We start from the raw sequence: 72,089 nt of genomic DNA, 5'->3' as shown, positions 1-72,089 counted from the left end.
CGTTTTATGACAAACTAGTGGGAAGCGCCACGAAGGACTTCGCGGATATTGTAATATCCGGTGAGCTTATAGAGAACGCCGTCAAGAGCGGTAGAATGGAAGGTCAAGAAAGTTCAAGAAGGGTAGCGCCCATAAAGAAGAAAGAACCAGAAGCCCACATGGTGGGAATGGGAAGCCGTTATACCCCTAATTTGTATCCAAACGAACCCCGACCTCGAAATTATCTACCTCTAAATTTCTATTATCCTCCTCAAACCCCTTACTACCAAACACCGTCTCCTTACTCTTCTTACCCTGTTTACGCCACAAGTAACCCGAGACCAACCGCCACATTTTCACAAAATACAATACCCGCCCAAGGTCAACCCAAAAATGAGCAGAGGCCAGCAAAACCCAATTCTGAGAGACCACAATTTACCCCTATTCCTGTGTCATATGGGGAACTGTACCCAAAACTTTTAGAAAACCAATTGATATCCCCGCATTATATGGCACCCTTGAGGCCCCCACACCCGAAATGGTACGACCCAAACGCTAGTTGTGCATACCATACGGGAAACCAGGAACATTCCACGGAAAATTGCCTAGTCTTTAAGAGGAGAGTTCAAGGACTAATTGATGCGGGTATCCTACGATTCGATAGTGCCAGTAATGTAACTGGGAACCCGTTCCCTAACCATACTGAAGGGAATATGAGCACAGTGAGGAAAGAAGATGAATGGCAAGTCAGAAGATGTGTTTCAGAAATAAGGATGCCTCTGCAGAAAATCTGGGAGGCACTGGTTAAGAATGGATTGCTCTGTCGCCCCGACGATAATCTCAGAAAAGAATGTTAGGTTTTTTGTGATTTTCATGGAATTGTAGGGCACGACATTCAATCATGTGAGGAATTTAAAAGGTTACTGCAAGACCGGATAGATAATAAGGAGATTGAGATCATTAATGAATGAGAGGCCAATGAGAGAGAAGTATGTGCCTCTGACAATCAATCGTCAGGTTTTCCGTATAGCGCCGATCGACCATTCGTAATTTATTACGATGCAAGGAAGGAACCGGTGAAACCAAAAATGATAATTGAAGTACCGTCTTCTTTCCCTTACAAGGACAATAAAGCAGTACCATGGAAATATGACGTTAATATCGTCACACTTGAAGATGAAAAACCCAAAGCCATGACTGGAAGCGTCGGGGAAGTAGGTCATTTCACTCGTAGTGGAAGATGTTATTCGAAGGAGGCGAAGAAGAACAGTGACTTCAAACAGAAAGGAAAAGCACTGATGCACGTGACCGAAGATGAGCATGAAACTGTGCCTAAACAAGAAGCTAAAAAGCCTATGGACGAGGAGGAAGCACAGGAATTCTTAAAATTTATCAAGCACAGTGAGTACAACGTGGTAGAACAATTGAGTAAGCAGCCAGCGCAAATCTCGGTATTATCTCTGCTGTTGAATTCAGAACTACACCGGAACGCTCTGCTGAAAGTGTTAAATCAAGCTTATGTGGCAAACAATGTATCCGTTGAAAAACTGGATAGATGGATGAACAACTTGAATGCGGATAATTTTATTTCTTTTAGTGATGATGAAATACCGCCCAATGGTAGAGGCTCAGTGAAAGCATTGCATATCACAACTCGTTGTAAGGGCTATATAATACCGAACGTGCTCATCGACAATGGATCGGCACTCAATGTCATGCCTTTGGCCACACTTTCCAAGATTCCGATGGATTTGTCCTATCTAAGGCCCTGCCATTCTACAGTAAGGGCATTCGATGGAACAAGACGAGAAGTTATGGGAAAAATCGAGATCCCTCTAGAAGTGGGTCCCTACATATACGATGTTGAGTTTCAGGTTATGGACATTACACCATCATACAATTGTCTCTTGGGAAGACCTTGGATCCATTCTGCTGGAGCAGTCCCATCATCCCTCCATCAAAAGGTGAAATTTATCATGGATGGTTGTTTGGTCACTGTCGAGGGAGAAGAAGACATTGTTGCATCTATCTCTGCTGATGCGCTATACCTTGAAGTAAGCAAAGACGCAGTAGAATGTTCCTTCCGATCTCTTGAATTTGTCAATGTCATATTCATCGCTGAGGGTAACAAAATTTCAGAGCCAAAACTGTCGAGAAATACCAGGATGGGTATCAAGTTGACTATAGGAAGGGGAGCTCAAGCGAGAAGAGCTTTAGAGAGATATCTGCAAGGAATAGTTAGGGCTCTAAGGCCAGTACACCACAAGGCCCGGTACGGTTTAGGTTTCCAGCCGGACATGCGTCAAAGAAGAAGGCAGTGGAAGAAAGATCAGGAAAGAAGGATCGCGAGAACCTTAGGCCGAGAACCAGAATGGGAGCCTATGGAATTCCCTCTTTTGTCAAGAACATTTACGTCTGCGGGAATGATATACCCGGGGTGGGATAATGCACAAGGCACAATGTTAATGATCGAAAAGGGTTTTCAGAATATCAGTATAAACGTCATTGACAAAGGAGCTAACGCAAGTAAAGACGTCTCAAGGATACGCCCTTGTCCCCTAGGTTTCAGGTTAAACAATTGGATTGCCGAGGATCTTCTTATAGTTTATAAGTCTTCAGAGTAATGCTCAAACGTTAACATTCTGTTATGTCCTTAGATATAATAGAATTCTTTTGTAAGAGCCTGCATTCACTCTTTATCATTTAAATGAATATCAATGAAGATGCATTTTGTCATAATCTTTCACATTATCACTAATTTCATAATCATCTTCTCATTTCATAGCCAATCCTTACATTTGCCTCATGCCATGCCATAACATTTCGTTTGTTGGTTCCAATACTTGGATGCCCCTCTATAGTTTCTTTTTCCATTCAACTTTCAGGTATTCAGATGTCAACAAAGATGAACAAACTCATTACGAGTCCCAAATCGATTTTGAGAAGGTTGTTTGTTTAGGAGAGTTCGTCAAGAAAATGTCAAGACTATGTCTCGCCTCGACTTGCTAAGAATAGTGGAACAAGAGGATAAATGATTTTGCCTCATCAAGAATCTGTTGAAACAATAAACTGGGAACCAAGAAAGGAAGCAAGAAGTGAAGATTGGGACTTCTATTTCAGGGGGCACCAGGCATAATTTGATTGCTTTGCTCTGCGAGTACAAAGATGTATTCGCATGGTCATATCAGGACATGCTAGGATTGGATGAAGATGTAGTGGTCCATAAGCTCCCATTAAAGCCAGAATGCAAGCCCATTCAACAAAAGCTAAGACGGATGAGGCCTGAGATGTTGTTGAAGATAAAAGAGGAAGTCAAGAAGCAATTTGATGCTGGCTTCCTACAAGCCTCCAAATATCCAGAATGGGTGGCTAACATAGTCCCGGTACCAAAGAAGACAGCAAAGTATGAATGTGCGTGGATTATCGTGACCTGAATTGAGCAAGTCTTAAAGATAATTTTCCCTTACCACACATTGATACTTTGGTGGATAACACAACAAAACATTCATTGTTTTCTTTCATGGACGGATTCTCGGGGTATAATTAGATCAAGATGGCCCCTGAGGATATGGAGAAAACTACCTTCATAACAATGTGGGGAACATTCTGCTACAAGGTGATGCCATTTGGGTTAAAGAATACTGGGGCAACATATTAGAGGGCTATGGTGACGTTATTCCATGACATGATGCATAAAGAAATAGAGGTCTACGTCGACGATATGATTGCTAAATCCTGAGGGGAAGAAGAGCATGTAGTGAACCTGAAGAAAGTGTTCGACAGACTGAGAAAGTTCCAGCTAAAGCTCAATCCAGCTAAATGTACGTTTGGGGCTACCTCGGGAAAATTGCTGGGCTTTATTGTCAGTGAAAGAGGTATCGAGGTTGATCCAGATAAAATAAAAGTCATTCAAGAGTTACTACCTCAAGCACGCAAAAGGAAGTCGAGGATTTTAGGAGGTTAAACTACATCGCCCGATTCATCGCTCAACTTACCAACCAATGCAACCCAATCTTTCGGCTTCTTCGAAAACATAACCCGGGAGAATGGAATGAGGAATGCCAGGTGGTCTTTGATAAGATAAAACAATATTTGTCTAGTCCTCCAGTACTAGTACCGCCAACTCCGGGAAGACCATTAATTTTGTATCTAACAGTGTTCGAAAATTCAATGGGTTATGTACTGGGGCAGCATGACGAGTCAGGAAAGAAAGAAAAGGCGATCTAATACCTCAGCAAAAAGTTCACTGAATACGAGGTAAAGTATTCGTCTATTGAAAAATACTGTTGCACTCTGGTTTGGGTAGCTCGAAGACTTAGGCAATATATGTTGTATCATACAACATGGTTAATTTCAAAGCTGGACCCAATAAAGTACATGATGGAATCACCTGCACTCTCAGGAAGAATGGCACAATGGCAGATTTTATTGTCAGAGTATGACATCGTCTATGTGAGTCAAAAGTCGATAAAAGGAATAGTTGACTTCTTAGCAACTCGAACAATGGAGGATTACAAGCCATTGAGATTTGATTTCCCAGATGAAGACTTGATGTGCATTACAGAAAAAGAATGCAAGTCACCAAAAGAGAAATTATGGAAGATGAGCTTTGATGGTGCATCGAATGCATTGGGGCATGGGATTGGAGCAGTCTTAGTATCGCCAGAAGGGAACCATTACCCACTCACTGCCAGGCTAAACTTCTTCTGTACCAATAACATAGCGGAATATGAGGCCTGCATCATGGGACTTCGTGCAGCAATTGAGCGAAACATTAAAGCTTTAGAGGTATACGGAGACTCAGCCTTGGTGATTTACCAAATCCGTGGAAATTGGGAAGTGAGAGACTCAAAACTGGTTAAATACAGTGATCTAGTGGCAAAATTGATTAAAGAATTCGAAGAAATAACTTTTAATTACTTCCCACGAGAAGAAAACCAGTTAGCTGATGCCCTGGCCACGTTGGCTTCAATGTTCAAAGCGAGCAGAGAAACTGAAATAATGCCTCTTCAAATGAGCATATATGAAGTCCCTGCCCATTGTTTCAGTATTGAAAAGGAGCCAGACGGACGGCCATGGTTCCATGATATCTTAGAATATATCAAGAATCAAAAGTATCCTGAACAAGCAAATGAGAACGACAAAAGAACAACCAGAAGAATGGCAGCGGGATTTGTCCTTGATGGGGATATCCTATACAAAAGAGGAAACGATCAAGTGCTCTTGAGATGCGTGGATGCTATTGAAGCCAGAAAAATACTTGAAGATGTCCATGAAGAAATTTGTGGGACACACGCTAATGGTTTCACTATGGCCAAGAAAATTATGAGACTCGGTTATTACTGGCTGACGATGGAAAGTGATTGCATTAGTTTCACACGGAAATGCCACAAATGTCAAATTTATGGTGATAAAATTCATGTAGCTCCTTCGCCCCTTCATGTCATGACTTCTCCATGGCCTTTTTCTATGTGGGGCATGGATGTTATAGGGCCAATCTCTCCAAAAGCTTCTAATGGACACCGGTTCATTTTTGTGGTCATTGATTACTTTACAAAATAGATAGAAGTCGCATTGTTTGCCAATGTGACGAAGACTGCAGTTTGCAGGTTTTTGAAAAGGGAAATCATTTGTCGATATGGTTTGCCTGAAAGAATCATTTCAGATAACGCCTTGAATTTGAACAACAAGATGATGAAAGAAGTGTGTGAGCAATTCCAAATAAAGCATCATAACTCCTCACCCTATCGCCCAAAGATGAACGGAGCTGTTGAAGCAGCCAATAAGAATATTAAAAAGATTATTGGGAAAATGACCGAGACATATAAAGACTGGCACGAGAAGCTACCATTTGCTTTGTATGCATATCGTACATCTGTGCGGACATCTACGGGAGCAACTCCTTTCTCTCTGGTCTATGGAATGGAAGTCGTGCTACCCATCGGTTGAGATCCCTCTACGAGTCTTAATGGAATCAAAACTAGAAGAAGCGAGAATGGGTTCGAGCTCGATATGACCAGTTAAACCTTATTGAAGAAAAACGTCTGAAGGCAGTCTGCCATAGACAGATGTACCAGAAGAGAATGATCGCAGCCCATGACAAGAAAGTACGGCCAAGAGAATTCCACGAAGGAGAACTCGTGCTGAGAAAGATTCTCCCAATACAAAAAGACTTCCGAGGAAAATGGGCGCCAAATTGGGAAGGTCCATACGTCGTAAAGAAGGCATTCTCGGGCGGAGCTTTGATTCTCACCGAGATGGATGGGAAGGAGTTATCGAATCCAGTGAACTCAGATGTTGTAAAGAAATATTATGCTTGAAAAAGGAAACCAAGATGAAAACCCGAAAAGGGCATCTTTAAAAAAAAAAAGTGAAAAAAGGGTGATCAAGGTGAAAACTCGAAAAGGGCGTCTTGATTAAACACAAAAGATTAGGATGAAAGCCCGAAAGGGCATTCTAATGAAGCAAACCTAGGCTTAAATAACAAGGCATTTTGAACGGTGGGTCAAATAGTGAGACTACAGTATCCGAAGCATTTTTGAAAGCTCGAAATCTTCTACGCAAGAAGCCATGCTTGAAAAGATTCTTGATTGAGGAACGTGGAAGAGTTCATGCATTGAATATCTAGAGCATTTGTATTCGTTGAATGCAATCCCTTTCCTCTTTATGACACCCTTTTACTATCATTGGTTAACTTTCTTTGTTTGCTACATTTGAAATAAATAAATGTGAGGTATCCTTTTGTCCCTACCTGACCATTTTCATACATCTCATTATGTGGTTCAATTACATGATAAATAGTGAAATGACATACTCTAAACAAAAGAAATGTTAAGCATTACCCGGATAAGAATTTGATAAGTACAAGAGTCTCAGCGCAAGGACAAAGCTCAACCAGGGGCAAAAAAAAGTGATATCTGAGAAACACATATTATTCGTGAAGCTTGAGGACGGGTACGGGTACTAAAGAGAAAGTCAAGAGTCGAAGCAATGAACGCGGATCATCAAAAATCGTGACGAAAAAGGGATATACGACAAACATGCCTAAAGCTCATAGCATAATCATATACGCATAAAGGCATTTAAGACAAACATGTGCATATCATGATAACATCATGAATGACATATACAGGTACTCTAGTGGAGCAAGAGGATGCTGTGACAACCCGAATTAGGGCCTAATCGGAATAGTGGTTTCGTGACCACAAATCCGAGATAGAAATAATTGTTTTATAAATTATTTTGGGGTTTATGATATGATTGCATGATAGTGTGAAAATTTCGTGATGAAATTCTATGCCTAAAATGCTTAAATTGAAAGTAGGGACTAAATCGAATAAGTTGCAAAATTTGCATTCTAGAAATTTTAGTATGAAATTGCTTTGAAATATTTATTAGGAGGTCTTAAATAGCAATTTTACCAATTTCAAGTTCATGGACAAATTTAGGACATGGAAGGAATTTTGGAAAGTTTAGTAGTAAGGGTATTTTGGTCATTTTGATATTAATGAAATAAAATGGGAAAAATAACACAAAATAGTCATCTTCCCATTTAGTTGCTGCGAAACTTCACTCTCTCCATAGCTAGGGTTTCTTCAATTTTCAAGCTCCATAGTAAGTGATTCCAAGCCCGCTTTTAATGTTCTTTACGTTTTGGAATCCGGAAGCTCGATTAAGCTTATGCTAGTAATAATTTAACCTGGGGTTCATATTTGGAAAAATACCCATAGGTGAAATTTGTGTATTTTGATGTTTTATGATAGAATATGAGGTTTTAAATTATGTTAAATAATTTGTGCTACTCGGTTTTAAGTGAAAACGAGTAAAACGGCATAATCGGTAAAAATACCTATTGTTCATAACTATATGATAGAGTGGGAATTTGATGTTGTCGTAGAAGAGAAAAATGTTCAGCATATCATAAAACATAAGAATAAGGGCTGAAATTAAATTCCCGAGCCTAGGGGCAAAATTGTAATTTTGTAAAAGTTAGGGGGCAAAAATGTAATTTTTCCACGATGTGATTTTTGGATTGAAATAAATAGTATGAGTATTAAATGAGCTAAATGTGTTATTATAGATCAAGAAAGGCGCGGAACTGACCTCGAACGGGGGAAGGAAAAAGTTTTGGACTAAATTGCAAAATTTCCACATTTTGCACCAAGGTAAGTTTGTATGTAAATATTACAATAATTTCATGTACATTCTTATATTTCAGCCTATTATATAAATATACTAGCTGATGTTAAAATATAAATTGACTATTGGAAGAATGGAAATAAATATAGAGAGAGATCCCCGGTTGAACATTCTGAGAGATCGAATGAAATAGAGGAGCGTAGCTAGGTCACATGTATGATGCTGAGTGCACATCATGTGTACAAGAAAGCTACGAGACACCATGTAGTAGCTAGGTCACATGTGTGATACGGGATGTATCCCATGTAGACATGAGAGCTACGTGAAAGATAAATGTAGCTAGGTCACATGTGTGATACGGGATGTATCCCATGTAGACAAGAGAGCTATGTGAAAGATAAATGTAGCTAGGTGCATGCGTGATTCCAAGTGAAGGACACCATGTAGACAAGAGAGCTACGAGACAAATCGGCTAGGTCGCATGAGTGGTACTAAGTGTTCACCATGTGTACAAGAGAGCCGAACTAAATGAAGTATGATGGTGGGGTGTGTCTTTGAAACCATTAAATATCGAGGATTGATCCGAATTGTTCAACGGGATGGTTTTGTGGTGACATTGTGGTTTGGACCTACACTTATGGTGAATGAAATGTGGTGAAAATGATTTGTGGTATATACATATATAAGATAAAATGAGGTTAGCATAAAGAATGTGTGAAAGAGTGAAATTAGCATTAAAACTGTTTTAGATGGCAGCAGTGACGTGATTTTGAAAAATCACCAAAAATAGGAGGAATATAATTAGAGGTTGAATGAGATGTGAAATTAAAGCTTAATGAGTCTACTTTCATATAAAAGAAACAGGGAAAGCAAAGGAATTCTATATTTTGAGATATTTACAATTGTAACTGACTTGCTCAGGATGAATACGTGATCCCCTGTTCCCACTTTGAAAAATCATTAAAAATTGTACAAAGCAAACTAAGAAATATAGTTTACATGCCTAAATTCCTTATTGAGACTAGTTTTAAATGCAACAGATTTCAGGGTTGTTTGAATTGTGTACTGAGAGAAATTCAATTCGTAGTGAACAGAGGTCAGATCAGTCGAGCTGTGTAACAGGGGAAACTTTAACTAATAAACTGTACTAATCGGCTGAACCAAAAATTATAGAAAAAAATTATCAAAAAGCTTTATGAGTCTAGATTCAGGGAAATTTTACGGATTTGAATTTCGAGTTTTGTAACTCGAGTTATGATTTATTTAGTGAATATGACGCAGCAGAGACAACTTAATCAAAGTGGAATGAATAGTGAAGTTAAAGTAGATATACTTGAATTGTGGTGTAAACATGTTAGATTCTTTAATTAGTATTTACATACTTACTTACTAAGCTATAAGCTTACTTTGTTTCTCTCTTTTGTCTTATAGTGTCCTCCGGCTTGCTCAGGAGTTAAAGGATCGTGAAGATCTACCCGCACTATCATACTTTAGGGTATCTGAACTAAACGTTTTGAATTATGGCATGTATAGTAGGCTTAATTATTTTGTTACGTGTCATATTTGTCTAGTTTTAAAATATTAGTTACAGACTCGACCAACTACTTTGTACAAGCCGTTAAAGTAGGCTAATATTGTTCAAGCCATATGTTATACGATGCACTATCAAATTGGATGATATATCTATATCTCGGTGATGTTTAATGGTATGTGTTATGTTCGGTAATACCTTGTATCTGTTCGGCGACGATAATTGGGTAAGGGTGTTACATTTAGTGGTATCGAGCTATGGTTTAGTCGGTTCTCGACTAATAAAGTGTGTGTAAAAGTCTAGCTATACATGCCATAAAAATATTGTGATAGTGTGGTGACTCTGATTATTCTAAAGCGTGTTTTGTTTTAATATAGTAATGGATCCTGAAGGAACTACGGTGATGATCTTTGCTAGTAATACGTCGGCTCCATTACAAGGGACCGCTACCGTGGAAAGTAGACCTGAGACATTGAGACAAGGAGATGAGGCTCGGGATGCCTTTCTCCAAATGATGAACAATTGGTATCTTGAATTTATTCGAGCAAATCCAAATGCTCAACCTCCTCCACCCCTCCTATACCTCGGGCGATTCTCAGTAGCTGCTCAAGGTATAAATTTGGTAAGAATGAACAAGCCTCCGGTTGACAAGATTCAAAACAAGGGTCAAGAGTTTAGAGCAAAGGTTGATGATGATCCCGAGAAAGCGGAATTCGGCTTGAAAATTCTACCCGTATTTGATGAGCTCTCATGTACACCCGAGGAATGCTTAAAGTGTGTCAGATCACTTTTGAGAGATTGACTTACCACCGGTGGAAGACTTTGGTTGCAGTGGTGCCAAAAGAAAAGTTACTTGGGACTTCTTCCAGAAGAATTTAGAAAGAAATACATAAGTCGGCGATTTATTGATCAAAACGGAAGGAGTTCCTTGAATTGAAGCAGGAAAAATGTCATCGCAGAGTATGAACGCGAATTTGTAAGACTCAACAAGTATGCCCGTGAATGTGTGTCCACCGAGGCCATTATGTGTAGAAGATTTGAAGATGGGCTGAATGAGGACATTAAAGTGCTTGTAGGGATTTTGGAGTTGAAAGAATTTGTAGTATTGGTTGATCGAGCTCTTAAAGCCAAGAATTGAACAAAGAAAGAAGAAAAGTCGCTATTGAGGCTCGAGATGTCGAAAAAGACAGATAAGCAAGCCATTTCAATCTCAACCAAAGAGGTCCAAAGAGACAAACCCTCGAATGACAGTTTCAATTGGGGATTCACACGAGATCGTGGTAGAGCATATTCGGGTCTAAAGCTCAAGCTACTTGGTGGCAAGTGTGGGTAATGTGCGGCCTAGGAAGCCCGAGTGTCAAGAATGTGGCGAACAACATTATGGTGAATGTTGGGGACCGAGCGAGCTTGTTTCAAAAGGTTCTCGTGAGCATTTTATTAGAGATTGTCCGGAGAAAGTTAAAGAAGAAAGATTTGAGTGCTAGATGAATACCACCGCTAGTAGAGGTAGACCACCGAGAAATACTTGGAGGTGGGACTAGTAGTAAAAGCGTGATGAAAGATTTAACGGCAAGATCGGAAGCTAGAGCACCTACTAGAGCTTATGCTATACGTGCCGAGAAGATGCATCATCTCCGATGTCATTCTTGGTACATTTTCTCTATGATACTATTGTTATTGCATTGATTGATCCCGGTCCACCCATTCCTATATTTGCATGAATTTAGTATCCAATAAAAAGTTGCTGTTGAATTTATTGAGTTTACGATTAAAGTGTCGAACCCTTAGGCCAATATCTCGCTAGTTGACAAGGTTTGCAAGAATTGCCCATTAATGATTCAAGGTCACTGTTTTCCGCCAACTTGATGTCATTACCATTTGGTGAGTTTGACGTTATCTTGGGAATGGACCGGTTAACATTGTATGATGCTAAGGTAGATTGTAAACAAAAGACACTAGAGTTAAAATGTGAAAATGGAGAAATTCGTGGGTTGAAACAGACGAATCAAATAAATTGCCTATGGTGATTTCGCACATGTCCGCATGTAAATACATGAGAAAAGGGTGTGAAGCTTATCCGGCTTATGTAATGAATATTGAGTTGCCTCAACTGAAATTTGAATCGATCTCGATAGTCTGTGAGTTTCGGATGTATTTCGGAGGAATTGCAGGGTTGCCTCCGAACGAGAGATAGATTTTGCCATTGATTTGTTGCCGCATCGCACCGATCTCGATTGCTCCATATAGAATGGCTCCAACTGAATTAAAAGAATTGAAGGCTCGATTGCAGGAGCTAACAGACAAGGGATTTTGAGACCGAGTTTCTCTCCTGGGTGCTCTGTATTATTCAGAAGAAGAAGGATGGTTCAATGAGACTTTGCATTGATTACCGCGACGACAATAAGGTGACTATAAAGAACAAGTACCCATTGCCGAGGATTGATGATTTATTCGATCGGTTAAAGGGGCCACAGTGTTTTCAAAGATTGATTTGAGGTCCGGTTACTACCACCGAGAGTTAAGGAGTCGATGTGCGAAAACCGCCTTTAGGACAAGGTATGGACATTATGAATTTCGGTGATGCCTTTTGGCTTAACAAATGCTCCAACTATATTTATGGACTTAATGAATCGGATTTTCCGCCATATTTGGATAAGTTTGTAGTAGTGTTTATAGATGACATTTTAATTTATTCTCGAGATGAGTTTGAACATGCCGAACACTTGAGAACTATATTGCAGATCTTGAGAGAAAAGAAACTGCTTGCCAAGTTTAGTAAAAGTGAGTTCGCTTCGTGAAGTCGGATTTTGGGGCATATAGTCTCAAAGCGATGGTATTCGGTGGATCCAAGCAAGATTTTTGCGATCGTTGATTGGAAACCGCCAAGAATGTATCCGAGGTTAGAAGCTTTTAGGCTTAGCCGGTATTATAGACGTTTTGTTGAAGGATTTTCGATGATTGCCTCTCCTATGACTAAATTGTTGCAAAAGAATGTTAAGTTTGAATGGACTGATAAATGTCAACGAGTTTTGAAAAGTTGAAAGCACGATTGATGAAGCACCAATTTTAGTACAGACCCGAGTCGAAAGGAGTTCGTAATTTATAGTGATGCATCATTGATGGGCCTTGGATGTGTGTTGATGCAAGAGGGCAAAGTAGTAGCTTATGCTTGAGGCGCTTAAAACCGCATGAGAAGAACTATCCTACACATGATTTGGGCCGGCATTGTTGTTTTTGCCTTGAAGATTTGGCGACATTATTTATACGGTGAAAATGCCGAATTTTTACCGATCACAAAAGTTTGAAGTACTTGATGAATCAAAAGGACCTGAATTTGCGACAATGAAGATGGCTTGAATTATTAAAGGATTATGATCTAGTGATTGATTATCATCCGGAAAAGCAAATGTAGTTCTTGACGCCTTGAGCGAAAAATTTCTTTTTACTTTGAGAGCCATGAACACGTGGTTAGTATTGTCGATGATGGGTCAATCTTAGCGAGATGAGAGCTAAACCGTTATTTCTCCAGCTTGATTTGTGATGCTCAAAAGAATGATAGTGAGTTGCGATCAAGAGAACTCAATGCGAATCGAGTTATGACTCGATTTTCGAGTTGGACCGGATGACTGTTTGATGTTTCGAGACAGGATATGTGTGAAAAATGATAAATTGATTCGAAAAATATTACATGAGGCGCACAATGGTCATTTATCGCTTCACCCCGGTAGCACAAAAATGTATAATGATTTAAAGAAGTCATTGGTGGCGTGTATGAAAAGGACATTTCGAATTTGTAACTAAGTGTTTGATCATCAACAAGTAAAAGTGAACATCAAGTGCCTTCGGATTACTTCAACCGGTAATGGTGCCCGAGTGGAAATGGGACAAGATTACCATGGATTTTGTAACCGGTTTGCCTTTAACTCCTAAAAAGAAGGATCTTTGTTTGGGTAGTGGTTGATAGATTAACAAAGTCAGCCCACTTTATACCAAGACGTACCGATTACTCACTTGATAAATTAGCGAATTATATATTGCTGAAATTGTGAAGTTGCACGAGTACCTATGTCTATAATATCGATAGAGATCCAAGATTTACCTCGAGATTTTGGAAAAAGTTACAAGAAGCTTTGGGTACAAAATTGAACTTTAGTACCGCATTTCATCCACAAACAGATGGTCAAACGGAAAGAGTAATCCAGGTACTCGAAGATATGCTTAGATGCTGTGTTTTAGAATTTGGAGGTAGTTGGGAGAAATATCTATCTTTGATTGAGTTTGCCTACAATAACAGTTATCAATCAAGTATACAAATGGCACCGTACGAAGCCTTATATGGTCGTAAGTGTCGGACTCCTTTATATTGGACCGAGCTTAGTGAGAAACAGATTCACGGAGTTGATCTAGTTAAAGAAACCGAAGAGAAAATAAAAGTAATTCGGGATTGCTTGAAAGCTGCTTCAGATCGACAAAAGTCATATGCAGATTTAAAAAGAAAAGAGATTGAATTTCAAGTGGGTGATAAAGTGTTCTTGAAGGTGTCACCATGGAAAAAGATTCTGAGATTTAGTCGAAAAGGCAAGTTGAGTCCGCGTTTTATTGGGCCGTACGAGATTACTGAGAGAATTGGACCAGTGGCATATCGGTTGGCCTTACCGGCAGAGTTAGAAAAGATTCATAACGTGTTTCATGTATCAATGTTGCGACGTTATCGTTCTGATCCTTCACATGTGATTTCCCCAACAGAAATTGAGATTCGATCGGATATGACCTATGAGGAGGAACCAATAAAGATTTTGGCTCGAGAAGTTAAACAGTTAAGAAATAAAAGTATAGCCTTAGTGAAAGTATTGTGGCACAGACATGGGATAGAAGAGGCTACGTGGGAACCTGAGGAAGCTATGAGGAAACAGTACCCAAACCTCTTTACCGGTAAGATTTTCGGGGACGAAAATCTCTAAAGGGGGGGAGAATTGTGACAACCCGAATTAGGGCCTAATCGGAATAGTGGTTTCGTGACCACAAATCCGAGATAGAAATAATTGTTTTATAAATTATTTTGGGGTTTATGATATGATTGCATGATAGTGTGAAAATTTCGTGATGAAATTCTATGCCTAAAATGCTTAAATTGAAAGTAGGGACTAAATCGAATAAGTTGCAAAATTTGCATTCTAGAAATTTTTAGTATGAAATTGCTTTGAAATATTTATTAGGAGGTCTTAAATAGCAATTTTACCAATTTCAAGTTCATGGACAAATTTAGGACATGGAAGGAATTTTTGGAAAGTTTAGTAGTAAGGGTATTTTGGTCATTTTGATATTAAATGAAATAAAATGGGAAAAATAACACAAAATAGTCATCTTCCCATTTAGTTGCTGCGAAACTTCACTCTCTCCATAGCTAGGGTTTCTTCAATTTTCAAGCTCCATAGTAAGTGATTCCAAGCCCGCTTTTAATGTTCTTTACGTTTTTGAATCCTAAGCTCGATTAAGCTTATGCTAGTAATAATTTAACACAGGGTTCATATTTGGAAAAATACCCATAGGTGAAATTTGTGTATTTTGATGTTTTATGATAGAATATGAGGTTTTAAATTATGTTAAATAATTTGTGCTACTCGGTTTTAAGTGAAAACGAGTAAAAGCAAGATAATCGGTAAAATACCTATTGTTCATAACTATATGATAGAGTGGGAATTTGATGTTGTCGTAGAAGAGAAAATGTTCAGCATATCATAAAACATAAGAATAAGGGCTGAAATTAAATTCTGAGCCTAGGGGCAAAATTGTAATTTTGTAAAAGTTAGGGGCCAAAAATGTAATTTTTCCACGATGTGATTTTTGGATTGAAATAAATAGTATGAGTATTAAATGAGCTAAATGTGTTATTATAGATCAAGAAAGGCGCGGAACTGACCTCGAACGGGGGAAGGAAAAAGTTTTGGACTAAATTGCAAAATTTCCACATTTTGCACCAAGGTAAGTTTGTATGTAAATATTACAATAATTTCATGTACATTCTTATATTTCAGCCTATTATATAAATATACTAGCTGATGTTAAAATATAAATTGACTATTGGAAGAATGGAAATAAATATAGAGAGAGAGATCCCGGTTGAACATTCGGAGAGATCGAATGAAATAGAGGGAGCGTAGCTAGGTCACATGTATGATGCTGAGTGCACATCATGTGTACAAGAAAGCTACGAGACACCATGTAGTAGCTAGGTCACATGTGTGATACGGGATGTATCCCATGTAGACATGAGAGCTACGTGAAAGATAAATGTAGCTAGGTCACATGTGTGATACGGGATGTATCCCATGTAGACAAGAGAGCTATGTGAAAGATAAATGTAGCTAGGTCGCATGCGTGATTCCAAGTGAAGGACACCATGTAGACAAGAGAGCTACGAGACAAATCGGCTAGGTCGCATGAGTGGTACTAAGTGTTCACCATGTGTACAAGAGAGCCGAACTAAATGAAGTATGATGGTGGGGTGTGTCTTTGAAACCATTAAATATCGAGGATTGATCCGAATTGTTCAACGGGATGGTTTTGTGGTGACATTGTGGTTTGGACCTACACTTATGGTGAATGAAATGTGGTGAAAATGATTTGTGGTATATACATATATAAGATAAAATGAGGTTAGCATAAAGAATGTGTGAAAGAGTGAAATTAGCATTAAAACTGTTTTAGATGGCAGCAGTGACGTGATTTTGAAAAATCACCAAAAATAGGAGGAATATAATTAGAGGTTGAATGAGATGTGAAATTAAAGCTTAATGAGTCTACTTTCATATAAAAGAAACAGGAAAGCAAAGGAATTCTATATTTTGAGATATTTACAATTGTAACTGACTTGCTCAGGATGAATACGTGATCCCTGTTCCCACTTTGAAAAATCATTAAAAATTGTACAAAGCAAACTAAGAAATATAGTTTACATGCCTAAATTCCTTATTGAGACTAGTTTTAAATGCAACATATTTCAGGGTTGTTTGAATTGTGTACTGAGAGAAATTCAATTCGTAGTGAACAGAGGTCAGATCAGTCGAGCTGTGTAACAGGGAAACTTTAACTAATAAACTGTACTAATCGGCTGAACCAAAATTATAGAAAAAATTATCAAAAAGCTTTATGAGTCTAGATTCAGGGAAATTTTACGGATTTGAATTTCGAGTTTTGTAACTCGAGTTATGATTTATTTAGTGAATATGACGCAGCAGAGACAACTTAATCAAAGTGGAATGAATAGTGAAGTTAAAGTAGATATACTTGAATTGTGGTGTAAACATGTTAGATTCTTTAATTAGTATTTACATACTTACTTACTAAGCTATAAGCTTACTTTGTTTCTCTCTTTTGTCTTATAGTGTCCTCCGGCTTGCTCAGGAGTTAAAGGATCGTGAAGATCTACCCGCACTATCATACTTTAGGGTATCTGAACTAAACGTTTTGAATTATGGCATGTATAGTAGGCTTAATTATTTTGTTACGTGTCATATTTGTCTAGTTTTAAAATATTAGTTACAGTACTCGACCAACTACTTTGTACAAGCCGTTAAAGTAGGCTAATATTGTTCAAGCCATATGTTATACGATGCACTATCAAATTGGATGATATATCTATATCTCGGTGATGTTTAATGGTATGTGTTATGTTCTGGTAATACCTTGTATCCTGTTCCGGCGACGGTAACGGGTAAGGGGTGTTACAGATGCAATGTTAGTTATACTGAATCAAGGAAAATACACCTGAGCTCCACCAGATGACATCTTTTGGTATGTGGATGTTTCATTTCTGTTTTCAAAAAAATCAACTCATAATTGCAAGAGGTGAGTTGAGCCTTAGGGCACGCTGAGGTATTTTCAATTACTGTTTGTTAAAAAAATCAACTCATATTGCGGGAGGTGAGTTGAGCCTCGGGGCATGCTGAGGTATTTTCAATTACTGTTTGTTAAAAAAATCAACTCATATTGCGAGAGGTGAGTTGAGCCTCAGGACACGCTGAGATATTTTCAATTTCTGTTTTTCAAAATTCAACTCATATTGCGAAAGGTGAGTTGAGCCTCAGGGCACGCTGAGGTATTGTCAATTTTTGTGTTTTAATTTATTTTTCAAAAATCAACTCATATCGCGAGAGGTGAGTTGAGCCTCAAGTCACATTGAGGTATTTTTAATTTATCATCAAAAAAATCAACTCATATTGCGAGGGGTGAGTTGAGCCTTGGCTCAGGGCACGCTGAGGTATTTTCGATTTCCGTTTTTCAATTTATGTTTTCAAAAATCAACTCATATTGCGAGAGGTGAGTTGAGCCTCGGGGCACACTGAGTTATTCTCAATTAATGTTTTTCAATTTATGCTTTTCAAAAATCAACTCATATTGCAATAGGTGAGTTAAGCCTCGGGGCACGCTGAGTTATTCTCAATTAATGTTTTTCAATTTATGCTTTTCAAAAATCAACTCATATTACGAGAGGTGAGTTGAGCCTCGGGTCACATGTCGAGGTATTTTCAAAATCTATTTTTCAAATTAAGTTTCAAAAAAACCAACTCATATTGCGAGAGGTGAGTTGAGCCTTAGCTCACGTGCTGAGCTATTTCTGTTTTAATGTATGTTTTCAAAAAAGCCAATTCATATCGCGAGAAATGAGTTGAGCTCAGGATCACATGCCAAGTAAAGAATAAAGATTGGAGCTGACTGAAGACACCAGATTTTTGTTTCTTTAAAATTGTCGTTGGAGCTGATCGAAGATATCAGATCTTACCTTTCTGAAGAAAACACCACAAACCTTATCCCACTAAAGCGATAGAAGAACAGATTGAAGTTGTAGATCTTATCTTTCTGAAGTTACAGTGAAGCAGATCGAAGCCAAATTTCATATCCTTGAAATTACATTGGAGTAGATTGAAGCTACAAGGCATATGTCAGAAGATGCCGTGGATTGAACCAAAGCTACAAGATGGGGTGGATTGGAAGGAGACTACTTGAACCAAAAGAGCATCAAAGAAGTCAAGACTCAGCAAGACCGGGCAAAATTGGCCTCTCTTTATTTCTTTTCTCTATTCCCGTTACACGACAATGAGCAAAGAGGGGCAACTGTTGTAGGCCAATTTTGGCTTGTTTACAATCAAAACCAAATGACCCATTTAAATTGCCCGGGCCCAAATACAAATACCCAAAACCCAGTTACAACCAGACCCACTACCTAAACACTAAAAACCCAACACCAGCCCAAAACAGTGAAGCCCGATAGGCCCAAGACTCTAAAAAAATTTGGAAAGCCAGAAACCCTAGGGTTTCTAGTGCCGTTGCCCCATGTGCGCGACCACTCAGCCCCCACTCGAGCTGCCAAACCACTTCCTCCTCTGCCCGAAACCTGGCACTGCCCATACCGTTTGCACCCCATGCCTCTGTCACCTCCATCGTGCCCATCCCATGCAAAGAGACAAAACAGAAACAATAGGAAATTAGATGAAAAAGGGTTATAAAAACCCGAATCAAAAAACTGTAATGGGGGGGAGAACAGATTTGGGTAAAAAAAATAGAGTAAAAGAGACTCAAACAACCAATAGAAGCATTCAGCCATAGCAAGAAATACTAAAACAGTGGAGTTAGATTCGGAATAAGGTGTCATATTCGATCCATTTTCACTTTATTTTTTACTTTTCGCAACTATTTACACATAGAAAGATCCATCTATTTTCTTTTTACTGTTTATGTATACGAATATAAAAAAAATAAATACGAAAGAAGAGAGAAAAAATATACCTTTTCGAATTCTGGCCACCGCGCCGGCGCCGGAAAAGGTCCGGTGACGGACCGGTGCCCCCTCTCCCCACCGAAAATCGCTCAGCCCTCTCCCCTCTCTCTTTTTTTTTTTCCTTTCCCAACTCCCAAATGATTTTTTTTCTGATTTTTAGGCTATTTATAGCCTCTAAAAACAGCACCGTTTTGGCCTTAAAACTCAGGGCATAAAACGACGTCATTTTGCCCTGGGTCGGGTCGACCCGACCCGCTCCGACTAGGATCCGCGTGTTTTTTTAAGGGAGGGGCTATTTACGCAATCGGCCCCTCCGCTTTTTCCTGCATTTACAATTAAGTTTTTATATTTTAATTTGGCCCCAAAATTCTTCATGGTTTTCAATTTCGTCCCTCCGTGCTACGCTGCGTTTTGGACAACAGGGAATATTGCGTTTTTGGTCCCCACTGTTTTCTCGCGTGTTCAAATAGGCCCTTTCTCTTTATTTTCTTTTTAAATCGGCCCCACAACTTTGTTTTTAGTTTAATTTTAATCCTTTCTTCGTTTATTTTCATTTCTTTATTAAATATTCTTGTTATTTTTACATTATTATTATATATACATGTTTTAGTATATATGTATATGTATATATTTTTACGTATCGGCTTATTTTTATTATTTTATTTCAATATCTTTATTATATTTGTTTGTGGTATTTTAATAATATTATTATATTTATTATTATAATAGTATATTTTTTACGTATATAGATTTATATGTATAGTGTTTTTGTTATGTTATATTGTTCTTTTTGTATTTTAATACCATCACTATTATCATTGTTAATATAGTATATGTTTTGTTATATATGTATGTATTATGTGTATTTTGTATATATTATGTATATTATTATTTTTATTATACATATTACGTATATATTAAATATCGTATTATTCATGTATTTTATTATATGTATATATCTTTAATATATATTTATATAAGCATATCTTCATGTAATATTAGTATTATTACTAACGTTAATACACCTTTAACATCGTAATTATGTGTGTACATATTATGTAAATATTTTAATATTATATTATATGTATGTTTTATATATTATGAACATGTGTTTTCAATATTATTAGTTATATTTTGTATATATTACTCTATGTACATATTTCCATATTACCGATTTAACATTAAATCGCCGATTTCATCGCTATGTTGGGTGAATATCAATGGACTCATGTTAAAACGGTATGTCCTTCTCGAAAATCAAAAAAATCGAAAGTTCTCGTCTTTTCAATCGGATCACGATTAAATCTTATATTGAACTCGTATTTTTGAAAATCAAGACAACACATGTTTATGAGATACCAATTTTTGGGCGTCGCGAGGGTGCTAATACCTTCCTCGCGCGTAACCGACTCCCGAACCCCAATTTTTCTCTGGACTTTCACGAAGACCTAAATTTGGCCTTCTTTTGTTTTAAAATAATTTTATTAGGTGTCCGATCACACCTATAAAAAGGACCGTGGCGACTCCTTTGTTAATAAAATCGAAAGTTGGTTTTCAAATGTTTAATAAATTGCAACAATTAGCGACCAAGCGAAACTAAAATTTTTACGTTGCTACAGTAATCTACTTGAGTGGATTGAACATATTGTTAGAGAATTCATAGTTTTCATGGTAAGTCTAACAGCATGTTGAACTCCAAATTGCTATGAGGGTTTTTTTTTTGATAATAAGGTATTCATTGTTAATAGTAGTGATTAATTTTCTCATTGTATATGTTATTTGAAAAAGTAAACAATTGATCGTGCCACGTGGTTTATTCTCATAAATAGTTCTATTCTATTTATTTCTTTATTATGGGGTCTATGAAACTGTAGAAATAATAAGGTTTTACGTGACTCCAATATGTTAACAGTACATGTGGTTGTTCAGGTTAAAAATTTTGCACTTGTTATTTGTAAGGCCTTGTATAGTGTTGTCAACCAAATAGTCGAAGGGCCAAGGTTGGGCAATTGGTCTAAGTAAAATATTGGAACTTAGGGATGACAATTTGGATTGTGAATTGTATATTTGACTTGAATTTTGTGGATTCAAATAATATTTGGATATTTCGGATGTTTAAATTATTATTTGTTTCGGAGCTGGAGTGGATATAAATTACAATTTGTTTCGGAGCTGGAGTGGATACAAATAGACTCTCTCATATATCTATTATCAAAAGTCACATTCTTACACTTGCAGATTTGGATTCAAATATTTGCGAATATCCGAAACTACTAGTTAGAAAATCAATGCTTCCAACATGGTTTGAACACAAAAGTCATGTTATAGCTATCAATATTTACCTTAAATATTGGTACTTTACACAAATTAATAAATGTCATATAAAAATAAATTATATTTTAAAAATTAAATTTAATAATTAATAATAAAATTAAATATAAAAAATATTAGAAAATAAATCTCTTTTTTTTAGCATATTATTCTCTAAAATGAAATTTAATTTATCTTGAATTTTATTCTTTTGCATTAGTAAATCTAACCAAACATTGAGATGGAATCATAAAATCCTTATATTTGTGTTTATCCCTTTATTATTTGATCAATTCAATTAGTTTAATTACTTTAAATAAAAAATATTTATATAATTAAAATAAATATTATAATTAATATGAATTTACCTTATAGTGTGAGAAATAATTATAGTTAGTACATATCATATTAAAAAAATATATACATACACATTTAACTCCATATAATATATCAATTGTCACATATAAGTAAATTACGAATGTATAATAATTATTACACAATTATAATATTATAATGTACTTTTTTATTAATGATATGCAACCTTTAAGGCAGATTACTAATGATATGTATCCTTATATACAACTATATTATTATAATATATATTTTTATATTAACGATAAGTAAGCTTAAACTCTAAATGCGTAACTAACTTTATGGTAAATTATGTATACAATTAACATTTAAATTATTATAGAATTAAGTTACTTCATATTGTAATGGAACTTTGGATATGTTTGGAATTCTAATATTTAAGTTGTTAGGCATATTTAAGTTGGTGTGAAATTGTTACATTTCATTCGTTTGGGTTGTTATTTAATTAATTTTGTTAATTTACATTTATTTATTGTTAATTATGAATAAATTATATTTAAAATTAAATTTTGTTTCATTTTCTATTATTTTTCGGATTCAGATTCAGATTTTTGCATATTCAAATATCTTACATATAATTCAAAATGTTAAATTCAATTTTTTTTTAGATTGTTATAAAATTTTTAATTTGTTCGATATTCTTATATTTAAGTTATTAGGTATGTTTAAATTGTTATAAAATTATTAGGTTTAATTTGTTTGGATTGTTATTTAACTACTTTAATTAATTTACTTTTATTTTATATTATTTTATAGATTTAAATTTGAATTGTTGCAATTTGGATATCCGATAGATAATGATATTTAATTTAGATTTGAATTTGAATAGTTAGCGAATTCGGAAAATCCAAAAATTATATATATATATATATATATAAATGACCGGTTACCATTCCTAAACTTACATTCTAAAGACAGATGGGCCGGCCATTCAAACAAATTTGAGAATGGCTTCAGCAGGTGGCCTGAACGTGCCGAGAAGGGAGAGTGGATTCATGGTTTATGTTAAAGATAGGGAGAACAGACAGTAGGGAACTTTGGGGCGTCAAAGAGGGTTTGCGGCGCGCTAAGAGGTTGGGTATTCGTCAACTAACAGTTAAGATGGATTCTTTGATGACTGTTAAATTTTTAAAGAATCCATATGATGACTGTCACCCTTCAGGCACCTTGCCGTGATACTCTTTGGTCATGAGTAGAGAAGGTTGGGTAATTGAAGTGAGGCATATTCTTAGAAAGGGCAACAAATGCCGACATCATTTTGCAAATCAAGCACAGGATACATCTTGAAACTCCAATATAAATTTACAAGTTTTACTTGATTTAATTTAATTTTGTTAAATTAAGGAAGTCGATTACCTTGATCCAATCCAAACTAATCTTAATGATATATTACTATAAACAGTTTAGATGTCAAAGATTAATTTGTAACCGTCCAAAATATCAGCAATAATCAAAATCTAAGAATATTTATTGTCAAAATTTATCAACTCAAACACGATAAATTTCTGAGTTGAATAGCGCTAAACACCAATGCGCACTGCTTAAAAATTAACTTAACATATTTAAAGTATTAATTCTCTATCATAGACATGATATTAAAGAAAATTAGCATAAAAAAAAAATTCAAACCTTCTTATTGCTACAGCTACGGATAGCTATTTAGTTGAGTGCGAATTTAAGTGATCATGCTAATAGCATAATAAAACTGCATCACCTACTTGATATAATTCTTGCGCATTTTGATTAAAGTAAGGTAAACTTATTGCATAAACTTAAACCATAAAATAAACTTAAATTGTAATTTTTCTTTTAAGTTAATACTTAAATTTTTTATTAAAAGTTTTACTAAAGTTAATCAAAGTGCTATGTTTTGTTGCCCAAATTACTCCAATCGTTAAAAATTTTTCTTACTAATCATTTTACGGCACATGACAACTTTTAACTAAAAAAATCCAAAAAAAATTGAATATTATTTCTATAAGTTTTAAAAAAAAATTATAAATATATTCATCTTTTTTGTTTCACCCAAAAACTTCGGTTACAAAAAATTCAAGAACTCGTTGAAAAACTCGTCCAAACCCAGCTTTTGGTGACAAAACCTAGATTCTGATGAGCTTCTTTCCCCTTTTAAAACCTCAATTTTGATTTCTTTTTCACCCCGATTCCTTCATAATAACTTTCTTCGTTTTCTTTTATATACTTTGCATAAAATAGTTAAAGTTGGGTTAACTTGCATTATGAAATAGAAACCCTTTAAAAACATGAAACTCAAATACTTAAAAAAAAAAAAGCTGAGTAAAAAAAATGGTAAGATGATTGAAAAAAAAATTATCTAACGATGAATAAAAGTGTATTAAAAGAGAAGAAAGAATCGTGGCTAGAGAGAAGGTAAAAATTGAAAAGTTTTAATTTAATGAGTTTTATAATTTAATTTAATTTAATTTAATTCTATTCTTTTAACTTAAAAGTGTCACCGTTACAAAATAATTGATTAAGAGATTTTTTAACGGTTAGAGTAATTTAGATAACGAAGTATAGTTTAGATACCATTTAGTGATTTAAACATTAAATTAATTTAGTCCTGGACATAATTAGAGTTACCTTATATATCTGTTCTAACAATTTGATTTTGATTGTTTTAGCATAGTCATTATAAAATTTCTTACAGATTTTGGGTTTAGTGTTTACGGTTTTTGAGTAAATTCATATTAAGTGTCCAAGAATAAGATTACAACAAATTCTGAGTAAATTAGGCTTAAATTAGAGCTTGAATCGATTAAATAGGGAATTCATTTCTAGACTAAGAGATCTAAGTTCAAAATCAAATTACATAAACAATTTTGGGGCACTTTTAAGTTTTGCTATGTTAGTGAAGAAGTTGTTATAATCTACCAATGATGCAGATCAGTCCATTAAATTTCCAAGGTATACCATTTCATACCAGTCCATACTGAAATATTCTTGTTGGTTGTTTATGTTGAATCCGACCTTATATATGAACCAATGATGATATACATGAATACGAATCTGATCCCTATCTTGCAGCTTAATTATGATGCAGATGAACTGAATTCCTAAATTATACAATTCCAATGTCATTAGCTCACAATCCACAGAATAACAATTCCATTACCTTGGTATTAACTTATCCTAAGCATGTTTACTGGTATTCTTGCAAATAAACAAAACAATCCAAAAGCCATAGCTTATTTAAAGTATTCATGACGCGATATCATAGAAATTTTGCTTTGGAAACCATTGCTAGTGCATCAGTAAATAAATTTCAGACGTTGTCATTGCTAGTGCTGCATATATATGAGCCATTTGGTTGAGTGTGAATTTAAGTGATAATGCTAAAACCATAACAAAACTACAGTAATTCTTGCATATTTGGTTAAAGTAAGTCAAACTCATAGCATGTTGTAATTAAATTAAGGCTTAAACGATAAATGTACCTGTTGATACAGTGTACAGGAAGGAGGATAATAGGGAGGAATAAGTAGTGGTGCTGAGAAGGTTAGTTCACCTAAAGAGGCGGAGAGTCAGAAAGGAATAAGAAAATAAATTGATTAATTATAGAGAGGATAATTGCTTAGAGTAACTTTAAGGTCTCAAATGTTTATCATTTTTTTTATCATTGGGAGGGTATTTATAGGTTGACATCACGTAATATGTGAAGAATGTGCACCATGAGGTCCATTCTATTATGCCTTCGATCAATATGAGGTTGTTATGCCAAGGTGAATCCTTATTGCCTTGAGGGTGTATTCACACTTAAGTAGTGTTTACACCTAAAAAGTAAGTGTTTGTCTTATCTTAGAAGAGCGAGAATGGCTTGTTATGAAGGCCTTCCAAGCAGGTTGGTCATGAGTACAGAAGGTTGATACTTCTTTGGTCAGAACGGATGGTCAAGTAAGGCGCTTTCTCATATGAAGTTAAAGAGAAAGTCAACGCCGTCTGTCTTGCTGATACGTGTACAAGTTAAGGAAAGATCTAACATTACTTAAACTTTTTTGTATCACAAGAGATAATTGTACTCTGAAAAAATCTCTTAACCAATTATTTTGTAATACATAATAATTTTTAACTAAAAAAATCCAAAACATAATTGAGTGGAAAAAAATTACAAGATGATTTCAAAAAAAAGTTACCTAACTATATTCTATCTAAGTTAGCCAATCATTTAAAAAAACATTTTAGCCAATAATTTAAAAGAGCTAAGTAGAAAAAAGTGGCAAGATGATTGCAAAAGAAGTTATTTAAAAGTTAAAAAAGTGTATTAAAAGAGAAGGAATAATTGTGGGAGAGAATGTAAAAAATTGAAAAGGTTTAATTTAATTAAATTTATTTTTAATTTAAAAGTGTCACGTATCACAAAATGATTAGTTAAAAGATTTTTTTTTAACTATTGAGATAATTTAGATAGCATAGTATAATATAACTATCACTTGTAAAAAAATTTAGATACCAACTTTAAAAAGTGATATAGTTTTAATATCATTTGGCGATTTAAACCTTAAATTAATTTAATCTTGAGATTCAATCTGAGTTACATTATATATGAATAAATATTTGGAATGAACCATCGTTATGATAATTTAAATTTTTTTCTGTTCTAGCATATTCATTTTTAAATTTCTTAAGGAATTTAAGTTTAATGTTTACGATTTTTGAATAAATTTATAGTTGAATTCTGAATCTCTAAACTACAAAATCAAAGTTCAAAATTGTAACAACGCATGCAACAATCTTGCTTATACGTACCACGTTGGAAAATATGTGTGTTGCAGATCAGTCCATTAAATTTCCAAGGTGTACCATTACATACTAGTCCATACTGTAATATTCTTGTTGGTTATCCAAATATATTTATGTTGAATCCGACCTTACATATGAACCAATGATGATATATATGAATAGGAATCTGATCCCTATCTTGCAGCTTAATTATGATGCAAATGAATTGATCAAAATTTCCAAATTATACACGTTCCATAGTCATTAGCCCACAATCCACAGAAAGATCAAACCCATATTCATAACCTCTCACCCATTATTAAACAAATCTACTCCTTGAATTGAAAGGTAACATTTCTTAAAACTGAAAATGAAATGATTAAATATTAATCATATGGTTAGGTAGTTCTGCACTTTTCCTAGCCTGTTTCTTCTTCTTTTGGCCCAGTGATCACAGCTGTATGCATGTATATATACATAGGAATAAGGTTTGCAGATGTACTAAAGTAAAATAATTAAAGGCTTTGCTTCTTCTGACTGGAATTAAAGGATTACTTGAGTGAAAAAGAAGCAGCTGCAATTAGAAATCTACACTACCATGGGTGCCTAACTTAGGTGCAAAATGGCTCTTCAACAATAATTTAATAATACAGATGCAAATTTGAAAGGCAAGCAAGGCATTATCTAGCATAAGACCAGTCAGAAATCAAGATGTTGACTGGATTCTGATTCTAAAGTTTTGGAAGCCTACCAAAGTGGGGGGCTTGACCTTTCAACAAATGAATCTCCCCCTTCTTTTACAGTGAGCAATGAAAGTAATTAACTAGGGAACTTTTCTCACTTTATCTCCAATTGCATGCTTGGTTTTTTATGGTCTTTGAATCTTCAATATTATCCATCTATCTTAGGTTACTAGGCATGTAGCCCATTTCAAAGCATGAATTGTCTTTTTAACTCAGATGCTTACTAGCCAAAACCTATAAGCAATTATCATTCAAATGTTGAAGAATCAATTTGCTTTGGAATATTTTTTGAGTTTGTATTATATCTGATTCTTCTCTTATAAGCTGAGCAGTGAAAAAAAATGAATGGATGTTTTGCTAAAGACTGGATGGAGGAGGTTTAGTGGCATGATGCATTTAACAGTTTAACTGAGAAAAAAAGCCTTACAGATTTTAGAAAAACTAAAAATATCATGGAGGCTGTTTGTTCCCTTTATTAAAAATGAGTAAATTAGTCCTCTACAATAAATCAAAAAGTAACCTAGTCATTTCAGTTAAAATTTTCATTCATTTCTACTGATTAAAACTTGTATAGCTGACAGAATAACCAGACAAATAGCTCTGGTTTTTCGCTATTCAAGAATTCTTGTTTAAGAAGTTCATACCATCCATACATAGTGTTTTGATCTAAGATTTCAATTCTTCCATGTTTCAGAAGTAGCATATTATTTCATGGAGTTAAGGTCCAAAATATGGAAGAAACAGGTGTTTCCACATCTCTACCACCTAGTCGATTCCGTTCCACTTAATCTCTATTTCATGACCACATATCTTTCCAGCTAAGTAATGGGAATTACACAGTGTGTCACATGTACCTCATATCAACATACAATGACTAGTTTTTAACCATAGAAATGGATAAAATTTTTAATAGAATGATCAGTTTACTCTTTGATCTAACTTATAAAGATTAATTTGTTCATTTTTAAGTAAAAGAGATAAAATGCAATCAAATCCTTAGTTATATTACTCTCATACATAATATACATTATATAAGGCAGAATACCTAAACACTCACATTATATATCGTAGCTTTGCGTTAGATATTAACCCAAATTTTATTTGGCAATATTAAGTTCGGATTCAATTATAGATTGCTCGATGATAATTAAGTTTATTTAAAATGTAAATATTCTGAAGTTTTAGTGACATAAGATTTTTTGTTGATCAAGTAGTAGTTCTATCGGTAGAGATGAATCCTCACTGAATTGTATTGTGAACAGAGTTTGTAACATTATCTATGTATTAGCGGAGTGATTTTTTTATCTTTTCTGGACCGTCTCGTCTTGTTATTTTTCTGCTTACGAATTCTTAATCCTCTAATCATATTTGCTCTCAACATTAGGATGATCTTCACATAGACAAGTAAGAAGCCCCAATTTTGAGCACAGTTGATTAATTAAACACACATATATATATGTAAAGGGGAGCCTGTGGACATATGTGTATGTATGTCTATATGTAGTTAAGTACAGTAATGATGGTTTACATGAACTTGGTTAAATGATTCCTTAGCCGGCAAACAAGATTTTAATTCTCCACTATAGATGGATTAGCATGGTCTGGTCTAGCTGAAATGAAAGAATCTGAACTGTGTACACTACAGTGTGAGTATTCAATAAGACTGAAAGTTATGTAAAACACAAAGTATTATATTGGAAAATAAAAAGAGGGGCTCATAGCTCATTGCCCCCATTCTAATGCTGCCAAAATATGAGATTCTGATGTGACTAAACAATGCAGCTTAAAAGAGAAAACTAAACCTGAGATTATATCTGCCTGGACAAACACTATTCTGCAATATATTATGCTTCAAAAGAAAGCTTTCTCAGATTACCATTAATTAATTAAGATTTTCTTCTGATTATTAGCCATTCGAATAACACAGTCCAGCTGGTTTAATGCATCTAGATAGATGAAAATGGACGAATTGCTAATTAATTAATGAAAAAAAGTGTAAGATAAGAAATCAAAAGAAAGGGAAAGAAAAAGTAATGCCTGGAGGAGCTGAGAACCATTGTAGAGTACTAGAATGTAGAGTGGGGTACAATTGAATGAGAATCGAAGGGTTCAAATAGATGTGTTGCGAGTTGTCCAAGCAGACAGCATAGAACTGAACCATCAATTATGTTTAAAAGGTTCCCCCATGGGATCCAAAGGAAAAGCACACCACTTGTATTACTTTTAATGGTCACCATTCCATGTATACAGCTGTACCAGGAGGCAACAGACAAACAAAAGCATATGTATGCATGCATGCATGCATGTATATATGTATGTATGTATGTATGTTCTATGCATGGACATTAATGATCCCTTTTTCTTTTTACCTAGTTTGTGCTTTCTAAGACTAGGCATAGGAAGAGCATTACAAGGGAAAGAGAAAAGGAAAAAGAACCCTTTAAAAGAAATACAACAGTGGGCATTTACATTTACATTTGCATTTTGCATCTGTAATATATGGATATATGGATATATATTTTAAGCTATTGGGAAGTAATAATTAAGTACAGAAGGTGAGATATTTTCATTAAATAATCATATATTACCTGGCATGGAAACACGTGATTAAACGTATTGAACCAACAGATGATTAATATATATACATATGCTTTTGTAAAGCATATTTGTATGTTTCTAAGCAATTTCTAATTAGAAAATATAAACAAAGTGTTCTCATTTATAGCAAGATTCCTTTCTGGAAGACATAAGGGGGGTCCAGTCATCCTATTGACAAAATGCAAAAAAACAAAGAGATTCTACTTATTTATATTTATGCATTTGCTACAAGGAAAAAGGCTCAAGCCTGGATGCCATATCACATACCTTTTAGGACGATTTCAGGAGGTTTTAGAGCCAACCCTCGCCGTTGGTTTCTTTCAAGTGCTTGACAGTACTACACCATTTTTATTATTGTACGGCTTTAACTTCACTTTTCAACAATATTAATCCGAACTTGTGATTTGCTAAGTTGGCTAATTGTTACATATTTACTATCAGTTTCCAGTCGGGAATATATACGTATGTGTATATATATATTTGTCCATAGAAAAGATTGTATTTCTAGTACTACACAAAGGAATTAAAACCTAAAAGGACGTGACTGTGATGCCTGAGTGATAAGAAATGAAATGATATTGATAGATGTGCATGTATTATGCACATCATGTAGTACAATATTTGATGTGTTGGGAGCAAGCCACAGCCCCTATTCGTGGAGATTTGTCAGATTCCATTAACATGCATGCAGGATGCTGTACTCTACTCTCTTGAAACCAAAGCTAGCTTTAATCAATTAAAACCTGAGGAAATTAAACCATCTTGGATTTCATAGCTCAAGCCACCTATTAATTATTACAAATTGATATGAAAGAGGGTAATCTGATCTTTGAAAGAAAATTGCAAAGTAATTTCCAGGTTATTTAAGGAACTCCACATTCATTACTGTTTCATCATTTAGGAAGCTCCAATGAAACTGATATCACATGCTTTAAACATTTTTGGCTTTCTGTTGATGTAAATGGTGCTTGCTGGATGCTGGATTGGCATATTGTTCGTGTTGTAGTGTGTAAAAAGAAGTAAACAAAACAATCATTTACAGAAACTTGAAAGAACAGAAGCAGTTTTTGTTTGCTATAAGAATTCAGATGATGTTTTATTAATCATTCACAAACTATTAACAACTGATAATAATTGAGGAATAATTTAACAACAAAGAAAGAAAGAAAGAAAGATGATTTGAAAAAAGAAAACTATAGGCTAGAAGGAGAAGTGTGTTGTTGATATGAAGAGCAGAGCAGGAGCAGGAGCAGGAGCAGGTGCAGGGCGGGGCGGGCCTTTGTTTTTCTTTTCAGCCAGCTTGTTGATGATGGATGGCTTCAGAAACACGAGTTGCATGGAAATTAGCAATGAAAGCTGAGGCTCTCTTGTCGATACCGGGCTCAGCAACCACCCTGTGAGTATTGTCTTCATCACTGGGATAAATCTTCCTGGCGGCGCCCCAAGCATCATCCCCATAGGAGTAGTAATCATGGTCTCTACGGCCCTTCTTGCCTTTAAACAAGCTAGTGAAGAAAGAGAAGGACTTCTTGTGCTTGTTCCCACCCATAGCTAAACTATATATGTTTTTTGTGTTTTTTTCGAGTCGCAGAATTTAGCAGGGCGGGTGGATATGGGTGAGTTTTGCAGTGCTGTGAAGTGTGGTTTCGAGGTGGCCCTTTTTATAGCAAGTGACCTGTAATAGAAAAGAATAATTGAGGGGTAAGATGAAGGACACGTGTAGGGATCAGATGAAATATGAAGGGGGTGTGGTGGTGTTGGACTTCATACATCCAACCCATGTGTTGTGGTCCGTTGGCTTGGTTTGGTTGTTTGACTAAGGGAAAAAAAGAAAAAGGAAAGGAATGGTTGGGAGATAAGAACCTGAAGTCTTGGGTCTTTGCCTGTAAATTGTTCCATACCATATACCACTCCATTGCTGAGAATTAAAATGATTGCCAACTTGGCAATACTGTAACACTATATACCTGTATTAGTATTCATCTTGCCTTCCCTTCCATACCATTGGTTTTTGTTTTGTTGCTGGTATATAGTATCAATGATATAATTGGTACCCCAACAGCATCTTGCTACACTTATTGATGGCCAAGGATGAGGAAGAAACTGTTTGCTTTTGTTTTCCAAATGCACATATCATCATTATTTTTATCATGTATTCATCCAAATCAAATAAAATAAATTATTAAAAATTATAAAATATTGTTCAATAAATTTGTTTTTTTTTACGAATCAATCGATTTTTTCTCTTTTTTAAATTAGTATCTTAATCCGATCAATCTGATCGACTGATTTAATCCGATTCTAAAAACACTAGTTTTATTCCGTTATGATCTAAATGTTTTTTGTTTAGTTCAGTTTGATGTTTAAAAGATAAAAACTTGTGATTATTTAAATTAATTTGAATTGAAATTTATTTTTATTTAATTTATATTTTTTGTTATTTTGATAAGTTAAATATAAATATTTTAAATATTTAAATATAGTAACTAATATAGTAAAAATAACTTTTGAAATATTGGTGAATGAATTTTAAGAAGACGTAGATTTGAATGCCTTAAATTGATTTAAATGACCAACAAACTGAATTAATTTAAAGCGGTAGAATTCAATTTGGTTTTTGGTTTGAATCATAATACCATAGGATAATCACAAATCTTTTTCATAATTGATCTGAAATCAATTTGATATCATCTCTATTGGTGGGCATAAGTTCAAATTTTAATTAAAAGCATGGAGATATTTTGAGTTAAGTTAATTCGAATGGTATCAATTTAAGGTTTAAAATATCATATTATTAAATTATTAGTAATTTTATTTTTAATTATTTAATTTTAAAAGTTACAAAATGATTATTAAATTATTCAAAAGTTTTCATTTAAATCATTGAATTATTCAAGAGTTGTTCATGGGTCGGGCAATTCGTCTAAGCCCGAAGGGTTGCTCAAAATTTGGGAAGGTTTGAGTAAAAATATTAAGCCCGCAAAATGAGCTTGGCCAAAAATATTAGGCCCATTTAAAATATGGGCTGAGCTTGAATTTAAGGCCCGATCTTAGCCTAACCCATTTTTAAGTTTATAATACTTTATATTATGTTATTTTTATATATTATGTAATTTAGAACACATTAAAAAAATAAACCTATACTAAATATATAATACTACTCTAATGTAAACATTAAAATAATGTTAAGATGATTATATAAAAATTTTCAATAAATAAAAAATATATGAATTTATTAAATATTAAAATAATATAATATAAATATTTTGAAAAAATTAAAAAAATAATATGGGCAGGCCTAAATGGGTTTAGATTAGTCTTTTACAAATATGGGCGAGTTTGGGCCAAATTTGAAGCCTATATTTTAGGTCGGGTCAGGTTTGGGCAAGCATGAAATATGTTAAAATCATGCTTAGGTCCGGCCCGAGCTTGACCTAGCCCATGAGCACCTCTATATCTAAGTGACTAAATGAAAACTTTTGAATAGTTCAATAACTATTTTATAATTTTTTGAAGTTGGTGACAAAAAAATAAATTTTATAATAGTTTAGTAACTTTGGGTGTAATTTATCCTAAATTTTTTATAGTTTTAGCTTGGAACATTTTTGGGTTAGAGTTTGATGCTACGGTTGTTTGAATTAGATAAGTTATGATTTGTATTGGATAGGTTTGGATTAGAGTTGTTTATGAGTTGGGCCCAACCAAAATTTTAAGCTCATTTGTTAGGCTCAGGTTTGGTCCGACCTAAAAAATGGACTTAAAATTTTGTCCAAACTCGACTCATATATAAAAAATACTAAAATTTGGGCCCAGCCTACCAATATTAAATTTTTATATAATATAATATCTCAAAAATATTAAAAACATTAAAATAAATGTTTCCCAGCAAATTAAAATAAATTAAAAAATATTTATACTTAAATAACATGTGCAACTTAACAAACAAATGTCTCTAAAACAAGAATAAAATTAACAATAAAATTAAGAGTTATATAATAACATCAAAATAGTAGTAAAATAGTGAAAAATAACAAAAAAAATGATAAAAAAAGAGATCAAGAAAACAATAAAAGAAAAACAATAATTTTTATGCATATTCGGGCTGGGCTCAGGCCAAAAAAGCCTTACTCGAGGCTCGACTAGTTTTCTACAACGGTATTATTTTTTTGTCAAAACTCATTTTTTAAGCTTATATTTTTACCAAAATCCTCTCATTTTTCGGTTCAGACTAGGCAGGCCTAGTTTGGATCATTGAATTTTTTATGATTAACTCAAGTCAAATAAGGTTTGAGTTGATCTGATTGAATTTTTCGGATTCGGGTTAGAATTGACGGATGTAGTCATTTGGGGTCAATGTTTGGGCTTACTTTCATAATTATATGTTTGGGCCTCAACGGCGATTTCTGGAAATCATTATCCAGCAGAGAAGATCAGAGCCTAAAGACATACGCTAACGCTGTTTAAACTCATTTTTTCAATCAATTAAGAAATCAAATCGAGTACTTTTCATACATTCATCAATACCCTACCAAGTTAAAGAAGGTCAAGCTGAAGCCGCAGAGCTGAAAAATAAGGAGGTCTCATCTCACCGGCACCAGTTGCTGCGTTTCACATCCATTTCTCTCTCTTTATCTGCTCCGGTATTGCTTTTTCTTTTCTTTTCTAGCTATTATTTTTTGTGTAATATATAATCCCTAGTTTCTTTTATTTGAATTCCATGCCAGATTAATGCTTTCTTCGCTTTGATATCTCTTTCCTTTGCCTATTCACTAAGCTACTTTTGGTTCTTGCCATATATACATGTATTGGTAGTGGCCGGGGAGGCTGTGGGATCTGGTTCTGTCTTCTTTATCATGGTGTTTTTTTTTTTTTTTTGGTGCTGATGGTTCTTAAAGTTTTCTCTCTCTTTTTCTTAACGATGATTCTTGCTTAGAGATTGTTCTTTCAGCTTGGAGATCGAATCTAATTATAAAAAAACCCTTATTCCACAATGGGTCTTCGACCTGCTCAGTTAATTGCCTCCAAATGCTTATTGGCACCTTCAAACTTGTGTTTCTGCTCTCTTTGATGGACACTATGAATATAAGTTTCTGATTGTTTACTTGGACTGCATATGGGATCAACTTTAATTCCTAATTATGTCGCAATTGCTTCTCTTTTTTTAAAAAAATTTTCACCTATTCTTCTCCAACTACGTTGATGATATTGCAATATTATGACTATTTCTATTACATATTATTATGCCTCAAATCACTCAATTGCAGCTTAGTTTTTAATTAACATAAGTTTTCTTAATCGCTAAACAAGATGTTAGCTCGAACGTTGAACACCTTTGTTTTCTATCGTGATTCCCACCTGTATTTCATCCACTAATGACATCTTTGATTAACTTACTAGCTTTTTGTTCTCTCATGGTGTAGGTGGTATAAAATGGACTACCGAAGATACAACAGTTCTCAGGAGGCAAACCTTGGAACTAAACAGCAAATTTCAGAAGAGCAAGTAGGCAATCTCATTTCTATAATTTCACATCCATTTAGATTCATTTATACTCGGGTTGAATCTCTTCAATCACTGTTCTACTTTTGTTGTTTTAAGAGGAGGTTATAATCGAAAAAAATCAACTGACTTATCTAACTCCTTTCTTTTAAAAATCTACTCTTGAGTATTCTTACTATGGTTCTGTACTTGTAAAGATACAATAACATTTCTGATATATATGCCCACTTTGTCATCAATGTTTATGATTGTTGATGTATTGAGCTTTATCATCTGCACTTTCTGGAATAGGCATACCAAGATTCTCTTGTTGAGGAGTTGGCTGAAGATTTCCGCTTGCCAATCAATCACAAGCCAACGGAGAATGTTGATCTGGATAATGTTCAGCAAGCAACGTTAGATACAAAGTTGAATTCTTCAAATGTTGGGTTTAGGCTTCTTCAAAAAATGGGTTGGAAAGGAAAGGGTCTTGGGAAGGATGAACAGGGTATGTTAGTGTTAAATTCCTATCATTGAACTGCATTTTCCTTCTCCATTATGGGTCTTTTTTTATTTGGCATCTAACTAGTTGGAAAATATTATGGGATAAATAATATGAAGCTGCAATTTAACATGAACTTAGTAATTTTGCCCATGATTACTATGCAAATAATTTCCTAATGCAGCTTAGATTTTATTTAAGTTCTGGGCTTGACATTCTCCAATAGTTTTTATTAGGTTATGACATAATTTTATTAACTTGTTTCTTTGCTGTTGTGTTTTTTTCATTCTTGATTACTCAGAATCCTGACTGGCCATCCATTCCATTGCTCAAGCTATTTGTTTATCGTTAACAATTATTTTCTGGTTACCAGGAATAATTGAGCCTATAAGATCTGGGATTAGAGATCCGAAGTTAGGGATTGGAAAACAAGAAGAAGATGATTTCTTCACTGCTGAAGAAAATATCCAGCGTAGGAAACTAGATATTGAGGTTGAGGAGACTGAGGAACATGCCAAGAAACGAGAGGTATGATTTTCAACTTGTAGATAATCACTATAAGTTTCAGCGCTAGATAATAATGAGGTTGATGCTTTACATTTTGTGAAAACCTCCATTAGCAGAAGGCAGCATATAGCATATATGTGTGTCTTTTGATCGGAATGGTATATCATAGGGGAACATCAACCTCGGAAGCTCTTGTCAATTTCATGCAGTTTTTATTACCTGGTGGCTTCTACTGCCTGCTTCGTGCACATTATGAAAATCCAGGTGTTAGCAGAACGTGAGCAGAAAATTCAAACGGAGGTGAAAGAAATACGCAAGGTGTTCTATTGTGAGCTTTGCAACAAGCAATACAAATTGGCTATGGAATTTGAGGTCCATCTGAGTTCATATGATCACAACCACAGAAAGGTAAATGGCCCAGTTCTCTCTTTCCCTCCCTAAACACACACATGGACTGCTCCTTTCCCTACTTTTGATGTTTAGGTAGTTTTCAATGTTGTCTAACCTGTAACATCATTTGTTATTTGCTTGCAGCGCTTTAAAGAAATGAGAGAAATGCATGGTAGTTCCAGTCGTGATGATCGACAAAAGCGAGAGCAGCAACGTCAGGAAAGAGAGATGGCTAAGTTTGCTCAAATGTATCTAATTAATTGAGCTTTTATATCTCCATGGTTTTTGAAATAATTTTCTGCCTCACTTTATTATTTGAGCTGCATGTTATAGTGATGCTAATCAGTTATTAACCATTTTATGTCTTCTCGTTTTGTTTTCTTTAATGTGGTATAGGGCTGGTGCTCGTAAACAGCAGCAGCAGGAGTCCCGGGAGGAATCTGGGCCTGCAACTACTCCTGCTCCTGCTCCTGCTCCTGCTTCTGCCATTGCTACTGCACTTGCTGATCAGGAGCAGCGAAAGACGTTGAAGTTTGGTTTTTCTTCTAAAAGCAGCAGCTCTAAGGTATGTGATTACTGAGTAACACTTTATGCGTGCTTGACAGGTACTGAGATTAGCAATAAACTGCATTTTTGTTTATTATGCATCCATAAGTATGCATGTTAGAACTTATATCATCTAGGGTGCTAGGTTTTATTGTTGAATACTGAAGAAAATTCTGACATATAAAAATTCAGAATATCCATGTGATGTAGGAAAATAATCTGGCTGTCTGAAATTAAATTTTATGGCCTACTCTCTAATGACTCTGCATTCCGTTCTCAAAAACCTTTTTGTGTCTGATCATGTAACGTAAGAGTTTTTTACTTCTATCAATTGTCTCTGTCCCATTAATGACTTCATTGTTCGCAGTGAGAGTGAACTTGTGTGAGTGAATTTCTTGGTCACAGTGATGTTACAGTGCATGTACTATGACATAGAATGGTAGATGAGTGGCTTCAGGTTGAGGAGAAAATTATGTGGGATCTACATTTGATGTGTTTCATACGGTTGCAACCATAATTACTTAAGTGATAGCGATGTAACGAAACAACGGACTGGAAATTCAAATCCTTAATCTGTTGCTAGTTTAAAGTTTTAGTCGAGTTGACTTTGAACATGCCTGTGACAATCTTCAACTTTGTCCACTCATTTTGCAGAATGCATCTGGTAGTGCAGTGAAGAAACCAAAAGTAGCTGTTGCATCAGTTTTTGGGAATGACAGTGATGATGAATAGATATAGTTAGCTATTTATCTTCTTAGGCATGTTTGTGTTATGTAATGGTTTGCATAATCCCTAAGATTGTTGTGACAATGATGGCCTTATTTCAACATTTTATGTATTTCATGTTGTCTATTTAACATTTTATGTGAAGTATGTTCGATTTGTGAAACAAAAGATAAACTATTAGTTACTAGATACAAGTAGAGTGAGCTACATTAGCAGTCCTCCATCAATGTTTTTTTTTTTCACCTCACTAAGAAAAGTTATAAAATATCACTTAATTATTCAATTTTGTTATTTCAGTCACTCAACTATCTTAAATTTTTGGCTATTTTTACATTTGCCCATTGATGACTGAAACAGATAAAATTGAAAAGATAAAATTGACTGAAACAAATAAAATTGAATAGTTGAGTGATTATTATGTAATTTTTTCATAGTTAGGTAATAAAAATATATTAATATTTTGGTGATCATTTCACTGACAAAAAGAAGAAAATTATAGTTACTACAACTACTAACCTGCCAATAATATCACGTAAATTTAACCCTTCTATTTTTCATTTTGGTATTTTTTTTATACTAATTTGGTACTTCGTTATATTTTTTTGATAGATGTTGAAAAAATCTTATAGCTAATTATAAAGCACCACGGGTATTTTTATATAAAAAATAAATATTTTTATTAAAGGTATATACATATTATAAAATATATATAATTTTTAAAATAAAATTTACAAAAATTGATAATTGAAAAATAGTTGAAATTAATAGTATTATTAAAAAAATATAAAATAGTTTTTAGAAAATTTTAAAATATATAATTTTTTGATTTTACAAAATTTTTAATTTTGACTTAACAATTGATTTGTGTTGATCAATGTTGACCGGCATTGATTGAGGGTAGGCTGGCTACCTAGCATTATTTGAATGCGCTATGTGTTTTTATTTTATTTTTTAATATAATATATATTATATTGATTTAAAATGTAAGAAATTATTTATTTTAATGTTATATTGATTTAAAATGTAAAAAAAATCATATATAATAGATAAAAGTTTATAATTATATATTTTAAATTTTTAAAAATATTTTTCTAATTGTTTTCATTTTTGTAATAATGTTATCAATTTTAACTAATTTCTTTTCAAATATGGTTATTTAAAAATTATTTTTATAATTTATATATTTTTCTATATCGTATATATGTTTATAATTTTTTATATATTTATTTCTATTTTTAATGTGTATATGGATCTAATAAAAGAAAATATTTGTTTTTATATAAAAATACCATGTGGCGCTTTGTGATTGGATATAAGTTTTCTTTTATCATATTTAAAAAAATGAACTCAAAAATTTAGTGGATGCATTTTTAGGTATCAAATTGAAAAGTGATTGATATTTTAGATACCAAATTGAGACAAAAAAATTTAGTATCAAAGTGGGAAAATAGTATACTTTTTAAGGGCTAAATCGTGTACAATTAACTCTCTCTATAGCTCAATTTATCTATCTAGATTTTATATTTGAGACTCTCTCATTTGTTTGTTTACTTGGTGTTTTACGCTAATAAAATTCTAAATTAGATGTTATTTTACGATTCTAACAGCTAATTTTAAACAATTTTCTTATGGATTGAAGCTAAATATTATGTATTATTATATATACTTACCTAACAGTTGTCCTCATTTAATTAATAGTTCCTTTTATTTTTGCTTGAAACAATAATATTTTAATTCAAATGAAATTTACAACAACTAATAATGAATTAAAAAAAATTACAAGACAACTTATGATACTAAGGATTTTACTATTATTATTATCGTGACTTATTTATTTATTTATTAAAATGATTACAATCAACGGTTAAAAGGACATATATATATATTTTTTTATTTTTAAAATTTAATAATAAATTATTTTAGTTAATTAAGAGTACAATGTTGTATATAAATTTAATAGAACCTAATCTGAAACATTCAATTTTGTTTATTTATTATAATTACAGGAGATGAAAATTGAGAATAAGACAAATTTTATATCTTTTTATTCGAGTTTTAGGTAATCTCCTTCTTATTTCAATTTAAAAATCTAGATTTTATTTTGTGAAAATTATATATAGGATTTTATTTCTCGACTAAAAGTAAATTTTATTGAAAAGTAAGATACTTTCACTATAACCTGTGGAGATACATCATCAACCTACTATCGGATGTCTAAAATGTAAAGAGTATACTATATTTGAGAAATCTTGATATTTTAAAATTTTATTTAACTTATTTTTATATTTGAGGTTTATTTTTATATTTAAAATGGTTAAATAATTTTTTATTTTTAATAACTCGAGTATATATGCTAAAAATAAATTCAAGTGTTATTCTAACAAACTACGCGGCCTTAAGCGATTTATTGGATTCAAATCCGTCTAAGTTAGCCTTAGTCTTGAAAAAATTAAATTTCTTATAAAAATTCTCTAAGGCAACGAAAGAAGCAAACTTAAAACAAAATAAGCTACAAATGAATATAAAAGTTACGAAAAAATAACGCACACCAAGTATTTGACTAAATGCTCTCCAAAAATATTCTATTATTTTGAAAGTTTACAAGTGAATGATTACAAATGAGGGGAATACTTTTATTTATAATTGAGCTTCCTCAAAACTAATGGTATAGACCGAATTATATCAACAGTTGAGTCCTAAATGATTTAAACTCTATACATATTTATTCATTAGAATTTACAATAATTATCCAGATAACTCTAGTTCTACTAGGGTGTCTCACTACGTCATCAATACTTCATGAAAATTGACTTCTCCATATGTTTCACAAATCAGGCCAATTCAAGTGAGTCAAATGAGCTTCTTTTAATCAGTTGACCTTCATGGGATTTTGAATGTACAATGGCCACGAACTTTGATCCGTGGTCCGTGATGCAAACAAGTAGATAATTTAAAATATATTATTTAAAATTAAATTAAATTGGCCATTGAGCGATTTTTTTGAATTTTAAAAATACCAAGAAATCCAATTTAACAATATTCTTTTGATTCATTTATCAATTAGAATTTAATTATTGAATAAAAAGAGTAGAAAATTAAAGTCTAGCAACTAAATGTAATGAGACTAAATTTTAAATATATAAAAAGTACAGGGGCTGAAAACAAAATTAGACCTACGTAATGAAAGTAGGAATACGTAATTTACGTTCTTACCCTCTCTACCTCCGGTGAAATTTTTTTTTGTCTATCCGTACCGTTCGAGAGAAACAAAATGGTTTCTCAAATTTGATTATTACATTTACCAGACCCCCCCAGAAAAACCCTAGTTATTGGGGATTTGGGGAATCCTATTCCTCACTATTCAAGGTAATCGCTCTCTAACTTTTTTTTTTCCTCAATAACTACGTATACTAGGGTTTATTCGTTCCTTTTATGCATAAAAATACATTTCTGCTCCTTAAAACGAACAAAAAATATACAAGATTGCAGGGTTTTTTTAGCCTCAATGCTAAATTACCACTTTAGATTTTTAACCTCCGTTTTGTTTTTTCTTTGCAATACTATTACTGTTTATTCACGACTTCACACTCCGCTTGTTTATGGAGAAAATTCAGCCTGAAATTTCAAAATTGGGGGGAAAGCACCCATTTCTGATTTCTCTTCCCATGTTTTAGACTTGGGAATTTTCAATTATACCCTTTACAAATCCATATATAGGGATACTCGAAGTGCTAGGAATGGAATACAAGTGAACAAGTTAGCCAAATATATCACCAGAATATCTACTGCATTTGAGCACTGAATTCAACGTGATTGATTATCCTTTCTCCTATTATTTCTTATTTTATAACTATATCATTTGAACTTTTTGTTTTGTTTTGCTTTACTTGATTGGTTTTACGGACTGTCCTGGGCATTTTTTTTTCTGAAATGATTGGCAGGTCATGGCTACAAAGAAGATAATAGCAATTTGTCAATCTGGAGGTGAATTTGAGACTGAAAATGATGGCTCATTGTCGTATAGAGGTGGAGATGCTCATGCAATAGACATTGATGATCAGATGAAGTTCAGTGACTTCAAGATGGAAGTAGCAGAAATGTTTAATTGTAGCTTTGGTGCTATGTCTATCAAATACTTCCTCCCTGGTAATAGAAAGACTCTCATTACTGTCTCCAATGACAAGGATTTAGAACGGATGATAAAATTTCATGGGGATTCTATAACTGCTGATGTGTATATCGTAATGGAAGAAAATGGAGCTGATGATGTTTCTAACATGTCAGATAGTAGGTAGTTCTCTTCATTTCTAACTTCTAAGCTAAAGCTTAGATGTAATTCTTGATTTACTAACTTAATTCTGAGAATGTGTTTTTACAGGTCAAGTAGAACAACTTTGTCTGAAGCAGTGCCTCCACTTGAGTTACCTCTAGATGTTGTGGATGATACCACTCAACCCAATATTCCTGTTGGTGCCCCTCTTGATATTGATGGCACCAACCATATTGATGCACACTTTAATTTGCCACCTGAGGTTTTGTCTGTTCGTCCTCTTTCTGTTGTTCCCTATGAGAAGCATGCTAAAGCTGCTGAGCAGTGGCAGGATACAATTACAGGGGTGGGGCAAAGATTCAGTACTGTTCATGAATTTCGTGAGACATTGCGTAAATATGCCATTGCACATCAGTTTGCATTTAAGTATAAAAAGAATGATAGCCATCGTGTGACTGTTAAGTGCAAAGCTGAAGGTTGCCCTTGGAGAATTCATGCATCAAGGTTGTCGGCCACTCAGCTTAGTATATGTATCAAGACGATGAATCCAACACATACTTGCGGAGGGTCCGCTGTGACAGTTGGGCATCAAAGCTGGGTAGCCAGTATTATCAAGGAGAAGTTGAAAATTTTTCCAGATTACAAACCCAAGGACATTGTAAATGACATTAAACAAGAATATGGAATACAACTGAACTACTGCCAGGCTTGGCGTGGGAAAGAAATTGCCAAGGAGCAGCTTCAGGGTTCATATAAGGATGCATATAGTCAGTTGCCATTTTTGTGTGACAAGATAATGGAGACCAATCCTGGCAGTCTTGCTACATTCACCACTAAGGAAGACTCGAGTTTCCAACGCCTCTTCATCGCATTCCATGCCTCTTTGAGCGGTTTCGTACAAGGTTGCAGGCCTCTCCTTTTCCTTGATAGCATACCATTGAAGTCCAAATATCAAGGCATATTGTTGACAGCAACTGCTGCAGATGGAAATGACTCTGTATTTCCTGTTGCTTTTGCTTTTGTAGATGCAGAAACCAATGATAATTGGCATTGGTTTTTATCACAACTAAAATCAGCTCTGTCAACATCTTGTCCTCTAACATTTGTTGCAGACAGACAGAAGGGTTTGCGGGAGTCAATCTCTGAAATTTTCAAGGATTCCTATCATGGTTATTGTCTGCACTATTTAACTGAGCAACTCATTAGAGACTTGAAAGGGCAGTTTTCTCGTGATGTTAAAGGTATCATGATTGAAGACCTTTATCGTGCAGCTTTTGCACCTAGACCTGAAGAGTTTCATAAGATTACTGAGGGCATCAAAAGTCTTTCACTGGAAGCTTACAATTGGATCATGCAAAGTGAGCCCCAGAATTGGGCAAATTCACTTTTCCAGGGTGCCAGATATAACCATATGAAATCAAACTTTGGTGAACTCTTTTACAGCTGGGCATCAGATGCAGATGAATTACCTATAACACAGATGGTTGATGTCATACGGGGAGAGATTATGGAGTTAATTTATTTCCGTAGGACCGATTCTGATCAGTGGTTAACAAGGCTGACTCCATCCATGGAGGAAAAGCTGGAAAAGGAGAGCTTGAAAGTCAGTGCCCTTCAAGTGCAACTGACTACTGGTAGCGAATTTGAGGTTCAAGGTGAGTCCACTGAAGTGGTTGACATGGATGGTTGGGATTGTAGTTGTAAAGGTTGGCAACTTACTGGTTTACCATGCTGCCATGCTATTGCTGTTATCAATTGCATTGGACGAAGCCCTTATGATTATTGCTCAAGATACTTTTCAACTGAGAGCTACAGATTAACCTATGCAGAATCTGTCAAGCCTATTCCAGATACGGACTGGGCTATGCAGAATGATTATTCGGAAGCCGTAATGACTGTAACTCCACCAACACGTCGTCCACCAGGTCGGCCTACCACAAAGAAAGTTGGATTACAGGAGGCAATGAAGCGCCAACTCCAGTGCAGTAAGTGCAAGGGTCTTGGACACAACAAGGCCACTTGCAAAGAGCTCTTGTAAATTGTTGTAAACTGTACGTATTGAGTATTCGTGTTCTGTTCTTTAAAGCTTGCATCAGTGATACTGAATACATCAATATAGTGGCATTGCTTCATTCGATTCCATATTTGATCTAAGACTGGTTTCTGTGGAGAGAGCCTATTTTTAATAGACGGCTTGTGTATTTAGCATTTTTATGTGCAATTTTACATGCAGCTTTAAGAAGAATGTTCGACTGTTTGTATAACACATGCTTATTATATCTGTGCTGCACTAGAACCTACAAGTTTTTGTAGGGTTTACATGAGCCAGTTGGCGGATATTCTGCAGTTTTCACCTATCTGTGTCCCCTCGTATTGCTCTGTAGCATATGTGATGGAATATTTTTGATTTGTTAGCAGAATTCTGTGGATGGCAATAGCCGTCGATTTTATTCCTTTCTTGAAAGTGTGTTGATATCGCCATTCGACCAATTATTCCTCTTATATGTTGGTGTTTTATAGGGATCACATTAAGGATCAAGTGCATCACATACTGTACATGCAAGCAACGGCGTTTATATTAGTGATGAGGGCAATGGCTGCTATGGTCATTGAACATGTCAGTGATCAGTAGGGAAACTAATGGTTGGTTAAACTAGCTATTTATACCTCTGTTGATTGGAAGGTAATAAATGATACCATAAAGTTGATCATCTTTTGTCGGTGCATATTGAGGAAGAGATTGATTGGTTTAAGTTTGTGAACCACGGATGTGCTAAGCTAAAAGAAACTCTGATGGTGGAAAGATGGTATTTGGATGAGATACAGTGGAAATGCTCTTCATTTGGTGCACCTGGTTCTTGTAATGTAGGGGATGTTGAGATGGAGGGAAGTCAAAAGAAGCTGTAAACTTGCTTGCTTTGTGTAATGAGTAAGCAATATATAGAGAGCTGACATTAGAGGCTGCAGTACTAAAGGTATTTAAATCAATAAGAAGACACAACCTTAGTTTTGCTACAGAATCAGAAAAATGTGTATGACAAATGATAAAAGGTTGGTTGAGTTTGAACGGTAAAAGACTAAAACGATTATTTAGAGATTTGATTTCGAATTTAATTAAGGTCATAGGGCAGGGTTTTTTTAAAAAAAAAAAAAAACCTGAAAATATTATTAAATATTGTCTATAAATTATAATAATTATATTAAACCTAAACCATGCCAATGACAGCATGGTTGAACTTAAAGTTGGTATATATTTGTAAGTAATAATAAATGAGTCTTAAAACACAATAAACCCTAAATATAGTTTTAACAAAGAAAAAAGACTAAACATTGTAAGACTCAAACCAGAGGAGGGCAGGGCAGAGAAGGGGGTCCTCGATCACCATGGCTACTGGTTTGAGTACTAGGAATGGCAATATTGGCATGACCCTCCCCACCGCCGCCGCCAGCAAACTCAACAATCCATTACTATCCAAAGAATGCAGCAACTGCAGTGGCCATTCTCCCTTCTTTATCCACCAAGTTCGCCACTTAGGCATCCTCCGCCGCCTTTGCACTGCCTGTGTCCTCCGCCTCCACCCTTCCTCGTTCTGCCCTGCTTGCTTTACCTTCTACGGCGGCTCCCCACCCCATCCTTCCAAACGTGTCAACTGCTCCAATTGCTGCTCCCTAACCCATTCTCACTGCGCAGGCGACACCGTTCTCACCTCTTACCTCTGCCCACCTTGTAAGGACTCTTCTTTCTCTTTCTTTCCTCTCAAGGACAACAAGATCGACAAGAAGCTCGCTCACGCTTTGCTCTGCGCTGCCAAGATTGCCTCCTTTTCCATGGGGAAGGCCGTTACCGTAGCATGGGCCGAGGCTGACAGGAAGGTAAGGGAGGCGGCGCTTGCAAGAAAACGGGCAAGGGAATCCCTCGAACATCTACTCGTTGTTGCTCGTAAGGAAAAGGCCAGAAAAGAAAATGAGGCCAAAGTTGAGGACTTGGGCGTGGACAATGGTGATGAAGATGGTGACGGTGATGGGGATGGGGATATTGATGTTGATCTCGTACGACATATAGAAGATAGTCTTGTTAAAGCCGACGATTGAGTTCTTTTTGTGTGTTTTGATGGAGGTGTCAAAGCTTGGAAACCAAGGCTGTACATTGTTTTTCATTTATTCTTCATCATTATCTTACATGCTTGCATTGCATCGTTTGCAGCAAGAAATTTTGATTGGTTTTCTACCTGTGTTAATCCCACAATTGGTGGTTTACAGATTGGGTTGGGTCACAAAAACTGTTAACACTATGACTCTCTCAGAGTTGATCTTTGCTTTTTTTTCCTTTGCGTTTCTTCAATATACTACAAAATTGTGTTAGAAATGAGGACATGAAGCAAAACAGAACAGACTTTGATTTGAGTTCTAAAGAGTATCAGTTTCCTTAACATGTGGTTGTTTTGTTCATGTAATATATGTTACATTTTCTGGGCTTATCTGAAGTTTGTTAAATGATTCCATGAAACATATGGGCTGTAATAGATTGATCCCCCTCTCTTGGGAGGTATTTTTATAGGCTTCTTTTGAGCTTCTTCATCCTCTAGGTGTTATTATGAAGTCATGGTGGGTCTCTTACACGAGTACTTAGGAACAATCGAAGGCGAGCTCATATGTTTGTGTGTTTTGGGTAAGGTGTTTCTTGCTTTTGATTAAGGTGGTTGACTTGACCAAACACTTCAAACGTGATATTTAATCAAAAGATGAAAATGGAATGACCAGTGGCAGTTGAGGCATATGTCCACCACCAGCAAGTTGATTCATAACAGGGTTCACTTGGTTCTGTTTCAAAGCGATGTAGCGTAGTAAGTAAAAGTGGCAGGCCAAGTGCTTCAAGGTTCCAGCACAACTGAGCAATGCTCAGATGTTAACAGACAGGACAATATTGGTATAAGTATTGAATAGGTATTTACACTGTAGCCAAAAATGCATTTTTGCTAGGTAATTTTAAAGTTGGCACAAATAAATGTGAGAGGTTAAATCAAAGGGTCGATTTGATTTTAAAATTTACAATTGAATTTATAATTACTTTATTTATATATCTAATCTAATCTAATACTTCCAGTTATGATATTCATTTTAAAAAATTATAATTAATATTATTACCATAGTAATTTTATCTTTTTATATTTCTATATCATCTTTAAATAAAATAATTATAAATTTAAGGATTCAACATGTGTTTAATAGTATTAAAAATATAAATTCATCATCAACCCCTATATTCATTGTTAAATAAATTTTAAACATAAAATAATTCCTTTCACGTACATTATTGGTGTGACAAAATCTATAATTATTAAAATTTTAAAGCCAAATTCACGGCCAAATATATTTTGGGTAAACTACAAAGATAGTCACTTTTGTTTGCCTTAGATTACATTTTAGTCACTTATGTTTGAAATGTTATGTTTTAGTCACTTAACGTTATCATTTTGTTACGAAGTGGCCACTCTACCGTTAAATTCCGCTATCTCCCTAACGGCAGTCTTACATGGTAGTCCAAATAAGTTTCAAATACCAATTTAGATGTTCAGTTGTTGAAATGAAATAGGCTTTTAATTAAATAGATTTAATTTGGACGGCCACATAGGACATCTAAGTTGGCATTTAAAACCCATTTTACTGCCACGTAGGACTGCCGTTAGGGAGGTAACGGAATTTAACAGTAGAGTGACCACTTTATAACAATACAATAACATAAGCAACTAAAATGTAAAGTTTTAAACATAAGTGTCTAAAATGTAATTCAAGACAAACAAAAGTGACCAATTTTATAGTTTACCCATATATTATCAAATCCAAACTTAAAATAAACTCAATCCATGTCCAAATTAAAAAAAAAAAAAAACCCTCAAACCTAAATAAAAGAAATTTTAATTTAAGAAAACCCATTTTCTTTGCTTGAACAGGTTCGATTTGCATGCCTATATGTGTTTATTTAAGCTTAAAAACTTAATCTAAAATTTTAATTAAGTTGTATATGTTATGGATATCTTATTAAGTGAATATTCATCAAGATTAAGATAAGTTTTGATGTACTTTAAATTCTAATAGTCATTAGAATCGATTTCTACTTCATTTATACTTCTTATGCCTATAAATAGAGATTTTGAAGAAGCATTGTAATCATCCCATTGATCAATAAAATATATTCACTATTGCTTCACATATTTTCTTTGTTCTTTACTCTCTCTATCTCTCTTTATTTTATCACACGTTATCAGCACAATATTACTCAAAGTGATAGTTCCTTTTATTGATGATCAAATTTATTCTCTATGATTTCTAAGATCTTAGATGGCAAGATGCAAAGTTTTTGTAGGAAGTTTCTTTTATTTAATGTTTCATATTTGATTATTTTAGCTAATTAATGATCAATTATAATTATTTTGATTAACTTATTTTATTTTTATGTTATTAAGGATGGTGAAGGATTTGATATCGCTATCTATATGAAATTGTGAAATAAGATCCATTCTCCAAGTTTGCTATTGATAAATTTTGATTGGATTCAAAGTCTACTATTGGAGTTTAAATTTGCTTACTTGTTGATAAAATCATCAAGACTTCGTTGCACAAGAAAAATACATCAACTTAATTAGATTTCTATCTTTACACTTTTTCTCAATGATAGCATCCTTAGATATTAAATTAATTTGATATATGGTTTAAATATTTGAGATGATTTGATTTTAAGTTTTAGTTCCATGGGTTGCTTATGGTTTCAAACATCTTATTTGTTTATGAAAATGAATATTGATTAATTTTTTATGCTGCTATAGTAGGTTTTATAATTAAATAATGTATTTGGTTAAAATATATTAGTATGTAAATTTATGTTGATAAACCTATGAAATTTATGATTGTTCAAATTTGATTTAGTTCAAATATAAATTATGTTTCTTTAATGTCTCTTATTATTTTGGTTATACAATTGAGATTTTTCAATACTCATACATGCATAGTTCTAAAGACATTTTGAGGAATGTCTAAATTGATCTTTAGGCTGGTCTTAATATTGAATTTCAAGTTTAATTGTTGTCATTTTTAATTCTTGAATTATTTTGGTTGAAAACATTTTCATAAACTTAAAATTGAGAATTACTATATTAGTTTGATCGTTTGCATTTCTATGAATCTCGTTTGTATTAACCAATTGTTAGTTGATAAGAAGCATTAAAATAAATCGTGTGGTTTGATTTTATAAATACCTTATATTTTCTTATTATAAAACCCTAGGAAACTTATTACTTTCGTAAAGTTTTTAAAGGTAGTTTATATATTTTTATTTATTAAGTATTTAGAGAAATTATATGAGCAATTATAAATGAAAAAGTTTTAGTGAACATGAGATGTATGATTTTGAAGTAAATTTCATACATGTCTACAATGGTTTATGAAATTTTTGTTGGCACTAGCATTATATCAGGTTTGATATTTTAAATGTCAGTTTTATCCGTACATTTGATTTGCAATAAACTCCATGCTTGACTTGGTTATTTCTTTCTAGTTAATTGGATGAAAAACTCTGGTGAAAATTGCTTTTAAAGTATTTTAGATTGATCTAATGCCTTCTTAAGGCTAAACAAAATATGAATTTTTTGTTCCACTGATTCTACTCTATTCCTCGAAGTGAATGTAGCAATATGTAACAATTATAAAATGGAACCTCTTGTCATTATTGAAAAATAGATGAAAAGAAGATGAATGATTTGAAATGTTGTTAATTGTTTATTCTTAGAACAAAATGACCAATGATTCATACTAATTAATGATTCCTTTAAGTGAATGTTATCTATATATGATATATAGACATTTTATTAAAGAACCAAATCTTTAATAATGTAAGGAATATGATATATGCTTACATTAATGTCCGATTTTTTTTTCACACTCCTTGAAGTGAATGTTTGTAATAAATACAACAAATTGTACAATCAATTTTGATTATTAATATTAATTTGACTATTTGAAGATTTTGACATATTCCCAAGTGAATATTGCAAATAATTGTTTGCAAATTATATTTCTTTTATTGAGTTAATAACATTATGAACTTCACATTGGTGTAGACATTTCTAGAAGTAAATGTCACAATATTGCTTATATGTGAATACAAAATAAAAGAATGACGATAAAATTATCACTTGTCAAAATTTATATTGACATTATTAGTACAATTGAAAAACATGTTAAAGTAAACCGGAAGTTACTGATACAAATACATTTACTATTTGGCGTGACTAGTTAGACTATCCTAGATTATATATGATGCAAAATTAATTGAGAATTCATATAGACATTTTAATAAAGAACCAAAAGATTCTTTAATTTAAAGAATTCTCTTGTGTTGCTTGTTCTCAATGATAATTGATTATTACAAACTCACTGGCTAAAATTGAGATTTAATGTCTTGCATTTTTTAAATGAATATGGACCCATTCATCCACCATGTTGATGATTTTGATATTATATGATTTTGGTAGATGCATCTAAAAAATAATGACATGCGTTATTAACTCGCAACTTGTCATTTGCGAGATTACTTGTTTAAATGATTAATTTCAGATTATGCAATTAAAACAATTCATCTTGCTAATGTTGGTGAGCTTATATCCCAAGCTTTCAATAATTATTGTATGTCAATCGGGATAAAAGTTTAACGTCTTCTAGTTCATGTTCACACATAAAACGATTTAGTTCAATCGTTTATCAAATGCCTCCAACTAATAGCTAAACCATTACTTATGAGAACAAAACTTCCTATTTCAGCATGAGATTGTATTGATTTACATGTTGTACGCATCAAGTCAATAAATTATAAATTCTCCCCATAACAATTTTGGTCAATAGCCAAATATTTCCCATCTTACAATTTTTGGATGGACGGTAAATGTTCCAGTTGCTCCACCACAACGCACAAAAATAGGTCATCATAAGAGATTGAGAATTTATATTTATATGAGCCTCCTTATATAATTAAATATTTTTGAGCTATTAATTCGAGATTTAGTTATGACATGAGTTGTTAGTTTTCCCAATATTAAAGGGAGAGAATAAAAAGTTGGATTAATAAAGTACTTGAAAATGAATTATCAGTGTCTAAGATTATCAAACAAAGCAATGTGAACCAAAAGTTCAACGGATAATTCATTTTACAAATCAACTGCCAGATTCATTAAATATCACATACCACCTGAAAATGCTCCAATACTAATTGATGTCCTAATAGGGTAAATTGTTAGTGCAAAAGAAAGTAATCCATACTTGAAGCGTGGAAGACTAGTTGGTTCCAAAGATAAAAATCCTTATAAAAGAAAAGGAGCAAACATTCAAGATGGTTATATAATGGAAATGGGGGTTCCTGAAGAGACTCATGACATAACTGATTATAAAACTTAAGAAGAGATTCAGGTACCTAAAAGTGAAAATGAAAATGATGAAAATAAAGAGATCTCGATAAGTTATATCAATATGAGAAAATAATGGAACCGAAAAAAATGTAGTTGTCGACAACAATTTCGCTTATAATGTTGCCATTGAAATAACAAAAGAAAATAAGGATCCTGAGCCTAAATCTATTGAGGAATGTAAAAATAGAAAAGAATGGCCAAAATGGTAAGATGCAATTCGAGCAAAATTGAATTCACTTTCTAAACGTGAGGTTTTTGGACATGTAGTCCAAACACTTAAAGATGTAAAGTCGGTAGAATATAAATGGTATTTGTGCGAAAACAAAATAAAATTGATGAAGTCTTAAGATATAAAGCTCGACTTGTAGCACAAGAATTTTCGCAAAGGCCCGGCATTGATTACAAAGAGACATATTCTTCTGTGGTGGGTGTAATCACATTTAGATGCCTTATTAGTCTAGCAGTACCTGAAAAACTTGACATGCGTCTAATGGATGTTGTTACATAATATTTGTATGGTACACTTGATAGTGAAATTTATATGAAAATCTCTGATTTAAAATTTAAGAAGGATATATAATTTCTCAGGAAATTTGCTTGATCAGACTAAAGAAAAGTTTATATGGATTAAAACAATCTAGATGTATGTGGTACAATCATCTTAGTGAATCTTTGTTGAAAGAATGTTATAAAAATGATCTAATTTGTCCATGTGTTTGTATAAAAAGGTCTGGATTTAATTTTGTGATAATTATTGTTTATGTTGATGATCTAAATATTATTGGAACTCCTGATAAGCTTCAAAATACAGGAAATCATTTAAAGAAAGAATTTGAGATGAAATATCTTGGAAAAAATAATGTTTTGTCTTGGCTTGCAAATCGAGCATTTAAAAGATGAAATTATGTCCATCAGTCAATTTATACGGAAAAGATCTTAAAGAAATTTTACATGAGTAAAGTGCATCCATTGAGTACCTCGATGGTTGTATGATCGTTAAATTGAATTTTGTCTTTGTGAAAATGATGAAGATTTTATTAGTCTTGGAGTACCATATCAAAATGGCATTGATGTATCTTGCAAACAACACAAAACCTGATATAACTTTCGTTGTTTAGCAAGATTTAGTTCTTTTCCAACACGTAGACATTGGAATGAAATTAAACATGTATTCAGATAACTAAGAAGGACCATTGATATAATGTTATTTTATTCAAATGATTCTAAATCTCTATTAGTTGTCTATGTTGATGTTGGTTATTTATCGGATCCACATAAAAATTGATCTCAAACGAAATATTTATTTACATGTGGGGGTACTACCATATCATAGTGTTCAACAAAGCAAACATTAGCTGCCGCTTCTTCAAATTATGCAGAAATAATTGCAATGCATGAGGCAAGTCGAGAGTGTGTTTGGGTAAGATTATTGTAACACTCCAAACCCGGCCTGAATGTTATGGCCGAATCTGGCGATGTCACATGAGAATGGTTTTGAAAATGCATTGATCTTTTAATCGTTTCAAATTATTAACTTTTACTTAATTTGGGAAACCGTGTTCTAATTGATTTGATTTAAAACATTTCTTTTATGCGGAAGTTTTTGAAACCCAAATAACTTTTGAAAACCGTTTCATTTACGAAAATCTTAGTTTGTTTTGGGAAAACCATACTTTGTTGCGTTGCAGTTTATAAATCCATAATCAATAGTTCAAAATCTCAAATTAAAACCAAACAGTCCCAAAGTCCATCATACATAAAATACCAACAAGAAATAAGCGATGTAACTGCAAAAACTGTAAATAAGCAGTTCGATAGTGGTGGTCACCGTTGAGCCCTCCGCTGTACCGATCCGTCAAGTCTAGGGATTACCTATACTGATTAAACAGAAAAGGGTGAGTTTTCGCAAACTCATTGTGTAATCCCCTCAGAAAAATATACACAGTAGCAAAAGTCAGTCATATCTCCAAATAACAGATAATTCGGGCCTGAGCCCTTTACAGAACCAGTGTGAACCTTAGTCCACTCAGACACAGAATCAGATACATACTGGGCCTTAGCCCATCTCAGATATAACATGCATAACAGAGCAGAATAACAGAAATTATGCCCACCAGCCCTGCATACCAACTCCATCCAACCCAACACACCATGTGGGGATTAAATCGACCCACCTATCCCAACACACCGTACTGTACCGAAATATGACACATAATCAGATAATTGTAGCTGAGCTGCCAGATAAAAGGCTTAAGAGCCTTTCAAAATACTTCCTCCATCATAACACCAACCCCACCCCGATGCAATATGTCATACAAATATGGCATGCTAAAAGGCAACTTAACAGATCATACAATCGGTCAGATACACATGCTAATAGTAACATGCTTAATACATACATCTCATAGTCAGATCACATAATCAGGGGTCCAAGTAATGCTTAGCGACCCTATGGTAGGTCATAGTCTACTTGGGTGACCTGTGTAACCTTACAGATTATTTTATAACATTGGGCTCACACGCCTATGTGGCCCACACGGCCCAAATTGGCCTTGGACGTGTGGATCACACGACCTGACCCAGAATTCCACACACTCGTGTGGTTTACTCGTATGGGCCTACATACCTGTGTGGCCCATACGGCCTAATTGATCTAGCCTGTGTTTCGCACATAGCCTCTCTGGCCATTACACGGTCGTGTTATGCGCACAAGACCTGGTTCGTCGACCACAAGACCATGTTCCGTCACACGACCTACCACACGGGGGACCACACGCCAGTGTGGCGTCGACAGAATACTTTTTGGCTTTTGACCGAATCTTATTTTCTGTATTTCCTGGTACACACTCCTATATCGATTTTGATGCCTAAATACTCCCGAGCACTCTAGCACCTATATTTGATCAATATTTCACTCAGTTAATCATTTTATCAAATAGATTAAACTAAACCTGAAACGGGATATTCATCTTTCGAGTGAAAAACCATTACCTACTATTAAACAACGAGAATTCTAGCCCTTAGAATGTCAATAAATGATATTCTGCCCTTCGATTAACACCTACAAACTAGTTGAAAACCCTTCTTTAACTAATATTCAGAAAGAACCACTAAGATCAATCGAAACCCAAACTTACCGAAAGATCAGGTTTACACGCAGCACAAACAAAGGAGGTGAACTTGAGTAAAACAACGAAAAAGATGAGAGAGGAAGAAGAGATGGAATTTAGGCAAAGGGAGAGGGAGAAGAGAATAGAATTTTGCTAAAAAGAAAACTGAATAGAAAAATTCTAATAACCCCCTATCCCAACTCCCCTCACTTTTCTCCATCCACTACCCCACTACTCAGACTTTCGGTAAAACACAAACTCTTAGCCGAAATTCGCAGCAAAAATAATCCCTTGCCACCGTAGAGTTTCGAACACAAGACCTCCAGCTTAACAACACACCCCTTAACTACCAGCCTAGCAGGCCCATTCTGTTATGATTCTACCACTAATTAAATAAAATCCTAATGACCAAGGATTGGGCTTTATTTATAAAAATACCAAAATTTGCTCAAGTCAGGCTTGAACTTGGAACCTTTCAGACACACCCAAACACTTAACCACTGAAGCAGATACACACTTGTGTGTCACACATTCACAAAAAACAAGAATTTAAATTTTGAGGCGTTACAATTCTACCCCCCTAAAAGAAAATTTCGACCTCGAAATTTTACCTAATTAGAAAAGGTAGGGTACTGCTGACTCATCGAATCCTCTGGCTCCCAAGTGGCCTCCTCAATGCTATGATTCTGCCACATCACCTTCACTAAAAAGATAGACTTTCTTTGTAGAACCTTAATGTCGCGATCTAAAATCTGAACCAGCTTCTCTTCAAACGTTAGATCTGGCCTAACCTCAATCTCCTCCACAGAAACAATGTGCGTGGGATCAGAGTGATAGCGTCTCAACATTGAGATGTGAAAAACATCATGTTTGCGATCTAACTCTAGAGGTAGCTCCAACTGGTAAACAACTAGCTCCACTTGTTTCAGAATTCAGTACAGCCTTATAAACCGTGGGCTCGGCTTGCCCTTGTGACCGAACCTCATAATCTTCTTTCATGGCGAGACCTTAAGGAAAACGAGGTCTCCTACGGAATATTATATCTCTCGACACTTCAAATCTGCATAGGACTTCTGCCTATCAGAAGTCGCTTTCAGTCAATATCAAATCAAACGGACCTTGTCCTCAGTTTCTGGAACCAATTCCGGACCCAAAATGTGTCGCTCACCCAACTCAGTCCAGCATAAAGGAGTGCGACACTTACGACCATACAGTGCCTCGTAAGGTGCCATATGTGTAATGACCCAAATTCCCGGGCACCGGAAAAACAAGTCGTAGGGCCTCCGTCTTAGGAAATTAAGTCCGTAAATATTTATTAAAAATATTTATAAGGATAATTATGAGTTAAATTAGAGTTTAATTAAGTGAATTTAATTTAATTAAGAATGACTAAGTAAAAGGACCAAATTGAATAAAGTGTAAAAGTTAAATTATAGATTAAAAGAAAATAAAAAGGACCAAAATGGCAATTATGCCATTTGTCCTAAGTGAGTGACATAAACATAAAAATCTGAGATTTTATGTGTTAAAATATATATTAAATTATTATTATTAAAAGTAAAGTAAATAAAAAGGAAATAAAAGAAAAGAAAGATAGAAAAGAACAGAGAAGCTCACGAAACAGAGAAAGAAAGGAAAGGAAGAAAGAAAAGGAAAAATTGGAGAATTGAAGCTTGAAAGTTAAATTGGTAAGTTAATTAAGCCCTTTCCTTTCTAATTTTGGTATTTTGAAGCTTTAGAGAAAGGTTTTCTTGAATTCATGAGAAAATATTGAAAATTAATGAAGGTTTGATTAGGGTTTATGTTGAAGAAATGATGCAATTAAGGATTAATTTGATAAAATTTTGAATTTGAATTGAATTAGGGACTTAATTGTAAAACAAGCCATAAGTTTTGAGTTTTAGGAATTAAATTGAAAGAAATTCGGAATTATAGAAAATGATGAAATTTTGATAGTTATATGAATATTTTGATGGAAATTGAATAGAAATAAGGTGTGAATTGGTGTTATAAACTTGGTTATTAGCATTTTACATCAAAACAGTTTTGGGAAGTAGCAATGGTCTAACTTTGAAAATTCACTAAAAATTGTAGGAATTGAATTAGAGGATGAATAAGATATGAAATTAAAGCTTATTGGGTCTAGTTTCTTATAGTGGAAACAGTGTAAGCAATGAATTTATTAATCAAGAGATATTTGAAATTTTGTAAGACTGGTTCAGGGTGATTTCGAGACACTCTGTTTTGACTTTGGAAAACCATTAAAAATTGTAAAAAAATTATTATGGAGTATAATTTATATATGTGAACTCCTTAATGAATCTAGTTTTAAAAGAAATAAATAAGAACCTTATTCGAGTTCTGTACAATGAGATAATTGATTTTTAGTAGAGAGAGGTCAGAACTGTCGAATGGAGTAATAGGGGAGTATTTAATGAATAAACTGTACTAATTGGCTAGACTAAAATTCTGAAAATTTTATGGTGAGAAGATATATGAGTCTAGTTTCAAGAAAAATTTACGGATATTAATTTGGAGTTTCGTAGCTCAAGATATAAATAATTTAGTAACAATGACTCAAACAGACAGCTTAATGGTGAAATTATATATCTTAAAAAAATGGTCAAATTTGCATGTTTATACTCATGAATTAAATTGGATTGTATTATATTAATTAATTATAATTATGCTAATTTTCGTAGCAAACAAAGGAACCGAGGCATCCAATACAAAGGGGAAAGAGAAAGTAGTCGAGGAATAGCTCGGGGGAAAATCGATTTGTATTATCATAATTCATAGTATTTATTATTGCATATTTAATTGTAATATATATATATATATATATATATATATGAATGTGCGTGAAAATGACTTGAATGAGAATTGTTGATTAGTTGTGATTACATTGAGAAATATAAGAGAATTGATTGAAATGTGAAAATGTTTCGGAAATGGAAATATGATCGAAACCCTATTAACTAGTCGGGCTTAGTGGATATAATTGGCATGCCATAGGATTGGAAGTGTTCAGGGATTCTTCGACCTCGAGTCGATGAGGCACTAGGTGTGCCATAGATTTACTTCGGATAGTTTCGATGAGGCTTTGGTAGCCACATTGCTTCGGCTTGGCCGATGAGGTACTTGGTGTGCCATAGATCTGATTTACTTCGAACTATCCGATGAGGCGTTGGTCGCCACTCTGGTGTGTTTGGTTGGATCCGCGTATCCACCTTGGTCCGAGTCAGGTTAATAGGGCCTATAAGTGAAATGAGCAAAATTATTTGAATTTGATTATCTGAATTATTGAATGAAAGGTGAAAGAAAATGATGATACGAAATGTGAAAAGAAATTGTGTTATGAAGTTGAAAGCATGAACTTTATGTTTATGAATTATGTATACATGAAAGTGTTATGAATTAAGTGTTTACATGTTGGTGAAAATTTTATAATCATTTGAATGACATTAATATGACATGAATTGGCATATTCAATTGACTACTTGTGCATTTATGTTTTGAACTTAATTGGGTGTTATGAATTGAATTATGATAATACCACTGAGTATTTTCAATACTCAACGCATTTGATTGTTTTCCGTATGCAGTTAAGTAAAATAGAGTCCATCTCGCATTCAAAATCATCTCCGACTCCAGCTCATTTTGTGGTAAAAATCTTATCTTTTGGTAATGTGGCATGTACTAGGTTTTAGGTGGTCATTTGTATATATTTAATGTTTTAAATGTAAAGATGGTGTATAAACTTTAAGGAGTTTGACGATAAAGGGACGATTCCTAAGTTTATGAAATGAATGGTATATAGTTACATGTTATGTGGAAGTGAATTGGATTGGTTTGTATAATTGTGTTTAGTGTTTCAGGAGGCTGTAGAGCTAGGATTCAATCCTAACCCCACGAAAGGTTCATATTAGGTCCGTAGAACCTCAATAAGGGTAATTAACCTTATTTTGAGTATAATTTTGTGGTTATTTTTGATTTGTAATAATAAAGTTTGCCTGTTTTCGGTAATGCCCTGTAACCCTATTCTGGGGACGGTTTGGGGTTAGAGGGTGTTACATTTAGTGGTATCAGAGCCAGGTTTAGCCGATTCTCGGATTAAAATCGAATTCGTAAGTGAGTCTAGAAGTACATGCCACATTTGAGTTGGAATTCAGTCGGGATTTTTGAATGCTAACCTATTTAATTGTTTATGTTTTATAGAGATTAAAGATGTTAGATGATCGATCAATTGATTTAAATGAAAGTGAATCAGCCACACCTAGTGTAAACCCGTTTATAGACCAACCTCCCGAGGTAGAAGAAGAAAACATTAGGGAAAGAGATGAAAAATGTAGAAATGAACCTGATATGTTAAGAGTTTTAGTTGATGCTCTTTAGCAAGTAGCGGGAACTGTACCTGCTACCACATCTATACCTATTCCTAGACGGGCCCCGATTAAGGAATTGAGAAAATACGGTGCCACGGAATTTTCGGGTCTGAAAGGTGTTGATCCATCAGTAGCTGAGAATTGGATAGAAGCGACAAAAAGAATTTTACAACAGTTAGAGTGTACTCCCCGAGAAAGTCTGTTGTGTGCTGTATCTTTATTACAGAGTGAGGCATATTTATGGTGGGAATCTGTTATCCGACACTTGTCGACTGATCAGGTATCATGGAATTTATTTCAGAAAGAGTTTCAGAAGAAATATATCGGGGAAATATACATTGAAAACAAGAAACAAGAATTTCTGACTTTGAAACAAGGTGAAATGACAGTAATAGATTATGAATGGGAATTTTCAAAACTTGGTAGATATGCATCAGAGTTTATACCGACTGAAGCCGACAGTTGTAAAAGATTCCGAGACTCTAGAAGTGGTTGGAGATCTAGCTTTAGACCAGATAGAGGAGGAAAGAGTCAGGGGAATCAAACTACAGTCTCTACTGGTAGTGTAAGAGGTCCATCTCGAGATACTATTATTCCAGAATGTGAGCATTATGGGAGAAGACACAGAGGTGAATGTTGGCGATTGACTAGAGGATGTTTCAGATGTGGATCTACAGAACATTTTATTAAAAACTGCCCGAAAGCTGATAATACTGCACCTGCGACATTACAGAGATCAGCATCTACTGCCAGAGGCAGAGGATTGGGCAAAGGTGGTTTTGCATCTCGAGGAGGTAGTGCTAGAGGAAGTAGTGATGTTGTTACACAGCAGTCGGAGGCCAGAGTTCTAGCTAGAGTTTATATGGTCAGAACTCGAGAAGAGAGGGATGCACATGATGTTGTAACAGGTATATTCTTATTGTATTCCGAACCTGTTTATGTTTTAATTGACCCTGGGTCTTCGCATTCATATGTAAATTCAAAATTGGTTGAATTGGGAAAATTAGAATTTGAGATGTCTAGTGTAGCAATAGAAGTGTCAAGTCCGTTAGGACAGACGGTATTAGTAAATCAAGTTTGTCCAAGATGCCCGTTGGTTATACAAAATAAAATTTTTCCGATTAATCTATTGATTATGCCATTTGGAGACTTTGATGTAATATTGGGTACGGATTAGTTGTCTGAGCATGGTGTAATTTTAGACTGCTATGAAAAGAAGTTTAGTATTCAGGCTGATGATGGAAACAATATTGAGGTAAAGGGTATTCGAAATAGTGGACCAACACGTGTTGTCTCAGCAATGAAAGCTAGTAAGATGTTACAGCAGGGTTGTACAGCATACCTAGCTTATGTTATTAATTCAGATACAGTGGGTAGTCAATGCAGTAAGATCCGAACAGTTTGCGAATTTCTAGATGTTTTTCCAGAGGAACTACTGGGTTTACCACCTGACAGAGAAGTTGAAATTGCTATAGAGGTTTATCCGGGTACTGCTCCAATTTCTATAACCCCTTATCGTATGGCACCTACTGAATTGAAGGAGTTAAAGATACAGTTGCAAGATTTGTTAGATCGTGGTTTTATTCGGCCGAGTATTTCACCGTGGGGAGCTCCGGTATTATTTGTTAAAAAGAAAGATGGTTCGATGCGACTTTGTATTGATTATAGATAATTGAATAAAGTAACAATCAAGAACAAATATCCACTCCCTTGTATTGATGATTTATTTGATCAGCTGAAAGGAGCTTCTGTATTCTCAAAGATAGACTTGAGATCGGGTTACTACCAACTGAAAGTAAAAGAATGTGATGTACCAAGACGACTTTCCGTTTAGGTATGGTCATTATGAATTTTAGTAATGCCATTTGGATTGACTAATGCTCCAACTGCTTTTATGGATCTGATGAACCGTATATTTCAGTCGTATTTGGATCAATTTGTTGTGGTCTTCATTGATGATATACTTGTTTATTCGAAGACAGAAACAGAGCATGATGAGCATCTCGAACAAAGGTTACTGATTTTATGGAAAAGCAATTGTATGGGAAATTAAGTAAATGTGAGTTCTGGTTATCAGAGGTTGTATTTCTGGGACATGTAGTATCAGCGGAAGGAATCAGAGTTGATCCGAAGAAAATTGAAGCCATAGTTCAATGGAAAGCTCCAAGAAATGTGTATGAGGTACGTAGTTTTCTTGGTTTGGCTGGATATTATAGAAGATTTGTAAATGGATTCTCGAAAATAGCCATGCCGATGACTAAGTTGCTACAGAAGCATGTTTCTTTTATATGGGATGACCAATGTCAGAAGAGTTTTGAGACATTGAAGCAAATGTTAACCGAGGCACCAGTTTTAACATTACCCGAATCAGGAAAGGATTTTATTGTGTACAGTGATGCTTCTTTAAGTGGTTTGGGTTGTGTACTAATGCAAGATGGAAAAGTTATTGCTTATGTATTTCGTCAGTTGAAACCATACGAGTGTAATTATCCGACACATGACCTGGAGTTAGCAGCTATGATTTTTGCTTTGAAGATTTGGAGGCATTATCTTTATGGTGAAAAATGCTACATATTCACTGATCATAAAAGTCTAAAGTATCTTCTTTCCCAGAAAGAATTGAATTTGAGACAGAGACAGTGGATCGAGCTCTTGAAAGACTATGATTGTGTTATAGACTACCATCCGAGAAAAGCAAATATAATAGCGGATGCATTGAGTAGAAAAACGGCAATTGAGTTGAGAGCCATGTTTGCACAGCTCAGTATCACTGATGATGGAAATCTGTTAGCCGAGTTAAAAGTAAAACCGGTAATATTTGAGCAGATTAGAGCAGCTCAGTTGGGAGATGATAAGTTGGTGAAGAAAAGAGAGATGATACAGAGTGGTACAGTAGAGAATTTCAGTATTGATGCACATGGATGCTTAAGGTACCAAGATCAAGTTTGTATTCCAGATAACTCTGAATTGAAAGAACTAATACTTCGAGAAGCACATGATGGCTCATTTGCTCTACACCCCGGAGGTACAAAAATGTATCGTAATTTACGAAATTTGTATTGGTGGCCCGGAATGAAAAGAGACATAGTTGAATATGTTGGTAAATGCCTTATATGTCAACGGGTAAAGGCAGAACATCAGGTACCGACTGGTTTACTTCAGCCTATTAATATTCCTGAATGGAAATAGGATCGTATCACGATGGATTTTGTTACGGGACTATCGTTGTCAGCGAGTAAAAAGAATGCTATTTGGGTGATAGTTGATAGACTTACTAAGTCAGCACATTTTATAGCAGTCAGAACAGATTGATCGTTACAAAGACTTGCTGAGGTATATATCCGAGAAATTGTTAGACTACACGGTATTCCGGAATCAATAATTTCAGATCGAGATCCTCGGTTCACATCGAGATTTTGGAGGCAATTACATGAATCCTTGGGTACACAGCTTAATTTTAGCACAGCATTTCATCCACAAACTAACGGACAGTCTGAATGGGTAATTCAGATTTTAGAAGATATGCTTCGAGCTTGTATTATGGAGTTTGAATCAGGTTGGGAACGTTATTTGCCTTTAGTTGAATTTGTTTATAATAATAGTTTCCAATCTAGTATTCAAATGGCTCCGTATGAAGCATTATATGGATGAAGATGTAGATCACCCGTGTGTTGGACAGAGCTGAATGAAAGAAAAGTGATTGGGCCAGAATTGATCCAAGAAACTGAAGAAACAGTCAAGAAGATACAAGAGAGATTAAAAGCAGCTTTTGACAGACAGAAGTCTTATGCCGATTTAAAACGACGGGACATTGAGTATTCGGTTGGCGATAAAGTATTTCTTAAAATCTCTCCTTGGAAGAAAGTGTTGAGATTTGGCAGGAAAGGTAAATTGAGTCCTCGTTTCATTAGACCGTATGAGATAGTAGAGAGAATTGGACCAGTGGCTTATCGGTTAGCTTTACCTCCAGAGTTACAGAAAATACACGATGTTTTTCATGTTTCAATGCTCCGAAGATATCGATCAGATCCTTCTCATGTCATAACTACTGAGGATATTGAGCTTCGACCGAATTTATCATACGAAGAAGAACCAGTTAAGATTTTAGCCCGAGAGGTAAAGGAATTAAGAAATAAAAGAGTTCCTTTAGTAAAAGTACTTTGGAGAAGTCATAAAATGGAAGAAGCAACATAGGAACCGGAAGAAACTATGAAAACTCAGTACCCTCACCTATTCTCAAGTAAATTTCGAGGACGAAATTTTTTTTAAGAGGGAGAGAAATGTAATGACCCAAATTCCCGGGCACCGGAAAAACAAGTCGTAGGGCCTCCGTCTTAGGAAATTAAGTCCGTAAATATTTATTAAAAATATTTATAAGGATAATTATGAGTTAAATTAGAGTTTAATTAAGTGAATTTAATTTAATTAAGAATGACTAAGTAAAAGGACCAAATTGAATAAAGTGTAAAAGTTAAATTATAGATTAAAAGAAAATAAAAAGGACCAAAATGGCAATTATGCCATTTGTCCTAAGTGAGGCGGCATAAACATAAAAATCTGAGATTTTTATGTGTTAAAATATATATTAAATTATTATTATTAAAAGTAAAGTAAATAAAAAGGAAATAAAAGAAAAAGAAAGATAGAAAAGAACAGAGAAGCTCACGAAACAGAGAAAGAAAGGAAAGGAAGAAAGAAAAAGGAAAAATTGGAGAATTGAAGCTTGAAAGTTAAATTGGTAAGTTAATTAAGCCCTTTCCTTTCTAATTTTGGTATTTTTGAAGCTTTAGAGAAAGGTTTTCTTGAATTCATGAGAAAATATTGAAAATTAATGAAGGTTTGATTAGGGTTTATGTTGAAGAAATGATGCAATTAAGGATTAATTTGATAAAATTTTGAATTTGAATTGAATTAGGGACTTAATTGTAAAACAAGCCATAAGTTTTGAGTTTTAGGAATTAAATTGAAAGAAATTCGGAATTATAGAAAAATGATGAAATTTTGATAGTTATATGAATATTTTGATGGAAATTGAATAGAAATAAGGTGTGAATTGGTGTTATAAACTTGGTTATTAGCATTTTACATCAAAACAGTTTTGGGAAGTAGCAATGGTCTAACTTTGAAAATTCACTAAAAATTGTAGGAATTGAATTAGAGGATGAATAAGATATGAAATTAAAGCTTATTGGGTCTAGTTTCTTATAGTGGAAACAGTGTAAGCAATGAATTTATTAATCAAGAGATATTTGAAATTTTGTAAGACTGGTTCAGGGTGATTTCGAGACACTCTGTTTTGACTTTGGAAAACCATTAAAAATTGTAAAAAAATTATTATGGAGTATAATTTATATATGTGAACTCCTTAATGAATCTAGTTTTAAAAGAAATAAATAAGAACCTTATTCGAGTTCTGTACAATGAGATAATTGATTTTTAGTAGAGAGAGGTCAGAACTGTCGAATGGAGTAATAGGGAGTATTTAATGAATAAACTGTACTAATTGGCTAGACTAAAATTCTGAAAATTTTATGGTGAGAAGATATATGAGTCTAGTTTCAAGGAAAATTTACGGATATTAATTTGGAGTTTCGTAGCTCAAGATATAAATAATTTAGTAACAATGACTCAAACAGACAGCTTAATGGTGAAATTATATATCTTAAAAAAAATGGTCAAATTTGCATGTTTATACTCATGAATTAAATTGGATTGTATTATATTAATTAATTATAATTATGCTAATTTTCAGTAGCAAACAAAGGAACCGAGGCATCCAATACAAAGGGGAAAGAGAAAGTAGTCGAGGAATAGCTCGGGGGAAAATCGATTTGTATTATCATAATTCATAGTATTTATTATTGCATATTTAATTGTAATATATATATATATATATATATATGAATGTGCGTGAAAATGACTTGAATGAGAATTGTTGATTAGTTGTGATTACATTGAGAAATATAAGAGAATTGATTGAAATGTGAAAATGTTTCGGAAATGGAAATATGATCGAAACCCTATTAACTAGTCGGGCTTAGTGGATATAATTGGCATGCCATAGGATTGGAAGTGTTCAGGGATTCTTCGACCTCGAGTCGATGAGGCACTAGGTGTGCCATAGATTTACTTGGATAGTTTCGATGAGGCTTTGGTAGCCACATTGCTTGGCTTGGCCGATGAGGTACTTGTGTGCCATAGATCGATTTACTTGAACTATCCGATGAGGCGTTGGTCGCCACTCTGGTGTGTTTGGTTGGATCCGCGTATCCACCTTGGTCCGAGTCAGGTTAATAGGGCCTATAAGTGAAATGAGCAAAATTATTTGAATTTGATTATCTGAATTATTGAATGAAAGGTGAAAGAAAATGATGATACGAAATGTGAAAAGAAATTGTGTTATGAAGTTGAAAGCATGAACTTTATGTTTATGAATTATGTATACATGAAAGTGTTATGAATTAAGTGTTTACATGTTGGTGAAAATTTTATAATCATTTGAATGACATTAATATGACATGAATTGGCATATTCAATTGACTACTTGTGCATTTATGTTTTGAACTTAATTGGGTGTTATGAATTGAATTATGATAATACCACTGAGTATTTTCAATACTCAGCGTACGGTTGTTTTCCGTGCGCAGGTTAAGTAAAATAGAGTCCAGTACTGCATTCAAAATCATCTCCGACTCCAGCTCATTTTGTGGTAAAAATCTTATCTTTTGGTAATGTGGCATGTACTAGGTTTTAGGTGGTCATTTGTATATATTTAATGTTTTAAATGTAAAAGATGGTGTATAAACTTTAAGGAGTTTGACGTATAAAGGGACGATTCCTAAGTTTATGAAATGAATGGTATATAGTTACATGTTATGTGGAAGTGAATTGGATTGGTTTGTATAATTGTGTTTAGTGTTTCAGGGAGGCCTGTAGAGCTAGGATTCGAATCCTAACCCCACGAAAGGTTCATATTAGGTCCGTAGAACCTCAATAAGGGTAATTAACCTTATTTTGAGTATAATTTTGTGGTTATTTTTGATTTGTAATAATAAAGTTTGCCTGTTTTCGGTAATGCCCTGTAACCCTATTCTGGGGACGGTTTGGGGTTAGAGGGTGTTACAATATGCATACTAGATTGGTAGCTGTTATTGTAAGCGAACTCTGCTAATGGAAAGTACTCTACCTCGGAAATCAATAACGCAGCTCCTTAGCATATCCTCTAGTATCTGAATCACCCTCTCCGATTGACCATCTGTCTGAGGATAGAAAGCAGTACTGAAATCAAATCTTGAACCCAGAGCTTCATGAAGCTTCTTTCAAAACCGAGATGTGAAATGAGGATCTTATCAGAGATGATTGAGATAGGTACCCCATATAGCCGCACTATTTTGGAAATGTAGAGTTTAGTCAGTTTTTATAAAGAGAAGTCCGTCCTGACCGGAATAAAGTGAGCAGACGTAGTCAATTGATCCACGATGACCCATACAGAATCCTTCTTAGTGGGTGTCAGAGGCAACCCACTAATGAAGTCCATCGTTACTCGCTCCCATTTCCATAACGGTATCTTTACTGGCTGCAGCAAACCTGAAGGTAACTAATGGTCAGCCTTAACCTACTGACAAGTCAAACAGCGAGCAACGAAGTCAGTAACTTCACGATTCAACCCTGGCCACCAGTACAACTCTCGCAGATCTCGGTATATTTTATTTCTGTCGGGATGCATAGCATAAGGGCTACTATGCGCCTCCCTCAGAATCGACTACCTTAAATCCCCATCATTTGGCACACAAATCTGACCTCGAAAACATAATACCCCATTACTGTTAATCCCAAAATCAGTAGTAACACTGCTCTCAACCTGACAGAAACGCAACTCAAGAGACTTATCCCTTAACTGTTTATCTGTGATTTGATCAATCCATCTCGATCTAACCTGAAGTTCTGCCAATAGACTCCCATTGTTGAAAAGACTAAGTCGAGCAAACATCGCTCTCAGATCGATTATGGCTCTACGGCTCAACGCATCGGCCACCACATTGGCTTTACCAGGATGATACTCAATGGTGTAGTCAAAACCTTAAGCAGCTCAACCCATCTATGCTGCCTAAGATTCAACTCCTTCTGTGTGAGGAGATATTTGAGGCTCTTGTGATTAGTGTAGATAGTACACTTCTCATCGTACAAATAGTGCCTCTAAATTTTCAGAGTGAAGACTACCGCTGCCAACTCCAAATCATGTGTCGGATAATTTACCTCATGAGTCTTAAGCTGATAAGACACATAAGCAACTACTTTACCGTCTTGCATCAGAACACAACCCAGACCACATGTAACGCATCACTGTATACCACGAAAACTTTACCAGGCTCAGGCTGTATCAGAATAGGAGCATGAGTTAGAACAGTCTTAAGCTTATCAAAACTCTCCTGCTGTGCATCAGTCTAAATGAAAGGAACTCCTTTACGTAGAAGCTTAGTCATCGTAGCTGCGATCAAGGAGAACCCTTCAACGAAGCGTCGATAATACCCTGCCAGCCTAGAAAGCTACAGATTTTAGACACATTCTTCGGCTGTTTCCAATCCAACACAGCCTCAATCTTACGAGGATCAACACGAATCTCCTCAGTAGAAACCACATATCCCAAAAAGATTATTTCTTAGAGCCAGAACTTGCATTTACTGAACTTCGCAAACAACTGTTTCTCACGAAGAGTCTGTAAAAACACTCCGAGAACTCATCGTGCTCATCCTCAAACTTAGAATATACCAAGATTTCGTCAATGAATACTACTATAAATTGGTCCAAATAGGGCTGGAACACTCGGTTCATCAAGTCCATAAATACCGCTGGTGAATTAGTCAAACCAAAGGGCATAACTAGGAACTCCTAATGTCCATACCAAGTCCTAAATGCCGTCTTATGCACGTCAGCCTACTTTTCTCTCAACTGATGATACCCCGATTGTAGATTGATATTAGAAAACATAGAAGCCCCTCTGAATTGGTCGAATAAGTTGTCTATTCTCGGAAGTGGGTATTTATTCTTAATCGGTAGCTTGTTCAGCTGTCAATAATCGATACACATCCTCATTATTCCATCTTTCTTCTTTACAAATAGAACAGGTGCTCCCTACGGAGACACGCTGAGACGAATGAACCCACGATCTAACAATTCTTGAACCTGGGCCTTAAGCTCTGTAAGCTCCTTTGGTGTCATTTGGTAAGGGGCTATAGACATTAGAGCTGTACCAGGAGTCTACTTAATCCCGAACTCTACCTCTCAGCTCGAAGACAACCCTGGTAGTTCCTCAAGAAATACATCTGGAAATTCCCTAACGGTTTTGATGTCCTTAATCAAAGAGTCCCCAGAATAAAAAATACTGACGTCAAGAATGCCTCACACCCTTTCCTCACTAACTTTTCCGCCATCAGCGCAGAAATCACATTGGTCAGATAGTCACATCATTCCCCAATCACGACTACCTCGTTGTCCTCTTCGGTCCTCAAGAAAAACCTTTTCATCGCACAATCCAAACTCACCCGGTGTTTAACCAGCCAGTCCATTCCCAAAATCAGATCGAACTCCCCAAACAGAAGCTCCATTAGATCAGCCAGAAATACTGTCCCTTGGACCTCTAGCGGAATATCTATATATAATTTACTAACCCAGACTAATTGCCCCAAATGACTTAACATAGTTACCTTACTATTAATACTCTCGAGTGGAATCCCCAAAGATTTAGACACAGTACAAGCTACATATGAGTGTGTAGAGCCTATGTCTATCAGTGCAAAATAAGGTACATTAAATATAAAAAAAATGTACCTGTAATAACGTCCAGAGCATCTCGGTCCTTATGGTGACGTACAGCATATACCAAAGTAGGCTGCCTCGCCTCAGTCGGTCCGACACCTCTGCCCGATGCTCTCTGCCCTCGACCCATGCCGTTACCACCCCTGGCCTGACCCCAGCCCCTAATTGGCTGCTGAACTACCTCAGCAGCTGTGCAGTCTTAGTAACCAGAGCTTGCATCTGACTAGTTCTCAATAGACAGTCTCTAACATGATACTCAGTCGACCCACATCTCAGACATGCCCCAGTAGTTCTTCAACACTCGCCCGGATGGCGTCTACCATAATGCTCAAAAAGCGCCACCGCAGTAGGTACAACAGAAGTCCCAACTCTCACTGGCCCATCAGATCTAGCCTTTTTCTTAGGCCTCATCCCCGAATTAGAGGGCTTTGAATCCCTCTTAGTCTTTCCTCTGTCTCAGTTTTGGCGCTCAATGCGCTTTACCTCTTCGGTGATCTTTGCCTTCTCAACTAGAGCAGAAAATCTCACTCCCTCAGCGGAGCTATCAAGACTCGAAAACTGTCCTTGAGACCATCCTCAAATTGAACACAGGATTGTAATAGAAGATTGTGTACTCTTTTTCCTTCATTAAGTTTTTATCCCATAGCATATTTCCTAATAAGGTTTTAATAAGGCATATTATCTACCAATGAACATCCAAGGGAGAGTGTTATGAATATCTTATTAAGTGGGTGTCCATCAAAATTAAGATAAGTTTTGATGTACTTTAAATTCTAATAGTCATTAGAATTAGATCTCTACTTCATTTATACTTCTTATGCCTATAAATAAATACTTTGAAGAAGCATTGTAATCATCCCATTGATCAATAAGATACATTCTCTATTGCTTCCCATATTTTTTTTATTCTTTACTCTTTCTATCTCTCTTTATTTTATAACAATTACAATGGTTTTCGTAATATTATTTTATTTATTTTACCTTAACGTAACTATATTATCCTATATATATATGTTATCCAAAGAAGGATTTTAAGGTAATTTTTTATATGGTTTTAAGACCATTTAAGAAATAATTTTAGGTGCATGAAATTGGCATATTAGCAAACCTTAAATTTTTTTTCCAAGTAGTTAGCTTTTTCTCTTTTGTTTTATTTCCTAGCGTTGTAAGTCTGGGGTTGGTTATTACTGGTCTTTTTTTTTTGGGTTAAATTTAAAATTGGTACCTGAACTTGTCAATTTCTTCCAGATTGATACTTATAATTTTTTGTCCTAAATTGGTACCCAATTTTTTTTTTCTATCAACTAAATCAGTACTTGAGTCTAATGCTATTAAGTTTAGAATTCGTGGTAGAATAAAATTGTGACACATGGAATAGATAGATGACTCCCCCCAATTTTTTTGACGTTCTCAGCAATTTTTTCCCACCGGTCTTTTCCTTCCTCAACATTAAAACCTTTCTCTTCCATTTTTTTTTTTGTTTTTGGAGAAAAAAATCTAGATTTTTTATTTTTCTTTTTTCCAGATACACTTGAAGAGATTGAAGGGAAGCTTTTTGTTGGTTCTGATTTTTAATTGTGAAGATATCTTTTTATTTTGTAGAAGTTTTTGAGAATCTGTAAGAAAAATAGTGAACAAATTTCAAGAGATTTGGAATTATTGTTATGTTTCAATTCAATTTTTCTTGTTTGACAGATACATTTGGAAGACAGAAGTGCTATTTTGGGTAGAAATTTCAACTGGTCAACTTTTTCGTCCTACTTCTGCTTTGTGTTCAAAAACATTAATGCCCAATCTTCACCTCCATTTTCTCTCCCTATTGTACCCTAAAACCCCAACAACAAAACCCCCAAATTCACCCCCATTAATTTCCATTAGAGCACCTTGCAACAACCCTAAAACCCAAACTTAGTCTTTACTCAATGATTCAATTTGAACACTCAAAATGCCCCCTTTTCCAAACATATATTGAAAAGGGTTTTGATTAAATAGAAAGAAAAAACAAAGAAGAAACAAAGAAGCTTTTGATTAAAAAAATTGAAAGCTTTTTATATTTGAAAATCTAAGAAAAAGATAAATGAAAGAGATTTGAAGTTTAAAAAAGGAAGAAGATGAAGGTGGAGAAGATAAAAAACTATTGATTATCACTTTGGTGCCATTTTCAGGTCGAAAAGAAGTACAACCATCGGAGGCAATGAAGGTAGCAACTTAGGTTTAGGGAGGTAAAAAAAAGTTTTTTTTTTATATTATGACATCACCATGACGTCATTTATGCTATGTGTCATAATATTATTCTGTCGCGTGTTTTAAACTTAACGATGTTAGACTTAAGTATCGATTTAGTTGACAGAAAAAAGGTTTGGCTATCTGATGGTTGTGAAACTAACTAAAAATTTGACTTAAGGAAAGCGCACCCATCAACAGTAGTATAGTTATGGTGAGACCGAAAATATCGTATCCACAAGGACTAAAAGTACTAGTAATTACTGTCTTTCTATTATCTAGCCTAAATATTTAAGGGATGTTTTTAAAATTAAATTAAATTAACTATCTAATTGACTAAGATTACGACAGAGATTAAAGTTGGAAAATACTTTTTAGAAGACCGATGGAGAAGACAATACCCAAGGGAGAATCCACCTAGACTTCACTTATTACTTCTGAATTAGACGATTTATTCACTTGACTTAATCCGTAGAAATCCTTAGTTTATGTTA

General features: G+C 34.5%; 3 protein-coding genes and 2 long non-coding RNA genes across 5 annotated transcripts; all 5 read left to right on the top strand.

Moving 5' to 3' along the window:
* Nucleotides 1–34,599: 34,599 nt before the first annotated feature.
* Nucleotides 34,600–38,530, top strand: LOC108461402 (uncharacterized). Its single transcript, XM_017761246.2, has 8 exons — nt 34,600–34,827; nt 35,608–35,689; nt 35,978–36,173; nt 36,541–36,695; nt 36,939–37,082; nt 37,209–37,312; nt 37,461–37,629; nt 38,265–38,530. Exons 2-8 carry the CDS (start codon nt 35,618–35,620, stop codon nt 38,340–38,342), a joined length of 918 nt encoding a protein of 305 aa, XP_017616735.1. The 5' UTR covers nt 34,600–34,827; nt 35,608–35,617; the 3' UTR covers nt 38,343–38,530.
* A 3,029-nt stretch (nt 38,531–41,559) lies between these two features.
* Nucleotides 41,560–44,851, top strand: LOC108461101 (uncharacterized). Its single transcript, XM_017760797.2, has 3 exons — nt 41,560–41,702; nt 42,278–42,627; nt 42,715–44,851. Exons 2-3 carry the CDS (start codon nt 42,281–42,283, stop codon nt 44,642–44,644), a joined length of 2,277 nt encoding a protein of 758 aa, XP_017616286.1. The 5' UTR covers nt 41,560–41,702; nt 42,278–42,280; the 3' UTR covers nt 44,645–44,851.
* Nucleotides 44,852–45,825: 974 nt separating this feature from the next.
* LOC108463108 (uncharacterized) lies at nt 45,826–47,018 on the top strand. Its single transcript, XM_017763056.2, has one exon. The coding sequence runs from the start codon at nt 45,991–45,993 to the stop codon at nt 46,696–46,698; it is 708 nt and encodes a 235-aa protein (XP_017618545.1). The 5' UTR covers nt 45,826–45,990; the 3' UTR covers nt 46,699–47,018.
* A 9,805-nt stretch (nt 47,019–56,823) lies between these two features.
* On the top strand, nt 56,824–58,094 carry LOC128286768 (uncharacterized). Its single transcript, XR_008277474.1, has 2 exons — nt 56,824–56,859; nt 57,874–58,094. It is a non-coding gene; the product is annotated as an uncharacterized LOC128286768 (long non-coding RNA).
* Nucleotides 58,095–64,163: 6,069 nt separating this feature from the next.
* LOC128286767 (uncharacterized) lies at nt 64,164–65,546 on the top strand. The gene is made up of 2 exons (XR_008277473.1): nt 64,164–64,294; nt 65,312–65,546. It is a non-coding gene; the product is annotated as an uncharacterized LOC128286767 (long non-coding RNA).
* Nucleotides 65,547–72,089: the final 6,543 nt, after the last annotated feature.

This window comes from Gossypium arboreum, chromosome 13 (assembly GCF_025698485.1).
Source record: "Gossypium arboreum isolate Shixiya-1 chromosome 13, ASM2569848v2, whole genome shotgun sequence".
In the NCBI taxonomy this organism is placed as follows: domain Eukaryota; kingdom Viridiplantae; phylum Streptophyta; class Magnoliopsida; order Malvales; family Malvaceae; genus Gossypium; species Gossypium arboreum.
This window is presented reverse-complemented; position numbering and strand designations above follow the sequence as displayed.

What these genes read in the sequence shown, in the direction of transcription:
- LOC108463108 (XM_017763056.2), top strand. Translation starts at nt 45,991, where the DNA reads ATGGCTACTGGTTTGAGTACTAGGAATGGCAATATTGGCATGACCCTC.
- LOC108461402 (XM_017761246.2), top strand. Translation starts at nt 35,618, where the DNA reads ATGGACTACCGAAGATACAACAGTTCTCAGGAGGCAAACCTTGGAACT. An exon ending in TCTTGGGAAGGATGAACAGG is followed by an intron (nt 36,174 to 36,540) that starts GTATGTTAGTGT and finishes TCTGGTTACCAG; the next exon opens with GAATAATTGAGCCTATAAGA. An exon ending in ATGATCACAACCACAGAAAG is followed by an intron (nt 37,083 to 37,208) that starts GTAAATGGCCCA and finishes ATTTGCTTGCAG; the next exon opens with CGCTTTAAAGAAATGAGAGA.
- LOC108461101 (XM_017760797.2), top strand. Translation starts at nt 42,281, where the DNA reads ATGGCTACAAAGAAGATAATAGCAATTTGTCAATCTGGAGGTGAATTT. An exon ending in TCTAACATGTCAGATAGTAG is followed by an intron (nt 42,628 to 42,714) that starts GTAGTTCTCTTC and finishes GTGTTTTTACAG; the next exon opens with GTCAAGTAGAACAACTTTGT.